The 70514-nt window shown below is 54.3% G+C and overlaps 1 protein-coding gene and 1 long non-coding RNA gene across 2 annotated transcripts; one reads left to right on the forward strand and one right to left on the reverse strand.

Moving 5' to 3' along the window:
• The first annotated feature begins 28194 nt into the window (after window positions 1-28194).
• LOC309844199 lies at window positions 28195-35828 on the forward strand. Its single transcript, XR_014300544.1, has 4 exons — window positions 28195-28245; window positions 28335-28412; window positions 31297-31382; window positions 34539-35828. It is a non-coding gene; the product is annotated as an uncharacterized lncRNA (long non-coding RNA).
• Window positions 34732-41822, reverse strand: INHBB (inhibin subunit beta B). Its single transcript, XM_082690576.1, has 2 exons — window positions 40023-41822; window positions 34732-37530 (listed from the first exon to the last, which is right to left on the reverse strand). Exons 1-2 carry the CDS (start codon window positions 40468-40470, stop codon window positions 36755-36757), a joined length of 1224 nt encoding a protein of 407 aa, XP_082546702.1. The 5' UTR covers window positions 40471-41822; the 3' UTR covers window positions 34732-36754.
• Window positions 41823-70514: the final 28692 nt, after the last annotated feature.

The following is a 70514-nucleotide window of genomic DNA, read 5'->3' on the forward strand; positions in this document are numbered from 1 at the left end:
TGAGCTGATGGGAAACACATAAAGAAAGGCAGAGGCTAGCTCTCCAGCCCCACCCCTCCCAGTCGATTATTTGGACGGATGGATGGATGAGTGGATGGAAGGAAGGAAAGAAGGAAGGAACGTTATTCGGATATATGGTTTGGGTACAATGCTAAGTGATCACCCAGGTCACAGAAATATTTTTGAAACAAACCAGAAGCACAGTATGTCTTCCTATGAATAGAGAAAGTCAGTGAAACTTCTCCAACCCCTTCCTCTAATTTGACCATCACTATTTTGGTTACAAAACTCAAGTGTCTAAAAAAAATATTTAAAAAAATAAATTAATTAAAAAAGAAAAACAAAAACAAAACTCAAGTGTCCCTTCCAATCACAATCTGGGAATGAGATAATACTACTGCTACCCCTACCAATTTAATTTTACTTACTTACAGGTCCCCAACTTAAAATAACAAGGTTAAATTACCCCTGTGCCTACACACTATTGGTCTGATTTACAATGGGTGGAATGTGAAGACGCTACTTTTGCATCTAAAAGACTGGGTGTGGATAGCTACCTCCCCCCACCCACAGCACAATGGCCTATTAGCCCTCTTGGAACACCTAGGACAGGGCCCAGCATACAGCAGTTGTTCAATAAATGCTAGTTCTTATTTTTCTTTTTAGTCAAAATCATCACCCATTTCAGGGGGTCCTAACCAAGTGGTTTTCCCAAGACCAGCGTCTTGACAGGCTTTACGGGAGCCATGCTGACCAACCATGACAGCATCAGCTTCACCAAGGCCTCCAGCAAGCCTCCAGATTCTCAGGAAGAGAGGTCAGTCCTCCCCTGAAGCTAGGCTGACCTGCTGCAGGCCAGGAGACAGGCCTCCCCCTCCGGGGCCCATGGCTGGGTATCCCTGCAACTAGAAGGACTAAAGCCAGTGCTGGTTCTCTTCTTACCCAGCTATGTGACCTTAGGCCAGTGACTTAACCTCTCAGAGGCCCATTCCTCTCACCTGTGAAAATGGGGACAATACTAGCCCATGGGCCCAAGGATGCTTGTGAGGATCACACAAAAAAATAAGTGTCAAGCATTTAGCTCTGCACCCATATGGCAAGAATTTAATAAATGGTAAAACAGTGATAATCATTTTTATTTTCTAAAATAATAACAGTCTTCCTTGGGTAGATCACTCAAAATTATACAGATGAAGTGGTCCTCACAGTCACTGTGAGACAGGGCAGAAGTTCTCATTCAGATTATATCCATAAGGAAATGCACTGATCAGAAAGGGTAAGAGACCGGCCTGAGGTCACACAGCAAAAAGGCTGACGTTGGGAATATGCCTCCAACTCCTGCCCAGGCACCTTCCCAGGGCCCCTCCCGAAACCTAATAAGACATCCTTTCTGACTGCCCAGGGCCCAGCCCTGCTCATCTTTGTCCTATCTTCCCCTCCCCCTTCTCCAGGCTAACATGATTTCATTCAGCCCCAAACGTGTGAGAAGCTTGGGCTGATGCATAATTCATGATGCCAATTTGCATTCTCTCCACCAGGCCTTCAGCCTCCTCCCCCACCGCCCCCAGCCCAGCCCAGCCGCTCCTCCCAGATCTAGCATCTGCGTTCCCAGTGACATTTTTCTAGCAGCAGTGGTCTGGAAGCCCCATTCCAGAGCTGGAAATGCTTCGTGAATCACAAGGCAGTTCTTTCTCCTGTGGACCTTGGCAAAGCAATTCAGGGGCCTGTCCTTGGGGATCATGAGTCAGGCCTCCTTCTGGAACCTCTATTGGGCAGGTGAGGCAGGAGGGAAGAAGGAACAGAGCATTTCAAAGTAAGCCCCTGTGTATGCATGGGGGGAGGAGTTCTCATCTTGCCCCACAGCAGGCACACATACTGCATTTTGGTCCAACCCCGAGGATGCTCAAGTCAGTTTCACTGACCCCCAGCCTCTGTCAGACCTTGTCCTCAGATGAGAAGATGAGTCTGGTTGAGTCCAAACTCCATGCTCCCTCTGAGGCCCTGATGTGGGGCCCCCAGGCCTCGGCAGAAGATCTGGCTGAGGCCTGGGGAGGATGAGGCCTTGACTCTGCGGCTAGGATGGGGATGGGGGAGAATAGTGGAGGGCAGGTCAGACACCCCAAAGCTGCCTGGTGGGAGATGCAGGGAGGTCCAGTGCAGAGACCTGCAAGGCCAAACTCCCCCATCCAGACTCCTGCCCACCCAGGGACGAGGCCCCAGGCCTTCCTAGATGGGCCTCCCGGAACAGACAGACATCAGGACATAGTGGCACCCTCTGGAACATCAAGAGGGCCTGTAAAGGCCCACGTGGGCTTGCCCACCTCAAACAAGTGTCCTGGTGTGGCAGGCACTGGGGAGGGCCGATTGCCCAGTGTGGGGAGGGCCCTGTGGGGGCAAGAGGGCCTGCTTGGCCCAACATCTCCATCCCTGTTGTGGGACACAGTAGGCACTCAGCCTTACAAAATGCTTCTGGGGCAGCTGTCTGCTATGCGCCAGAGGTCCTGAGGAACAGCAGTCCTCAATGGCTAACCCTACTTTGCACGTGGAAAAAACCAGTCCATCCAAAGTCCCCCAACTAAGGAAGGACAGCCTGGCCCTCTGTCCCTCCCCAGGGTCTCAGGGAAAGGAAGAAGGTTGGATTCACTGTTCCTAGCAGGGGAGAGCCCCTCCCACCAGCCCCGTGCCAAGGCCAGGCTCCATCTGTCCAGACCCGGCTGCTCAGCGAGCGTGGGAGGGAAGAGATAGTTCACTTAACCTCATCGGGGGCCTTATCAGCTAGTAGACTCGATGAGGTCAGTGTGCGGCTCCTCGCCCTTCACCTCAGCCCTGCCCTCCCGGACCCCTCTGTTGTGTCTCCCACGGGTGATAGACTCAACTGGCTCTTTAGGCCAGAGCTGGGGAGCCCCAGATGAACTCACTCGCAGGCACCTCCAGCTTTGGGGAGTCACAGGAGGTGAGAAGGCGCTTTGAGGCTGGCCCAAGAGGCCAGTGCCCTTTCTAGAGACCGCCCTTCAGAGGGTTTGTTTCCCCCAACTTGACCCTGGTCCAAAGGACTTCCTTCCCTTGGTGCCAACAGGTAAAACGAGGCACAGGGATAGACGATGTCTCTTTGCAAGCGCCAAAAAAAACCGGGAGCCCCAGCACACATTGTACGCTCCTGACCACCAGCCGTTCCCTTCATGACTTCATGGAGTCTTCATAATGACCACCCCCTGTGGTGGGTGCTGTTGTCCCCTTTCCACAGATGGAAAAACCGAGGCCAGGGAAGCTTGTTATCCTTAATCAAAAAGCTGGGTGAGTGGATGGTAGAGCTGGACCTCCTGGCCCCGGCTGGCTCACCAGCCGTGTGACTTTGACCGAGTCGTCACAGCCAGCTGAGCCTCCGGGTGGCCGGGCAGTTTGGGCTGTGAACCTGGAGCCCAGTGCCTGGGGCAAACCCCCAGCTGTGTGACCTGGCTGCATTCCAGTTTGTCCATCTGTGACACGGGGTCGTGACCATGACCGCCTCACAGGCTGTTATGGGACAATGCGCGTCAGGTGCTCAGGGTGGGACAGCACTCAGAAAAGTTCAAAACACACCAGCTCCAGCTGTCACATTACTGTTACTGGCAAGAGAGACCGAGCCGAGTCTGAACATCTAAAACCTCATAGCTGAGTGGTTCTCAAACTTTCGAGCTTCAGCGTCAAGTAGAGGGCTGTGTCCATACCAGTCCCTGGATTCGGCCAGTCTGGGGTGGGAGCCTAAGGATTTGTGTTCGTAAAAGTTCCAGGTGAGGTTGAGGCTGCTGGTCTGAGGGCCACACTCTGAGGACAGTGTGGAGCTGGGCATTTTAACAATTCACAACAAGCCTCGTAGACAGGATGGAAAATCTAGCTGCTGGGCTCCGAGGGACAGTTTCGGGTAGGTCCCTGGAGGCCCAGAAGCAGGCGGGCCCAATTAAATCCATAATTGTGCTCTAATTGTTGAGCATTTAGTAGCCTTATCTCTCTAGACTGTAATTGTCCCCTGTCCCCAGTTGTCAGCTAGAGTAGTGCCAGGTGGCACTTTTGGGTGGTGTCTGCTCTTGGGCCAGAACCGTGGGTGGCAGGGGATAGCCAGTTGTCTTCCGTCTCCCCTCCGCAGGCCCAGCCAGGCACACAGGTAGCCACCCAAAGGGAGCTGTTATTCTTTTTTTTTTTTTTTTTTAAAGATTGTATTTATTTACTTGAGAGAGAGACAGTGAGAGAGAGCATGAACGAGGAGAAGGTCAGAGAGAGAAGCAGACTCCCCATGGAGCTGGGAGTCCGATGCGGGACTCGATCCCGGGACTCCAGGATCATGACCTGAGCCGAAGGCAGTCGTCCAACCAACTGAGCCACCCAGGCGTCCCGGGAGCTGTTATTCTAATGATGGACTGCCCCTGGCAGCTGCTTCCCCCAGTACCCACTGAATGATCCCATCAACTGGAAATAGATCCGGGCTATCTCCACGGTACAGAGGAAACACGAAGGCTCAGAGAGGCCAAGAGATTCCCCTAAGGTCACACAGCCAAAAAGGGACCCACCTAGTCACAAGCCCATAGCGCTTTTCCAGGTACTCAGTCTTCCTTAGGATACCAGCTCCCATTTCTCAGGGCCTTCCTAGCCCAGGCTTCTGGATCCCCCTGCATTAACCCCCTTTTCTCCTTCACAACACTGACCATCGCTGGAATTAATTCACTCTGCTTCTGGGGCACCTAGGGGGCTCAGTCAGTTCAGCAGCCTACTCTTGATCTCAGCTCAGATCTCGAGCTCAAGGTTGTGAGTTTGAGCCCCACACTGCACTCTACGTTGGGTATGTAACCTCGTTAAAAAAATAAAATAAAATCACTTTACTTCTGTTTAAGAGCTCATGCCTCTCTCCTGCTAGAGTGCCAGCCCAGCTCCATGAAGGCAGGATCCGTGTCTCTTACTCCTCACCAAGCCCCCAGATCTTGGCACACTGCCTGGCATGAAGCATTTATTTCATGACTGATCGCTGAATGAGGTGGTTCCACAGAGCTCCCTGAGACAAGTAGCAGGCCCTCTGGAGGTAGGGATTCTGAGCTCCTGCTTCCCCTCCTAGCGTGGGGCCCAGGAGCCCGGGGAAGCTGGCTTTCATTCTCAAGGACTTCCCAATCCGGCTAGCCCCAAAGTACTGGGGCACATCCCTAGGGCCCCAGCCCACTTGTAGCTAACTCTCATGCCTGGGCCCCATGGGGTGGAAAGATCTGAGTGGGACCTGCCCTGGCCTCTGGCATGGACCTCTGCTTGTCCAAGCACTTGGCACACAACAATGAAGGCGGGACATCTCACCATCTAGAATTGAATTTCTGCCACCCTCGTTCTCCACGCCTGGGAAATGGAATGATGACCCATGGCTTAATCTGCCCTATGGCAATCTTGAGACTGGAGATGATTCTGTACCCAAGGCTTGTAGAGGGACTGGTTGTCCTGCTTTGTTCAGGACTGAGGTGTTTCTTGGGGTGGGGGTGGGGGGCGGGCAGGACTTCCAGCGCTAACCGAGGCAATCCCAGACAAAAAGGAGTGGTTGACCATAAGAAGGTTGACCATAAGAAGTTTGACAAGCCCTTGACATGTGTGTTTTTAACTCTCAGGCTGAGGAGGAGAGCTTAAAGATTCTCCCCTAAGACAGCCCAACAAGTCAAGCCTGAAATTGGCAAAGATGCCCGTCATCTTCCCTGCCTCCTGGGTCCGCTCTCCTGCAGATGCCCCAGCACCTATTCTCCGTGGCTGCACACAGCTAAAGCGTGGGGAGCTCAGCAGGAAGAGAGAACCCTGCAGGGGTTCAGCAAACTGAGGGGCTAGGCAGGCTGCCCCTCTGCCTGACTCATGGCCTTACCTGCCCATTGATGCCCTTAAAGCCTTTTCCTCCAACAACCCTAATCAAGTTCAAATATGCATTACCATTAAACCCAGCTGCCAGCCATGGCAGAGCCAGTGCACAACAAGATAATAGAAGAAATTGCTCCCTCTGCTCAGAGGGCTTGGGGGAGGCGACAGGCACCCCAACAGATGGGACCCGCACCAAGCTTAGGATCTGCCTGGTGACCCTGAAGGGTCTTCGGGTGGGTACACCCACGGATACTCAGGGTGTGGCTCTCCAAAAGCCAAGCCAAGCCAGCCAGTTTGGCCAAACGGACAGGGCAGGGGGAGCAGAAGAAGAGGCAGCTCAGAGGATTCAGCTTTCCTGGGACTCTGGCATTCCTCGGGCCTGGGTCCAAACCCCGGCGGAGCCACCTGCCAGTCAGTGCTCCTGGGCAAGTAGCTTCACCTCTCTGAACCTGCTTCCTCATCTGCTCATCTTTCTCGAGCAGCCTTCCACATGCGTGGCACCCGGCTGGACGCTGTTGGTGAAGTACATCGCTTGATCCTCGGTGTGACCGTGCAAGGAAACCTTGGAGAGGTGAGGTGACAAACGAGGTGGAGGTCATGGGCTGGAAAGTCAGAGCTAAGGTGCAGAGGACTCGAGCGAGCACACAGGGGTTCTGCACCAACCGGTAAAAGCACGCGTTTCACTGGTGACCCAGGGCAGGAAAATCAATGCACACAGCTTTCTCTCCTCCCACCTTTTTATTTCTGAAACCCCAGGGCTGCGCAAGCATCAGCCTACAGGAAGTACTGGGAAAAGGTTTCTGGAATGAATGAATGCACTGTTTCCCCCCAGTGAGTGTCCGTAGCAGATATGAACACACCGGGAAGCAAGAACTTTCTCATGGACAACTTGTTGTACCGAGGGGCGAAGGGAGGGTCTGGTTCTGCAGGCACTGGTGTCCAAGCGTCCAGCAGCTGCTCTGGGAGACTTCTGGAATGGCGTACAGCACCCACTGGAAGGTGGATTGATCCGCGATGGGTTGATAGCATTCAGGACTTGAGGCTGCCTGCCCCAAACAGCTCCTTGCTCTAGCCCCCAGATGCCCCCACCCTCCCTGTTCACCCAGGACTCTGGCCTTTGCTTTGAATTGTTGGCCTTCCATCTGGCTATACAGCATCTCAGCCCCACCCCGGGCTTGCTACCCACTTCCCTTTTGGATTAATGTTATGTCCTGGTTAGGCAGAGCAGCCATGAGCCCAGCCTCCCATCTCTACAAACCAGCTCCTGGGTGATATTCCTAGGGCAGAAGCCACACCTGGGGTAGGCTCAGTAGCTCCTGGGTTTGGTGAGAAACTTAGGGTGGGGGGGGGGGCCTTTCCGAAACATGCATGTCTTCTGGAACATCTTGAAGCAGATCTGCCTGTGGTAGGACCCGCAGTCAAGCTGCCGGCCTGGGATGTGTGTGTATTTACTCACCAACCAGACTGAAAAAGAGGAGGCTCGGTGGCCAGTGCAGAGCCCTGGGCCTTGTTCTCTGGGTCTGGACCAAAAGACACTCTTGGGCCCAAGGCACTCAGTCGGGGACAGTAGGAGAGTGGGAGCTGAAAGTGACAGAAGTTAAGAGGTCTAGGTCATCTGCCTCCTTGGGGATGTAGAGGCCAGTTGTCTCCCAGATTTACAGCCCCTCCTGCCAGCTCTCCCCTCTAAACCCATGTAGTTCTCCAAACTGTCAGCCTTCTGCCGGCCACCTCTGTCCACCTCAAACTGCTTTCTCCGTGCCCTGCCCCAGCCTGAAAAGCTGCCCACAATGGTTTTCTGTCGCTTTCCACATTAAATCTGGAGCCTACAAGAGAGGGTAATTGTGTGACCTTGGGCAAGTTGCTTAACCTCTCTGAGCCTTGCTTTTCTCAAATGTCAGCAGTGGTGAGTACGCTTGAGACCGCGTGTGTTTAAGGGCGGATATCCTTTCCTGCCCTTCCCTCCCTTTCTCCCTGGCTGGGCATTGAAGGCGGACATCAACCCCCAGCTCTACCTCTAACTTCTTCCCAATGTGGAGCCTTGGCTCATGCTCGGCCAGCTCCCTGACTATTCCCCACTTACGCCAAACCTCACCCACCGCCAGGCCTCCACCCTTATGGAGCCCTTCTCCTATCCCTCCAGTTCCCCACACGCTACCCATCATGCCAGGCCCCTAAGCTAGTCCCAGCTTGACCCTGGGAGCCACCCCTGCCACCGCTGGTCCTCCTGGTCCTCCATCCCCCTCTGACCCTCGCTGTCAGGATGGTCACAGCCCCGTCTGGCCATTGCTTAAAGCAGCACACAGGAGTCTGTGATGTTTTCTTCAGGACCCCTCTTGGCAAGACGGCTGCCAGAAGGCGGGGAAGTATTTTCGGCTTCTCCCACAGAAGCCCTGGGCTATACACTCAGCAGGCACGTTGCAGGCCTGACCTACCTCAGCCCCAACCACCACCCACGTCAAAGTGCCCTCCCAGACCAAGGGCCCCATCATCATCAAGAAAATGATCATGTGTTGCCAGCCCACCATGAGTCAGGTATTTTACAAATACAGACTTGCTTAATCCTCACAGCTCTGCATGTAAGTACTTATTAGCCCATTTTACAGACAAGGAAACTAAGGCGCAGAGAGCTTGGGTAAGAGGCAAGAGTCCTCAGCTAAACTACAGCACGGTCGCAGGCAGACTCGGGTCTACCTGCCTCTGCTGTTTCCACTGCACGGAACAGTGCCCTACAGCGCACCTGCCAGGCTGGTCCTTGGGGGCGTGGACAGGGGTCCCCCAAGGGGAGATAAAGGAACGGGTTCTTGGCTGGACTGAGGCTCTTCCGGTCTTAGGACTCTCACCATGGAGCTTCACAGCTCTGCCTATAGACGGAGTGAGGCCAGGCATGCTAAGCCAGGCAAGAGACCCGGGGGGGGGGGGGGGGGCGGGGCAAGGCCCAGAGGAGAGTGCAGGGTGGAGGCAGCCCATGGGCCATGGTGGGTAAAGTAAGAGAGACACAGAGGTTGCCTGGATGCCACCTGGAGAGCAAAGGGAACCACTAGTGCAGAGATGCTGAGTCTGGAGGCCACCAGGCATGTTCTGGGGTTGAAAGGAAGTGTGTGCATGTGGCAGGCAGCAGGGTCGGAGCGGCAGGGGGATGCCCGAACATGGAGAGCAGGCAGAGGCGAGTCCGATGGTGGCAGCCCGGCTGGGAACCTTTGGAGGCTGTGTGCTGAGTCTTCACCCTTCATTTCACAAGCTCTGTCTGTTCACAGGGATGCAGACTGGTGCAGAGGACCAGGGGGCAAGGGAGCCCCGCTAGGAGATGTAGGGGAAGTGGTGACAGTGGCCTGTAGTGAGGCTCCGCCTGGGGACAGGAAGAAGCAGATAAGCACAGACAAGACCATTCCAGAATTAGAATTCTTGGTCCTTGTTGGTGGCCTGGGTGTGGGGCAGGTGGCAAAGGGAGTCAGGTTTGTGCCAGATTTCCAGCACAAGTGACTGGTATCTATTGAGAAGACTGGGGGAAAGGGACAATTGAGAAATCTGGTTGGCCCTGTTGCATTTGGGGTGTCCGGGAGACACCGAGTGGTGACGTCAAGCTGGCAAATGGGGAGAGGCTGGGGTGCACCCCAGTGGGCCGGCAAGGCTGACCTTGGGTGTCCTAACAGCAAGAACAGGGCCGACGACCAGGCCCTGCCAGAGGGTGAGAGGGTGAGGAGTAAGCTAGGAAGGAGGGGGATGCAGCAAGTTGGGGACAAAGAAAGCGGCCACCAGACCTGGCAGCCTTGCAGTGGTGGAGAGCCTGCCCTGAGCAGATGAAGACAGAAAGTGGCCTGAAAGTCAGGCTGGAGAGGACGCAAACCCTTCTGGGACAGCTCATCCTGGATGGGATGTGGAGGACAAGGAGGAGAAACTGTGGTTAGAGGTTGCTAGGTCCTGTCCCAGGATGGTGGGCCAGGGGACAGAGGTCATAGAGTCCAAAGTCCTCAAGAAGTCAGGGGCGCTGGGGCACAGGCCCAAGAGGAAGTGTTGGCCTGTGGGAGGAGGGCCCTTCCCCATTTGTACCAGGAGATGTGAAGATAGAAGTGAGTGAATTGGGGTTTGAGAAAAAAGAAGTGGGGGGACCCTTGTGCAGTGGCTCCTGTTTTCTTGCACTGAGGTGTGGAGAGGGCATCACATGGGGTGAAGGGTCCCTGGAGGCGGAGGGCCTGTGAGGAGTAAGCCTCTGCATGGCGCTGAGGGAAACCCTCCCAGGAAACCCTCCCAGGAAACTCTCCCAGCACCTGAGCAACCCCTCCCCACTGTGCAGCCTCAGGAACAGTTAGAACAGAAGCCCAACATCCGGGCTCCTGTGAGGGGACAGGGGCCCAGCGGGGATGGGGCCATGCAGGGCAGGAGAGGGGAGTATCTGCAGGACAGCCTTCTGACTCCCTGTCCTAGGGGACCCGCTGCTGAGCGTGTGGGTAAGACTGGAGCTGCCAAACCCCTGTGCGGTGTGCAAGGGGGTGGGGTGGGACACCCTGTGGGACCTGCCCTCCCCGCTCACACCTCTGCTCCAAGCAGGGGGTAGGACCAGACTTCCTTAGGTCATGTCCAGGGAGCACTGGGGAATTGAATCAGTGAGTGAAGACAGCAGGAAGGAAAAGAAACACACTTACCAGGTACCATGCTAGAGAGGACACAAACAAATCCCCTTTTGGGGGACATTCTATGCCCCCATTTTACAGTCAAGGGGACCGAGGCTCAGGGAACCTGCGTCACCATTGTGGTTCGTTCAAAGTTCAGGCTCTGGGGCCAGTGGACTTGGTCCCAGGCTAAATTCTGGCCCCAATCAACAGTGCTTTGGGGCAAGTGACTTCACCAGCCACACCTGCCTTAATTTCCTTTCCTGTAAAGTAAAAATAACCATCCCTCCCTGCTCAGGTTTGCCTTTCGTAGGGCTGTGGAGAAGCTCATAGTCAGTGCCGGCATCCAGCGGGGTTGGGGGGGAGGGGGACTTACACGGGAAGAGGGGCGCAGGGAGTACCAAATGCTTGAGGCAGCTCCACACTCAAGGGAGCCCAGCCTGACATGTTGTCCTCCTTCTGGGCTAAAAGTTTCATCCACCTGTAGAGTAAGTCTTTCCAAGACACCATTTCTTTGAGCTGGTTATTTTTAAGCCAGCAACGCCAGGCAGGAGGGGTGGGGGGGCTAGAGGGAGAAAGGCAGAGGCCAGGGGCCCTGGAAGAGACAGGAGAAAGGGAGGGAGCCCCCAGCTGGGTGATAGAGCGGAGGGACGAGAGACAGGGCAGCCACAGCGGGCAGAGGGGAGATTAGAGCCCAGAGCAGGATGGAATGCCAAGGTCACCCGGGTTGGGCTGGCTGGGGCCACCAAGACCCTGAGATCCAGATCATGACCTGGCCTTGTGGGCTGAGTCACCTATGTGGTAGGGCTGGGAGGAAGGGCCCAAGAAAGCCCCTCACCCCTCACTCCTCAGGAAAGCCACTGCTCTGTGGTCCTACCCAGTTGTCCCAGAGCCTCATTTCCATAGTAGGGCTTAAGCCAGTCAGTGATGGAGCCTGACTCATGTCTGGCCCGAAAGCCCAGGGCTCAGCCAGGGTTCTGTCACCCCCTACCAGCCAAAGGTCTCCTACCTTAAATGTGCACCTTTAAGGGGCACCTGAGTTGTTCAGTCTTTAAGCATCTGCCTTCGGCTCAGGTCACGATCCCAGGGTCCCAGGATTAAGCCCCACATCAGGCTGCCCTCTGGGAAGACTGCTGCACCCTTTCCCGCTTCCCTTGCTTGTGTTCCCTCTCTCGCTGTCTCTGCCAAATAAATAAAATCTTAAAAAGAAAAATGTTCACCTTTAAGACGCACCCCAGGGGCTGAGTGATTCTGGCTTATCAGCCCTGGTAGGAGACTGGAGCTTGGACATCCCTCCCCAGCCAAGGGGGAGTGCAGGGTAGGGTGTGGAGGGAATTGTGGCTGATTGGGGGATGGGCCAGTGGGCAGAGGCATCACTGCAAGAGATCAGGGGCTCACAGAAGAGTCTCCAACGCCCACCCAGTCTGAAGGACTCATTTCTCAGGTATTACACACTGAAGCTAACCAAGGTGGGGCCGGGCTGGAGGTTGGGGTCTTGTCAGAGACACCACATAAGAAGGGCTAGACACAGACAGGGATGTGGGGTGTCTGGGCACCTGGTCCGCTGGGCCTGCCGAGCTGCTTCAGCCCTTCTCTGTGGGCTGCAGGAAGGATCTGGGTTGCACTGTGTCCTGGCAAGCAGGGGTGAGAACCAGCACCGGGGCTGTCCAAAGCCACACGGCAACAGGAAAAGTAGCAGGGCTTTAGGGTCCCTGGGCAGAAAGCCAGGGCCGGCTATTTATCATTCCATACCGCCTTTCCAAACACCCCAGATGCTACCAGGAAGAGCTCAAGGATGCACATTTGGAAGAAGAGAGCATTCGCTTAGGGGACGCCCAGAAGGAGGCAATGAAGCCAGTCTAGGGTGCAGGTCCATGGCAAGTCAGGAAAGCCCTTGGCCCAGGCCCTGTTCAGACAGACTCACAAGCTGGTCCTGTGACCTGCGGGTCTGGCAGGATGGCAAGAGGGCAGGGGAGCAGCTGCCAAGACCTGGGGCAAAGGAGAGTTCCAGCCTGCCCTGGCCAGCCCCCAGCAGCTTTGGAGAGCAAGAAGCCCCCAGCCTACAAGACACAACAGTGATAAGGGGCTATCTGGGGCAGCGGGTGGGGCACGGGAGGGCAGTCAGCCAGCAGCCTCCACAATCTCCCGGCAGCCCCATCTCACCAGCCCCCCAAGAGGCCCGAGGAGTTGTCTCTTTGGAAAGGCCGATTCGGGGAGGAAGCAATCTAGCCATTCCTTCTAGAAGAAGGTGCCCCCCAAAATTGTGGTGGGAACACCAGTATCCCAGATTTGCACACTGCCCAAATTCTGGGCTTGCCACCCTGAGTTCCTGGGCATAGTGGGCATCAGGGAGCAGCTGTGTCTCAGGTAGAGGAAGAGCTCCCCAGCCAAGGAGATGCTTCCTGATGTACAGGGCCGTTAGCCCCAAGTCCATCCTCAGCCTCAGAAATGTTCAAGGTGGGGCGCCTGGGTGGCTCAGTTGATTAAGTATCTGCCTTGGTTCACGTCATGATCCTGGGGTCCTGGGATCGAGTCCCGCATGGGTGATCCATGCTCGGCACAGAGCCTGCTTCTCCCTCTGCCTGCTGTTCCCCCTTCTTGTGTTCTCTCCTTCTCTCTGTCAAATAAATAAATAAAAATCTTAAAAAGAAAAAAAGATTTAAAAAAAAAGAAAAGAAACGTTCAAGGTGGGGTGTGTGAAGGGGGTGCTGTAGTTGTCCCTCAAGATGTCTCATCACTCATAGGGAGGACCTAGATCTGCCCCTGTAGAGCCCTAGGGTCTCCCAGTCCCAAGGGTCCAAGCTCCACTCTGCCAAGCCCGATGATCGCAGACATGTCACTTGGACCTCCTGTGCCTCAGACAAGAATGACCCCTTTACAGGGTGTCTGTAGAGGGGGATTCAAATGTTCCATGGGATAGCTGCCTTCTGATGTCAGTGGCAGTTCTCTTCCCCCACTGTCAGATCTCCCCACACAGCCTTATTTTTGGCCACCTCCCTTACTGGCACTTTCCTGCTAGGGACAAGTTGGTGCTGAGGCCCTGGGATCTTGGTGGACCCCCAGATAAGGCACACCTTCAGAAACATCCAAGTCCCCACAGAGAAGAATCACTTCCCCTTCCAGCCTTCCAGGACCCGTTGAGGGGGGGGGTTACATAGAGGGACCGCCGCCTCCTCTAGTCCCATCTGGGGTCCCTTACCACCTTTGCTAAGGGCCCCTCTCCCACTCCCTTTCACAATGGTCACCTACAACAATCATGGAGGCCAGGAGCTCAGATGTCGGTGCCTACTGTGTGAGCTTAGGCAATCTGCTTTATCTCCTTGTGCTTCTGTTTTCTCATCTGTAAATGGGGGCGACAGAGGGCCTACCACATGATATTGCCCCAAAGTCCATTCAAAGAGCTCAGCGTGGAGACCTACCTGGGTGAGCCCTACAGGTACTGGCTCTTGACAATTTTTAATTATCACTGTCATCTCCTCTGAGCCTTTGCCCCCGCTGTTCTCTCTAGGATGTTCTCTCTCTCTCCCTTCCCCTGGGTAACTCCCGCCCAGCCTGCAGGACCTGGCCTAGGCATTGCTCCCCCAGAAATCCACATCGTACAACATGCTCATTGATTCCAACCCTATGCAACTCCCCACTTCCACCCTCTGGGCAGCCCGAACTTTTTTCCCCACATAAAAGGAAATGTCTGTGTCCACACAGGCAGCCAGGCCAGGGCTTCCTTTCACTCTGGGATCCTCCCTAGCACAGGCTTAGCAGAGGCTAGTGCCCAGGAAAACGTTCTCATGCTCAGAGCCTAACCATGGAAGTCGTCAACGTTTCATTGTAGCAGCTCTGCCTGTCAGACCCTGGAAATTTTTCCTTTATCTTAAAAAAAAAAAAAAGTTCCTTTTTGCATTGTAATTCCTTCCTTTTGTTGTAAGTCAGTTCGGGAAAACCTTATTCTTGTGAAACAACAACAAGAAAACAAAAGATAAATATGATGAAAATTTCCTGTAGAAATCAAGCCCTCCAAGGGCCAGAATGCTCTCCCTCCCCAGACCCAACCACAGGCAAGGGAGAGAGAGCCATAGGGATGTCTTTTGTTTTTTTCGTATACATGAGTCTGTGTCTGTAGGAAACAAATAGAAGTCTGTGTGTGTGCTGTGTACTCACTTAAAGGACACCCTTCCACCCCTTGCTCTTTTTCCACAAGAATCTAGCTCTGATCTCTCCCTGTGTTGACACCTGGTTAGAAATCTTTTTGCCTCGTTACTCTTTCCCCAGCCATTGACCCTTCGGATAACACATCTGATCCCCGCACTCTGGTAGATTCTCCCAGCCTGGGACTGGGGTTGAGCCCAGGGGACTGTCACAAGGCGGGCATTTCCCAAGGTGAGATATGGGGGTCGTTGGACCAGGGAGATGTCATAAGGAAAACACCCAATCTCCTTCTCAAATTGAATGGGGGGAAAACGTAGTATGTTAGCCCTCTCTTGAAAACTCCCAGGGAACATAACAATAGAGGCCCTGAGAAGCAGCTTATTGACTTTCCTTAACCCACGATGACCCAAGCTTGGGAGATCATGGAAGACTCAGGATATTTAAATCACACCAGATGAAATGCCAGGGAGAGTTCTTTCCAGGTTGATACTGTGGTGGTATATTCTGATTTTTTTTTTAATTTATTTATTTGAGAGAGAGAAAGAGACAGCATGAGCAGTGGGAAGTATCAGAGGGAAAGGGAGAAGGAGGCTCCCCGCTGAGCAGAGAGCCCCATGCGGGGCTCAACCCCAGGACCCTGGGATCATGACCTGAGCCCAAGGCAGATGCTTAACCCACTGAGCCACCCAGGCAACTCTGAACATTCTGATTTTTTTTTTAAAGAAGTCACCATTTTGAAATCCACTTCCCCACACTCCACTTAAAAAAAAGGGAAAAAAAAAGGTAAATAAGAGCCTCGTGGCAACCTCTTGTGGGGTCCTCCTCGTTACTGTGTATCTCCTGATTTGTGTCAAATCCCCGGCCTAGCCCGAGTCCTGGAATTTGACAGAGCTTGACTTCCTCCCCATGGAGTTTCTGGAATTATTTCCCTTTTATGAGCCTGGAACTTTGGCCTGTCTCCACTCACCTGGCAACTCTCCTGCTCTCAAGAAGTCCTCAGAGCGTCTCCGTCATGGCTCTGCAGCTTCCTCGGCCAGGCTTGCCCATCCAGAGAAGAGGCGATTTGCTGGAGTGGGGCTGACACCTGCTTTGTGTCACAGGTAGGTTGCCGTCAGGATTTGCCCACAACAGTGTCACTCCTGACCTGCTGATCTTAGGAATTTCGTCCTGCTCCACACACAGGGACCCTCTGAAAGATAAACCCTGGTGGCCCCCCCAGATCCACATGGAGCCTGCCCTCCTGCTAGACTTCGTGGTGGCCTTGACCTTGCAGACCCTACTTGAACTATTTCTTTGTTTGGTCTCAGGACTCTGCTTGCACCAGGCACAATGACATGTCCTCATGACCAGAAGCCCTGCCCGGGGACACCAGGGGAAGTGAAGAGGAAGCTACCGCCCTCAAGAGCATGGCTGGAGTAAAATGTTGAACCAAGAGGGGCACTCTGGGGTTGGAGAAGAAACAGATTCTAGGAGACAGAAGACAGCACAGGAGTCAAGGAGTTGGGAAGGCATCAGTACAAGTCAGCAATGAAAGGCAAGGAAATGGGATGAGACGGAGTGTGGGCTCAGGTAGATGCTCCTTCTGTGCAAAAGCAGACGCACTGAAGGTTCTAGCCAAGACACTTAAGAAAAGAGAGAAAGAGAGGAAGGAAGGAAGGAAGGAAGGAAGGAAGGAAGGAAGGAAGGAAGGAAGGAAGGAAGGAAGGAAGGAAGGAAGGGCATCCAGATTGGAAAGGAAGAAGTAAAGCTACCTTCATTGGTAGATGACATGATCTTGTATACAGAAGATCCTCAGGGAACCATTGTAAAACTATTATAATAAATGAGTTCAGAAGTGCCTGGGTGGCACAGAGGGTTAAGCCTCTGCCTTCGGCTCATGTCATGATCTCAGGATCCTGGGATCGAGTCCCGCATCGGGCTCTCTGCTCAGCAGGGAGCCTGCTTCCCACCGCCCCCAACTGTCTCTCTGTCTACTTGTGATCTCTCTCTATGTCAAATAAATAAATAAAATCTATAATAAATGACTTTGGCATAATTGCCAGAAACAAGATTAAAACACAAAAATCAATTCTATTTCTAAATACTTATAATGAACAATCCAAAAATGAAATTAAGAAAAATAATTCCACTTATAGTAGTATTAAAAATAAAATTTTTGTGAATAAATTTAATAAAACAAGTACAAAAATTATACTCTGAAACCTACCAAAAAAAAAAAAAACTGTTGAAAGAAATAAAAGGAGATCTAAATAAAGAGAAAAACGTTCCATGTTCACGGACCACAGGACTTAATATTGTTAAGATGGTAATGCTCCCCAGGTTGACCTACAGATTCAAAACAAGCCTCATCAAAATTCCAGAAAGCTCCTTTGCAGAAATCACAGGCTGATCCTAAAATTTATATGGATATTTGAGAGACCCAGAATAACCAAAAGAGGCATCCCATTTCCTGATTTCAAAACTTACTCCAAAGCTGCAACAAACATGACAGTTTGTTACTGGCACAGCAGTAGACATATAGAACAACGGAATGGAGTTGACAGTCCAAAAATACATTCTCACATTTCTGGCCAACTGAGTTTCAAAAAGGATGCTAAGACAGTTAAATGGAGGAAAGGATAGTCTTTTAACAAATGGTGCTCGGATAACTTGCTATCTGCATGCAAAAGAATGAAGCTGGACCCTTACCTCACACTGTATAGAAAAATTTCATCCAAAGACCTAAATGTAAGCGATAACACTATAAAACTTTTATAAGAAAAACGGGATGACGTCTTCATAACCTTGGATTAGACAATGGATTCTTACATAGGACACCAAAAGCACAAGCAATAAGAGAAAACATTGATACTCTGGGCTTTATCAATATTTTAAAAATTTCATGTTTTAAAAAACACCATCAAGAAAGTGGGGTGAATACACAGAAGGGGAGAAAATATTTGCAAATCACATGTCCTGTAAGGAATCCATGCCCACAATATATAACGAACTTGATAATAAAAGACAAATCATCCAATTTTAAAAAGGGCAACAGATTTGAATAGATATTTCTCCAAAGAAGATATGTAAAGAGACAAAAAGATGCTGGTCTTCACAAGCCATCAGAGGAAAGCAAATCGAAGCCACAGCGAGACGGCTCTTCGGTCCCATTAAGATAACGGTAATCACAAGCATTAGCAAGGACGTGGAGGAGTTGGCACGCTCATACACCTCTGGTAGGCGTGTAAAATGGTATGGCCACTTTGGGAGTCAGTCTGGCAGTTCCTCACAAGATTGGGGGTTACGTTGTGTCCCAGCAATCCCATGCCTTGGTATATCCTCAAGAGAACTGAAAACATGTGTCCTCAAAAAAACAGACACAGACATTTACAGCAGCCTTCCTCACGATGGCCAAAAAGCGGAAACCTCCCGAATGTCTGTCCGTCGATGAACAGATAAACAGAACGTGGTATATCCATGCAATGGCATCCAATTCAGCCATCAAGTGTGGAAGAGCTGATGCTATGACAGGGACGGATCTGGAGAACACACTGCCTGGAAGAGGCCATGATTTCATTTACGCGAACTGTCCGTAATAGGTCAACCTAAAGAGGCTGAGAAAAGGTTAGGGACTGCCTAGGGCTGGGGGTGGGGGTAGAGGAAAAAGGGGAATGACTGTTAATGTTTGTGGGGTGAGGTTTGGGAGGTGACGAGAATGTTCTACAATGGGTTGCACTAACAATTGTGCAACTCCGTGACTGTGCAGAAAACCATTGAATTGTGTACTTTAAATAGGTGAATTGGATGAGATGTGCATTTTATCTCAATCCTACTCTTAGAATTGGAAAAAAAAAAAAAAAAAAAAAGCAGCTCTGGACTCATAAAGCCCTGGCATTAGGTTTGGGGGGCGTGGGCACGAACCCTCCTCAGTTATACTCTCTCCTTTCTGGTTCCTTTCCATTGACCTGACCCTTGCCTGAGAATTCCTCCCTGAGCCCTCCCCACCTTCTTCTTCTTCCTGTCCAGTCACCCCAGATAACCTCACCTTCTCCTTGCTTCCTCTCTCAACTCAGTGCCCTTGACGGGAGGAGTACTCTTGAGACCGCCCCCCCGCTCCGTCTGGGAGCTGTCACCCACGCTGCTGGGGGCTTGACTCGTGTTCTCTCCTGATCATAATGACAGTGACAGTGATGATGGTGCTGATAACAGCTATTGGGCTACTATTACTGCCAAACCCTGTATCCCCCAGGCACCCCATGCCCACAAGGCTGCTTCCCGGGCTCATGGAGCGGGCTCCCAATGGCAGAAATGACTCAGGCCCACCCACTGAGGCCCAGCTCTTTTCCGGGAACAGCATTTTAAATGAAGTGACTCAGGGCTCAGATGAGTAAGGCAGACATTCAGTCCAACAGACAGACAGACAGAACATGGCAGTCGGTGTGCGAGACGTGCAGGCCCTAGGCGCCTCGGGGCCTCTGTAGGACCTGTCTGAGCTCATGCGCTCAGGAATCAGGTTCAGAAGATGGGCCCTGCTCCTGCCTCTGGGGGCCCAGAAATGCCGCCAGGGCTGCTCCCCAATCCCAGCCGCGGAGGAGCCCCCAGCTGACCCGCCTGCTGACAGGATCACGTATTTTCTGTGCCAAGTGCAGCCCTTCCCCAGGGCTCTGTGATCTAGTTTTTCTTTTCCTTCCTTAGAAATAGCTCATCGCAAGTTTACCCACAAGCCCTTCTGAGGGCAGGGGGCCCCCATCCCCCGGAGGAGAGGCTCACCGATGAGGAATTTCTGAGGGCACAGCCGGCCTTGTAGTGATATTCAAGTAACTTTTTTCTTGAGTGACAAGGAAGGAAGATGAGAGAAATGGAGGGAGGGAGGGAGAAAGGGAGCGATTCTAGGAGCCCCTGGTTCATTCAAGTATCCTTGAATTGACAGACTGGCTTTACTCTCGTTGGTCTTCCAGTCGCTGTGTGACCTTGGGGAAGTTATAGAGTGTCTCTGGGCCTCCTTCCACCAGCCGTCAGCCAGGAGGTAATAAGATTAGGCCACTGCCTACCTGCTGAGACAGCGGGCATGTGATTCCAGCATGGGGACTTGGCCAGGACTTGGCCAGAACTTCTCAGTGCTCAGCCTGGCTTGGGTGGATCTTGTCGTCTCCACAGCTCATCTCCCTTCCCCCCACACCCCTCACCACATTGGCACCTACCCAGGTCCTTGCTGCGCAGTTGGGCTGCATGGAACGTGCTATGCAGAGTTCAGAAGGCAGGTCAGCAGCTCTGGATAGAGACAGAATTAAGCCCCGTAGAAGAATGGCTTGGAGAACCCACGCCCCCTTATGGAATTAGGGCATTCAGGGAAACATGGCTAGATGACCCTCCTTGCCCTTCCCACCCCTACCCTCCTGCCAAAGCACACACACAGTTTCTGCCCATTCTTGACTTGACTGACTTGTAGCTCCCCATCACTGCATTCCCACTGGTGGGAAGACTTTGGCCCCTTGACCATCGCTGGTCACAGGAAATTCAACAGCTCACCATTCTGGGAGTCTGGAAACTGTCCTGACACCTGCAGGGCGGTGGGGGAAGGGGGGTGCTCCTCCGGGAAAGAATCTCAAAAGCTCTCCCCAACCTGCCACTGGTTGACATCTCCCCCTTCAAACACCCCCGCCCTACGGCTGCCCTGTCCCACGCAGCAGCCCCCACAAGCCAGCACCCACCCGTGTGCATGCATGCCCACACACAGACACACACGCACATGCCAGCCTGGTTCTCAGCCCCACAGGTGCTCCAGAATTCTGGCCAAGGGAAACTTCTAGCCTCCTTCACAGGAAACCAGGCCATGGACAGCAGAAATGGAAATGCCACTTCGTGAGTATGCTTGGTGACCTGACAGAAACTACCAGCCATCTCCCAGCCCCTGGGACAGGGGACCCCCCCCCACCCCAGGCCTAAAGATAAAACACCTCTGTTTGTTCTGGAGCATGGCTGTAGGGCGACCTCGCAGAGGAAGAAGACAGGACCCGAAGGGTAGGTCCCACAGGGCGACCACAGCCTCCTACACCTGCCCTCCCTCCAGGGCCTCCTCCCACCTTCTCCACACCAGCGCCCCACATTTCATGGTCCCAGCCACTCCCTGCTCACTGCCCAGCCCTGCCTGGCCTGCCTTCAGAGTCCTGCCTGAGTGCAGCCTCTTCTGTGTGCTTTCTCGCCACTACCTGATACCAGCTCCCTCGACTCTGGCCTGCCGTACAAGAGCCTCCTCTCCCGGCTTCCTTCACCTCCTCACCCTGCAAAGATCCTTTCACCACAGCATCTTTTGAAGACCCCCAGGTGCACCATCACAAACAGCCCAGCATGACCAGGCCCTTGCCCCTGATTTCTAGTGGTATTGTCTTCTTCCTGCTCCCTTCACTCAGACTCCTCTAAGCTTCTTTCAGTGCCTCCAACATGAAAACCTTTTCCTGCCTCAGGGCCTTTGCACATGCTGTTTCCACTGTCTGGACTGCTCCTCCCACCCCACCCTGACACACCTCTTCCATGATTAGCTCCTTCCTCAACACTCAGCTGAACTTTTGGGGCAGCTCCCCCCGACCACCTCATCTGAAACAGGCCTCCCTGGCTACAGTCTGTGAGGGCTCTGGCTATTACTTATGTGCTCATGTTGGTCATCTTCACTGGACAATGGGCTCTGGGAAGACAGGGACCACATCCACCTTGCTGGCCATTATGGGCCTGGCCTGTCCCCTGCCACTGCCCCAGCACTTGTGGACACTTGTAAGAAGATGGGAAATGAATGGAGGGATACGGAGAGGAGTGCAAGGACAGCAGAGAGATGAAGCCACACCACAGAGGAAAGGTGGAATGGAGACATCTCCCCCTATGCTCCTGGTCTTGGTCACCCAACTGACCCCAACACTAGGGGCTATCAAGGCTGGCTGCTCGCCAGGTGCCATCCACCACATGTGGACTATCTAAGTCAATTCCTGTGACATATCATGAGTGCCCTCTTTTGAGGGGAGGAAATGAGGCACTTCTGGGAGCCCCAGGGGCCGGAGAGGAATGACCCAGGCCAGCCACCACTGGCTTTAGGACAGACGACAGACCCAGAGTGAAGCTGTCCATGTGCAAGCTTTGGGGGTCCCCAAGGGTCCCTGAGACCCACAGAATTCTAGGCAGCTCTGGGAGCACCATTGCAGGGGTGCAGGGTGGAGACCATAACTGCAAACTGGCCTGGGACCCTCAGGAGACACCTACTCCGCAAAGGGCCTATGCTTTGCAAAGTTCCCCGGACAGAGGTGAAGTCCTGACTGGCTAAGCTCCTTCCCCCAGCCCAGCCCTGGCTGCTAGTGGCCTCGTGGGGAGAACTCACAGAGGCCTGGGTCCTCAAGAGCCCCCTTCCACCCAGGAACTCCTTGGCAATGTAACACCTTTGGCCCCAGCCCAGTCCCACCAACTGGAGTCTGGTGCCACAAGACCCCCAAGGACCCTGGACCCCACTAGGAGTTCAGAAGCTCTGCTCCCACGCACTCTCATGGCCTGCACGCAGAGGAGCGTCGCTCACGATTCCAGTACTATTCTTGGCAGTCTAAAAGCCCCACCATCGACAACCAGTATTCTCTAAGATGTTCACCATAGAGTTGTTTACAAAGGAGAAAATTTGGAAATAGCCTAAGTAGACAACAATAGAAGACAGGCCCCAAAGTAAGAGACAGCCATCCAAATGCTCCTGCCGGAGCGTCTGATCACCTGGGGGAAGTGGTCTGACGCTCCTACTGTTGGGAAAAGCCAGCTCAGACCTGTGTGTGGGCCTCTACGACACAGTCCCACGTGTATTCACATTAAGCTCAGGCATGTTCTGACCGCCGAGATGAAGGTGATTTTTTTTTTTTAAAGATTTTATTTACTTATTTATTTGAGAGAGAGAGCATGATACAGGGGAGGGTCAAAGGGAGAAGCAGACTCCCTGCTGAGCAGGGAGTCCGATGTGGGTCTTGATTCAGGAGCCCCAGGATCATGACCCAAGCCGAAGGCAGATGCTTAACCAACTGAGCTACCCAGATGTCCAGTTTTTCTTATTTCCTTTTACTTTGATATATTTTCCTAATTCTCTTAGTGAACATACCTTACAATAATGATAATGAAACCAGTAAATGATATTATTTAAAAGAAAGAAAGAAAGAAAGAAAGAAAGAAAGAAAGAAAGAAAGAAAGAAAGAAAGAAAGAAAAGGTAAGAAGGGAAGAAAATGTGATTATTCCTTGGAAGAGGCACTCTTGCAGCAATGTATTCTGCCAAAGGGCCTGACAAAGCAGGTTTTGGGATACCACCTGGGGCAAGGCACTAAGGAGGGAGTGTGGGATGAGAGGAGGTCATGAAGGTAGTGTGAGAGGCAGGGGTGTCATGGGCACCTTCCCTGGGAAGGCTGGCCTTCTGGAGGCCTGGTTGGGGTGAAGAAAGCCAGGGGAGTGAGAAGCACTCAAGGCCAAGGCCACCCACAGTGGGGACTTGGCTCCTTCGACCTCAACTTTCTAAAACACCTTTCCCTCTACCTTCTTTTCCGGCCAGCAAGACCTGGTTCGCAGATCACCTTCTCCAGGAAGACATCCCTGACACCCCCAGGCCTTTGGGCAGGGTTAGGTGCCCTCCTGTGGGTGACCACAGGAGCCTCTTGGGTTCCAAACAAAGAACTGTGAAGGTGTGCTAGAAAAAGTCTCATGCATGCATTTATGACAGTGTCTGGGACCCAGAAAGTCCTCAGCGAACAGCCACTATGCACCCCTAGCTCTCCTTCTGATTCCTGGCTCACCCGGCTTCCCCTGTGTGAGTCTCCATGTGTCTTCTTTCAGCTCCTTGCTCTGGCCTAGGCTCTGCCCACTCCTTTGGGTTCTGCCTACCAGTTGCTCCGGGCCTCCATGTAAGGCCCAAGACAGAGCAGTTTTATGAAAGCATTTCAAGACGGATGCCAAGCATTTCTGGCAGGCTCTGCAGTGGGTTCAATCCCTCCTCAGCCCGTAGGTCTCAGAGCCCCACTTGGACTCTGAGGGTCCAAGGCTCCAAGCCTTTCCAGATCCTCTCCAGCCCCTTGATCTGGGACCTTGAGGCGACGCAGGACAAGCAGGAACTCACGGTGCCTATGTTTCATTGAGTAATTGTAGAATAAAGGGAGATGGGAAAATCCCCACTCAGTGCCTGGCCAAGGGAGCATGCTCAGATCCTGCAGGTTCCCATCTCCCTCCAGGCCTGTGAGGAGAAGGCGATGACTTTTCTAGATAGGGCCCAGGCGAGTGCGAGTCCTGCAGACCCTCACCCAACCAGCTGGTCCGGGCCAGGCCGTTCTTCGAGGTGATCCAGCCTCAGGCCAACCCAGCATCCACAGTGGGAACATCCACCTTCTCTAAGGAGGATCCTTGGGCAACACACTCCCTTAAGGGCCACACTTGGCACCATTTCCAGGATTTCTTGGGCTGGTTGTGACATCTGCTTCTGGATTCAGTTCCAACTGAGGTCTGACATCTGAAGGGGCAGGGCGCACACACCCACTCACTCATAGAGAGAACTTCCTAGGCATGGAAGGCCAAGACAAGGTGTGCCTCTGAGAATCTGGCCCCCTGGAGAAAGGGCGAGGTCAGCAGGCAAGAGGACACTGACATCTGTTGCCAAGGAGGCCATCAACCGGCCTGCCCCATGGCTTCTGTCATTTGTGGGTTTTTTTTTTTTAAAGTTTTACTTGTGACATAATAGGTGTAACATGAAATTTACCACCTTAATCTTTTAAAAAGATTTTATTTATTTGAGAGAGAGAGAGAGAGCACGAACAGGGGCAGAGGGAGAGGCAGACTCCCCGCTGAGCAAGGACTCCGATGTGGGACTCGATCCCAGGACCCCGGGATCATGACCTGAGCTGAAGGCAGCTGCTTAGCCAACGGAGCCACCCAGGCACTTTCAGACTTGTCTTGTCCTCCCCAACTGAAACTCTACCCATTGAACAACAACTCCCCAGACCCCTTCCCCTGGCCCCTAGCAACAACCCTTCTACTTTCTGTTTCTATGAATTTGACTATGTAATTGGCATATACTCATCTGTCACTGGACACCTGGGCTGCTTCCACCTTTCGGCCCCAGTGAATAACGCTGCTGTGAGCACGGGTGTGCGAAAACCTCCCCTCCATTCCATGCCTTCGGTGACCTGCCCAGGAGTGGGATGGCGGGATCATATGGTAGTTCTATTTTGCCACCCACTTCCTGTGGTTTTTCTAGTCCCACCCTGTGCCAGGCATTCGGAGGACTCTGAGGAATCACGGAGTACACCCTCAGCCTTTCAGGACCCTTCCTTCTAAACATCCAGGAGACACTCACTGATGGTGAACTTTAACATTCAGCGGACTGTGACTATCTTGGCCAAGGTCATGTGTCCTCTGCCCGCATCAGCCCTGGAAGGTCCTAGAGGTATGGTGGCCTATCAGGAGGTCTTGTAGAAGGAGAGTGGAGGGGGAACACCACAGTGGCCTCCTGGGACATCTGTCCTGCCAAAGGGGCATCTAGATCAGTGGTCAACTAAACTTTTCCTCTAAAGGGTCAGGTTCAATGTTTTAGGCTTTGCAGGCTGTATAGGTCTCTGTCATAACTAATATATAATGAATGAGGAAGCTGATGTCATAAAACTTTATTCACAGGCACTAAATTTGGATCTCATATAACTTTCATGTCACGCAAGGTTATCCTTCTTTTGATTTGTTTTCAACCATTTAAAAATGTAAAAGCCATTTGTAGTTTGGGGATTTGGCCATAGGTTATCAAGCCCTGTTCTGGAATTGACATGGCACTGGCAGGGCACCTGGCCCCTGCTCTGCCCAGGGGGTGGGACATTCCTCCAGCTCTCTTCAGGAGTCAGGCAGTCCCAGGCAATCTGGTTCCATGGGAGAGCATGGCTCGATAGGAAGCCGTGTTGGCACTGACGCTCAAGGGCTCACCAGTCCGTGCCTGGCTCTGTGTTCCACGTTGATGACAGCGGGAAACCATGGGCATCTACTAAAGGAGAAGATTCATGACTAAAGATCGGGAATCAGATACCATGAACTGCTGGGGAAATGCGGCTGGAATGCCTGCTTCACGATTTCCTAAAACAATCCCAGAACTCTGTGTCAACCTTGACCTGGAAGGAGGCTCACGATCATCCTGGTGGCCCTGACAGGTCTAGCCCAGGCTCTCCGGAGAGAGGAGGTTCACCCCATTCCCCAGAATCAGCCAACTTCATGAGGCCCAGCAGGGTGCAGACCATACAGACCGGAGCCCAGTATCCCTGGGAACCAAGACTTCCCTGTGGCTCTTCCCTATCAGACCATGTGACCCTGGGCCAGTCACTGACGCACTTGGGTTTCTTCACCTGTGGACTAGAAATAATAATACTCCCTAGATTCGTGGTGGATTAGTTGGGTGAAAATATGTCAAGGGTTTAGAAGAGTTCTTGGCACATTAGGAGCACTCAGTAGGAACTATTACTATTATTGTCTCATTTAATCCACACAATTAGCCGGTAAGGTAAACACTATTATTAGCCCCATTGTATGAGGGAACTGAGACACAGAGAGGTTAAGCAACTAGCCCCAGGGCACACAGCTAGAACAGGGTGGGGCTCGAGTGTGGAAAGCCACACCACTGTCTACTTAGCTCTTAGCCACTGGCCTGCGTGGCTTCCCCCTCTTGGGAAACTGTGGGAGCTGAGAGCCCCGGGGGCCCAGGGAGGACCCTGCAGGAAGGTGCCCTGGGGTGATGGGGCCAAGTCCTGCCTCTTCCAGAGAGCCTTTCTCTGCGCTCCCATAGCCCCACCTCTTACCTTCAGGCACCACGTGCGCATGGCTGTGTATCACAGGCCGGTGAGGATCGGGAGGATGGCATCTTGCAGGGTCAGACTCTGCCCAAGAGGGACCCTGTCACTCTGTGCGCAGAGAGAGCACCAGGTGAGAATCTGCGCAGCGCAGCTGAGCTCCATTAGCTGCGGGGCCTCTGGCGAATCTGCAGCCTCCCTGTAGCCTGGTTATCCCCGTACAGAGTGAGAGATCACATGGGTTTCTCTACAGTTCTGTGATCTAACCAGCCTCTGACACATCTTCTGCTTCCAGCAGAAGTGGCTGCCCCCACCCGCACCTCCCCAAACACTAAATCTCGGGGCCTGCCTTCCCATGACTCACAGGAGACGGAACAGAATGGGAGCTCTTTTTTAACTTTTACCCGGAAGTGCCCCCGTGGTGGGGAGACCACCTGCCTTTCCAACACCAGGCCAGCATGGATATCTCTTGGCTGGCCAAGCCACTCATTCCTCCCTGCCCACTCCCAGACCGGCCACAGATGAGAGCCCATTCCAGCCTAGTGCTCAGAAGAAGCAAAATATTGTGTGAAGATAACATTCTAGCCTATCACGGTGGCTAAAACCACGGCGTCCCCAGCCACCAAGGGGGGACACAGAATAATCCCGAAAGTGGGTATCAAGGGGAGGCCCAGTCTCTGCCTGGGAGGAAGGTCACATGAAGTTCACATGGAGCTGGCTCAGGATGACTGTCCCTCTGAAGGCAGGTACCCCCTACCCCAGAGCCCCGGGGCCTTGTCTTTTCCAAGGGAATGGCTCTTGGCAGTAGCAGGGGCTACAGGTGACTGTCCTCAAGGAGAGAGGAGTGCTGCCTCTGGACTACTGATGTGTAATAGACACTTCAGAAATGAAGCGAGAAAAAACAAGGAATTACTAGAGAAATAAATGAGAGAATGAATGAACGAACCATCTAATTCAATCCAATTTCAGGCGAGAAAAATCTAGGCTGGAGAGGGCCACAAAAGTGCCTGAGATCACATGCCCTGGGGGCAGGGCCAGCAGCTACTTCCTGAGAGCACCTGCTACGGGCCAGGCGCCAATCCCACGCTGGGGGGATACAGCCATGCACAGGCGGACAGGCCCCCCGCCCTGGCGAGGCTGACAGCCTAGTCCGCCTCCCGAGTCCAGCCCCTGACCCCTCGTCCTTCCTCACATCGAAATGGCAAAGAAGATGCACGGCTCTGGAACCTCGATCACACCCCCGGGGAGGGGGCGGAGGGCTGCCCTGCAGAGCCGACTCGGCCTGTGCACCCTTCCACTCCTCCTCGGAAGGGCCGGAGCCTTCATTAGTAACGCTGAAGTAACTGACCCTCGTTAGGGTGCCAGTCACCCGTGGGGGAGGGCGCCCGCATTAACCAATTCATCTCTCAGTGATTGATTAATTAAAGCTGAGCTTTTATAAGACACCCTCAGGTGGCAAACCACACTTTCCTAGGAGTGGAAGCCCAGGGCAGGGAGGGATGTCTTCTTCGGGGTTGTCATGAGGTCTAGGCGATGGGGGAGGGGTGGTGCCCCAGGCAGCCAACGGGGACCCTTGATTGGAGCCCAGGCACTTGGTTGCCACTGAGGCAGATAGCATTGTGTTTGCCCAGGGCAACAGCAGAAGCTCCTATACGAAGCAGAGCTTTGCCACAAAGGCTGAACACTCAGGGCAAATTACAGGTCTTTTGAAATGCTATTGCATGAGTCACCTGTGGGGCTCGGGGTGCTCTTGAAAGGGAGAAAAATAACAAAGGCGTGGCCAGGAGCGCTAGCTAGCCTGGGCTCTGCCTGTCCCCTCTGCCTCGTTGCTCCATCAGGGAAATGGGTGAGTGGGGTCAGACCTCTCCCCACCCCCACCCAAACATGACTGTATTCCTTTTAACAATTGTGTGCTGAGCCCTAATTCTGTGCCAGCCTCAGGACGGTGCAGGGGTGAATAAGACGGACCTGACCTTCCCTAGAGTCCAGGCAGGTGTGGGGGTGACCGTGCAGGTAAGATCATGGAGGGTGGGAATTCTGAGGCTTGGGGAGCCAGGGCTCTACTCCAGGCCCCAAAGGGAGAAGCACAATCACCCAAGAGGGGGAGAAAAGGTGTTGGGGGCAGAAAAGAGTATTTGGAGACCCCGAGGTGAAGGTGGTGAGCTGTCAATGGGAACTGAAGCCTGAGTGTGGCAGGCAAGAAGCGGCCTGAGGGCTCCAGGTGGGGAGGTATGTGGCAGGCCTGGGGCCCTGGTGAGCCCATGAGCCACCGGACTTCTTCCTGGGGCCCAGGAGCCCCGGGAGGATTTTATGTAGGGGAGTGCAAGGGTCGACCAAGTATTACTTAAAATATTACCCAAGAAAGGTGGGAGCATGCCATGGGTGTATTTTGGAAAAAGACCTATGATTTGCCAACTGCAGGGTTGGCCTGAGACTGCCACCACCCAAACAGGCCCTCTGCCGGGGCCAAGGTGGCCCCAGCCCCTTCCTGGTTCCCACGACCAGCCCTCCCCCAAAGGTACGACGTATCTGCAATGGGTCTTTCCTCCCACCCTTGCCTACTCCCCCCTTCCCCGCCGAGGGATTTCTGCACCTCAGTCCACCCGCACAGTTAGTGCTGAGAGGGTCACCGAAGCTGCTCGCAGGTAGGGACCGAGGAGGCCTAGACAGAGCTGCGGGGTGTCCTCCGGGCCACCCCCACAGCGGGAAAGTTAGGAAGCAGTCTCAGAGACAGGGTGGCACACCTACCTGCTCACGGGGCTCCGAGGCCCTGGAAGAGGATGGTGGCCCCAGGAGCCTCATCTGTGGATGGGGTGAATGGCTGTGACTTACTGCCCTCCCAGGGCTCCTGGGAGAAATGAGACGACGCCCCAAAGCCCCAGCACAGAACCAGACCACACTCAGATTGTCCCCTGAGGCCTGGGGCCATCCTCCTCCTGGGTTGATGGGGTTCCCGAATGGCCTAAAAACCAGGGTTCTCTGTGAGGCTCCGAGCTCCCCAGGGGGTGAAGATTCTTACACAGGCATGCCTGCCCACGCCCACGCAGACGCCCACGGGGGGCCAAGGAGGGTCTCCCCTTCCCACCGGCAGACCCCAGGGCCTTGTGCTCCACCCAAAGGCCCCACAGTAATGAGGAAGGAGAGTGAGTCGGGCAAACCCAGCCCTCCCACACCCCTCGTTCCAGACCAGGGCTGGAATTAGCACCCAGGAACCCACCCTCACGCTCACCACCATCCCCTGAGGCTGGGGAGGGAGACACAGGGCTGAGAGGGACTGGGCATGGGCAGGGGAGGCACAGGGAGCGAAGGTAGCTGGGAGGCCTGGTAGGAAGAAAGAGGTGAAGAGGGGGCACACCAGGAGCCTGCCTGGAGGGGTAGGTGAAGTTCTAGAGGAAATGTTTGAGGACACAAAGCCCTCTGAGCTAATGTGGACTTGGAGGGTCCCTGTAATTGTATGTGGGTAGTAACACCTCCTTGTATAATCCTCTCTCTCTGCCCCCCTCTCTCCCCTGGCTCAGTGAGGGGGTCTAAGAATCCATCTTTGAAATCCCACTTGCAAATGCACCCCGTGTGCATTTTCTCAGTGCCTCTGTGGGCCTTTGCCCCTGTCAGATTCTCTGGGGGTATGTAGTGACCTCGAACTGGTCTCCATGCAGTGGCCATTCTCACCAGGTGGGATCTGCAGGTGGGCAGGACCCCTGGGAGAGGGGGAAGGCTGGGGGACAGCTGAGGGCTTCTAAAAGGCCTCCCCAGGTCCCTTTGGCCCTAGAGCAGCTCTCCCTCCTACCTCCTCCTCCATCTCCCCCAGCCCCTGGGGCTTAAGGACCCCGAAGTTCTCTTGAGAACACTGAAGGGAGAGGAGGCAGCATCTGCAAGGCCACAGACGCCATCCAGCCCTGGAATCTCTATGAGGCCTCCAGCAAGATAGTCTACTTCCTGGGCCTCGACTCCTCATCAGTAAAATGGGTACACCTCACCTGCCCAACAGGGAGGTTGTAAAGATTAACCAGACAGTGTCGTGAAGCCATACAGCCAGTGACTGTTAATTCTTCGTAGATGTTAGCTAACATCATCCGCGTCACAGCCCCCAGGAGTATTCATTGAATGAATAACTTAGGACGAAAGAGTATAGGGGAGAGGGCCTCTCCGAGGAAGGGCAGGGCTCCGGCAGGACATCCCGTACCATTCCTAACACAGGGAAGACTTGGGAAACAGCAAGCGCTTGGGAGCCTGGCCCTGTTCTAAGCACCTCAATGCTCATGACAACCCCCTGAGCCTCTGGGCCCCATGGTAGGGACTGTCACTGCCCCCATTTTACAGACGAGGACACTGAGAGGCTAGGTCGGGCTATCATCACAAAACCAGGTGGGAGGACCCTGAGCAAAGGCTTCCGGTGCCTCTACTAAGGAAGATTGTCTAGACCGCCTCCACCACCACCATGGGACCCAGAGGCAAAGCCACTGGCTTCCTGCCCGCCCTTCCCCATCCCCACTCATCTTTGCTTAATCCATAGTCTGTTTTCTAAGAATCAGGCCCAGAGGCATCACACCCACCTGGCCATGGAGGGAGAAGGGATGACACATGGATGGTGGTCCCCATAGCCAAAGAGAACAGCTCCAAGCACAGGTGGCATTGATATGCTAGGTTGGAGCCTTGGGCAGGAGTGGTGGGATGGTGGCATGGAGACAGAGAGAACCCTGAGCTCCAGCCTCCCCTCCCTGCCAGGTAGGCCCCAGAACAACTGTGTCTTCCCTTACCTGTCCCCCTGGGCAGCCCAGCAGCTGTAAGTGACTTTAGAAACAGCTCCTGGGGGGCCAATCCCAGCTCTGCCACTTATGAGCTGTGCCACCTTCGGTGAATGGCTTTCTCGGCCTTCATCTTCTCATCTGTCAAATAGGAATAATCATACTTGCTCCCACTCTGACCGGGATGGTGAAGAGGACCGAGCTGACGATCCCCCAACGCAGAAGAACGAGCCCCCAAGTAAATATTTCTTGAGCAATGGAATGACTGGCCAGAGGGTACCATTTTACTTTTAAAGAATGGCTTCAGGGGTGCAGGGATACCATGGTGACAACCCCAGCCCCCATCTCTTGCAGTGAGTGGCCAGCGCAGGGCTACAGGGGTGGTGACACCACACAGGTCAGCCCCTGATCCAGCATGCCTGGCACCTGCCTAGCATGGGGGCAATCTAGATGCCAGTGGTGGTGGTGGGAGGCGGGGGACTTGCCAGCCACGGGCCAGATTTATAGATATAACTACCTCGATGAAATACACACAACCAACCATGTGACCACACCCTCCCATCACAGACTCCCAGCCCACGTGGCCTCACCCCCAACCACACACACACACACAGCCTCAGACACAGCCAACCACATGCCCCAAGATAGCACATACAGTTGCACCCCCCATGGCTCCCATGTAGAGTCACACCTGCAGTCACACCACCTCACCCCCAGCTCTCCCCGCCCCCGCCCCCACCCCCGCACCACTGAGCTCACCCACAGCAACCATGCAGCCCACGGGCTCCAGGAACCTGCCACACCCGCCCGACCCAGGCCCAGGCCTCACCTACAACAGGCGCAGCTCCTCATGCCAGGCCCATGGGTCAATCGTCGTTGGCTCCAAACATCCCACGAGAAGTTAGTATGGGTTAGGAGTCCTCCGGGAGCCTCTGCCTGCATGAAGGGCATTGGCTTTCTGCTCCTTTGCCCACACGGCATCCTTTCTTTGGCCTGTAGTGTGGTCTTCATGACTTGGTGGCAGCCTACGCACCCCCACCGCCCTTGTCCCTGCCCCTGAAGGAAGTCTAGGAAGCTGTAGGGATGTTCTGCCAAGCTCCTCACGGGGTTCCCCGTAAGAATTCCCACCGGGCCTTGCAGAGGGCATGCTAGGCGTGTGCTGGGCAAGCCTGAGTGCCCAGTGAGCTGGGGGCCTAGCCACGGTCCCAGAGCAGCCCAAGGCCCTCTCCTGGGCCCTGGTATGGACCCTCAGCCTTTGCACAGGTGGCAGTGGTGATGTCATACCCGGTAGCAGGACCATGGATACAAGCTGTGACGCACAACAGCCTCCTAAAGGCTGCCTCCACGTCGGGCTTCGCAGTAGGGGACCCACTCTGTGCTCCACGCTGAGCCCAACTCTCAGAGGACTGGGAGGGAAAACAGGCATAGGACATCCCTGGAGCCTCTGTTTAGTGGACCCTCCATCTGCCCATCTGGGAAATAGGGGAAAACCGAAGGGTGGTGGGTGTGGCCACCACACCCCATGCCCCATTTCCCCAACCTCAGACTTGGCTCCACGGAGTCACTGAGGACTTCAGTCAAGGATGAATCAACATGGTAGGTTCTCACAAATCACAAGGGGTGGGTGGTGGGGCCATCTGAGGCAGGTCTCGTAGGCTGGCTGGCCCTGCCTGACCCATTGGTCACATGAGAGGCTAACAACTTGGTGGTCTGAAGAAGAGAAATAGGGATACAGGGGAAGGAAGAGGAACCTTAAAACAGACCAGGATGGCCCAGGGTCAGAGACACTGGACCTGGAGGACAGCGTGGGAGGCTTACTCTCTGGCCTGCAATGTGGGGCTCCAGGGCCATACCCCAGAGAGAAGTGTGCCCTCAGGCCAGGCCCACTGGGAAGACAGAGGCAGAGAATGGGAAAGGGCAGTGGTAGAAAAGGACCGAGAACTGAATAAGAAGGAAGGAACAGGGGAGCCTATGGCCACAGAAGCATGGGAAGGAAGCAGCATATCCCAACTCTGAAAGAATACTTAGCCCCGGGCCCAGGGAGCGGACCTGTCTGTCCTCATTGCACCTGTCAGGAAAAGTTACTACTAAATGCCGTTGTCCCACAGGGGCCAGAGCCCACAGGGGCCCCTGCCAGCAAAGGGCAGCAGAGCACCACTCAGTCCACTGGCCTCGTGACCTCAGAGTCCCAGACCCTTCCTGGGGCTACTGTGGGATCCATGGGCCATGCTGTGAAGCTCAGTCCCAGGAGTGGGCCCCAGAGGTGCTCAATATCCCAAAGAGTAGAGGCACCCTGGTGACTCACACTGCCCACCCCAGAGGCTGCCAGCAAAGATTCTGGGGCCAGGGGTAGGCAGCAACTGGACTAAGGGCCTAGAGCAACCAGCAGCTGGACGTAGCCCACTGGAGAGAAGCAGCTGGATCCCAACTTACATCCCAAATGCCCAAGCCAAGCCTATCTTTATGAAATTTTCTTCTTTGTCCCTATTGATTGTATAGTGTCTGAAGATCATGTAGGTCAATACTTACAGTCCTCAGGAAAAAAGGCTGGTAGAGCAATAGTTCCCTCAGATAGGCAAAGGATGGAGACAGAAGCCAGATACCACCTCCTGCCACCAGTGGGCTGTGCCTCTTGTGATATGTCCCTCCCGCTGCCTGCTGCCTCCTTCGGTTTTCCCATTGTAACCTTAACGGGGTTAGACCAATCTGTAAGACCCTGCCTGCTCAAATGTCCTGAGATTTTCTGGGAAGACCACATGTGATCCAAAAACCAAGGAGCAACCCCAGGGCCTCAGATGAAGGCACGGCCTTAGGGCTGCAGTCTTCCCAGAATAGGTGGGCCAGCTGGAGCACTTGGCTTCTAGTGCCCAGCGTTCCTGTCCCAACTCTGTGACCTCAGGCAAGCTCTGAACCTCTCTGAGCCTCAGATTCCAAGCTCTGGAAAATGATGAAACCATGTCCCCAAAAAGCACGATACCCAGCAGCCCTTCATGGGTCTGCTGAGTCCTACCTGCCGTAAGGGCTGGACCTTTGTCACTACAAAAACCACCGCCACTACCTACTCCCAGTTAAATTCCCAGCAGGCAAGGACAATCAGCATACTCATGGCCTCATTTCTGTTTCACCCTCCTGTCCTAAGATCCCAGCCTCTTCTGGGTTACAGTCACCCATATTAGTGAATGGAGGTGGGTGTGGAGGTCAGGTGGGCTTCTCTCTTCCAGGTTTTACATTTCCTTCCAGGGATGCGGGGAGTGGGCTTAACCAGCACTTTCAAGTGGTAATAGATGTGGGTCTGGTAGAACATAATTAGTCTTGGGACCAGGAGAGTAAACAAATGTGTAATTCATGAATTTGCTAATTGTCCTTCATTTTGATCTTCTGCCATTTTTCCTAGACTCCCTGACTGACATCCGTGCTCATGGCAAGGACTCAGAGAGGGCCAGGAGCGAGCTGTGGAGGCCAGGGGCATCAAAGCTGGACACCCAGCCCACGCCCTCTCCCGGCCACGTCCTCCTGCCCACGCCCTGCCCCCTGCCACCCCCCCGCCCCCGTCCCCACAGCTCCCCCAACACCACACAAGGCAGGAAGCCCGTGGCACTCGATCTTTTATTTTCTTAAACTGTACACAGATGTAAAATACTTTAACAGCAAGTCTATGGGAAAATTGTTTGGTTTTAAATTATTATGAAACAGAACCTAAGGGGAGCTTTATTAAATAAACATAAAGGTGGGGATTTAAGGACGCACACCTGCATTCTACCATAGTCATTTTTTTTTCTGTACCTTCTGGGTGTGTAAAGATAGAAAAGACACATCAAACTGAATAAACAAAATCCATTTATACCCTGAAACGTTGGCAGGCCACTCAAGGGATTGTTCAGAACGTCTACCTTATAGAAGATGGCCTCACCATCTAATAAAAATTAAAACTGATCTGTTGGCCTCTTTGGTTCCAAAATTATGTATAATACATTTAACTGTATTTTTTTTTTTTGCTGCTATAAAAATAACTTCTTTTTTCAAATGGCAGTTTCTGACTAATCATGCAACTAAATCAGTGCAAACATTAAAAGCAATCATTCGCTTAAAAAAGAAGCAAAGGATTTCATTTCAAGTATAAAAAATATAAAAAGAGTCGTACGAGTCCAGTTTCGTCTAGTGTGGGTCAACCCTTTAAATTGCATAGTTCACGCGGCACCTGGGCCTCTGGGGGCCGAGCGAGTTCAGTGCTCTGCCAAGGGCCACTCCTGGACACACGCAGATGGGCAAGTGCAAGATCACGGGCGTCAAGCAAGTCAGCAAGTGCTAGGAGGGGCGGGCGGGCAGGCGAGCAGGCGGGAGGCGGGGGGGCACGTCCATGGTCCACCCTGGTGGCTGGGACCCATGCGGGCAACTTCTGTAAAGCAGCTGAAAGCCTTCCCCGGCTCTCCCAGACCAGCTACACTGCTCCCCTCCCACAACCCTGCTGGGGCAGGGAGAGGGCACCCCCCTCCATGCCTACCAGCATTTCCAGAATGCCTCCACTCCACCCTTTCCTCCTCCTCTGGGCTCATTCCCTTGCCTTGGGGTCATTTTCCCCCCAATCCCAACTAGTCCTGGAGGAACATCCCCAGTGAAGGGCACAGATTGCAACTTTTTTTTTCTTCCCTTGAAAAATGATTCAAATCTTAACTTAAAGGTCCTACCTGGTAGAAAAGTCCCTTTTCAATGATGCAACTGGAATGTGTGACCTGTCTGTCAACTGCTAGTGATCAGTTAAAGCATCAAATTAAGATCCTTCTCCTCTCCCTCCCTCCCTCCCCCCAACACACACACACACACACACACACACACATAAGTCACGCCAGGGACCCAAGCGACAGTCAAACGGTCATTGCCACGGCTCCATGGTCTCTGGCAGGTTATGTCCATTCCAGGCCTCTTTCCCTCTACAAGGCTGGGAAAAGCCAGGCTTCCCCTGGTCCTGCAGCATGAAGGATCCCAGGCAGGGAAGGAAGCCAGCATGTCTGAGCCAGGAGATGCTGAGGCCTGGCGGGCCTTGCACACAAGCAAAGGGGGACACACAGCCCTCCTGCCTGTCCATACACTTCCCACCCCTGCATCTGCTTTTCCTCTCTGTGGCTCCCGTGCTCCCTCTCCCTCTCTCTCTTTCTCTCTCTGTGTCTCTGTCTTTGTGCTTTTATGTGTGCTCCGAAGGCGCGATTCAGAATGGCCGGGCCAGCTGGTGGGAATGGTGGCTGCTCACCCCATTCTCTCCGACTGACAGGCATTCGTAGCTAAGCTGCCCTTTGTCACCGCATCCATTTGCTGGTATCCCGGAGGCTGCCGTGTGGGTGGCAGGACGCGTCTGGCTGTGCGCATCTACGTGTGCATTTGAAAGTATCTCGTGTCAGTTGAGCGTCCGGGCTCTGGCTTGGACTGATTTGCTTGATGAAGTAGTAGGAAAAGATTTCAGGCCTCACCCTGGCACCTGCTGGGCAGCCCGACAGAAGGACCGCACTCGGCTGGCTGGGCAGCCGGTTCCCACAGGGGCCGGAAGGAGCCCTTCCAGGGGCCCCATCCTCGTGCCCCCCCGCACCCCCTCCCCCCACAGCCGCAGCCCTGCCGCGGTCAGGCGCAGCCGCACTCCTCCACGATCATGTTGGGCACGTCCCGCTTGACGATGTTGTACTCGTCGTCGAAGTAGAGCATGGACATGGTGCTCAGCTTAGTGGGGATGCAGCAGGAGTTCACCGTGCCAGGGTTGAGGCCCCGCATGCGGTACTGGTTCACCACCGCCGTGTGGAAGGACGAGGCGGAGCCAGGGACCCCTGCCAGGTAGGCCGGGCAGCTGCCCTCACAGTAGTTCCCGTAGTAGCCGGTGGGCGCGATGATCCAGTCGTTCCAGCCGATGAGGCGGAAGTCGATGAAGAACTGTTGCCTGCAACAGAGGTTGGTCCGGCCATCGCACTCCAGGCCCCGCTTGCGGATGCGGTGCCTGCTGTCTCCCAGCCGGGCCTGCACCACCACGAAGGGCCGGTGCGACTCCTCGCCCGGGTCCACAAACACAGGCACCACGGCCAGCTCCGGGCAGCCGTCGCACTGCACGTCCAGGTTGAGCCGCCGCTCGCCGCGCTCGAACAAGGCCTGGATGGCCTCGGTGAGTGGGAAGGTGTGCCAGCCGCTGCGCTTGAGGTCCACCTTCTTCTCTACCACGTCCCACTGGTCGCCGTGGCCCTGCTCCTGGAAGTATACCTTGACCCGCACCTTCCTCCGGCTGCCCTTCTCCAGGACATAAGGCAGGAGCTTCAGGTAGAGCCACAGGCTGGCCTGCACCACAAAGAGGTTCTGGTTGCCTTCATTGGAGATGAAGAAGTACAGACGGACCCGGGAGGAGGCGAGGCCATCTGCGGAGAAGTGGGAGAGCAGGCCAAGTTAATTCAAGGAGAACACGAGGCAATGGGGAAAGACACTCAGCGGTGTGATGCTGGAATGCGAACTTGCCACACAGCTGGGAAACGTTATTGACCAGAAAGACTGTTCCTGGGGCCAGGGCCTCTGAGTGCAACCTGGGAGAGGCAGAGAAAAGCGCTTTCCATTGAGAAACACCCAACCCGCTTGGAGCTGGAGGGTCCGGTGGGCCTCTAAAATTCTGCCTCACCTCTCCCCAGCCAGGGCTCCCTGGAGACAGGCTGTCAGGCCTCAAAGCTCAACAGAGGAACTTGTCAGAGGGCCAAGATCTTAACAAGTTGTTATGGGTATCTGTGAAATCTGAAAAACAAAACCAGGATCCTGAGGATTTGGGGGTGGGTTGTGTCAGGAGAGAGGTTGGTTTTTTGTTTTTTTTTTTTGTTTTGTTTTTTTTTTGGTTAACTCAGGGCATTGCAAAATAGAGCTGAGCCACCTACCGCCTCTTCCCAATGTTTACCTAAGCATGATCTGATCCAACACCCAGTGGAACCTCCACGGCAAACAAGCGAGCTCTGCTCAGATTTCTGACACAAGAAGGTGTACTTTGCAGGCTGCAAAGTGCAGCCCTCGCTTCTGACAATTTCCAAGTTTCAGCCTTGAAACTTGAGGTCCACTCTGTTTGGGAGATGCTGGCTCCCCATTAAGGGCATGTTAATATTGTCAAGGAAAAGGAGGAACTGCCTTGTTAGTTTCCTTCATAATTCTGCTCAACAAGAAGAGAGGCCATGCCAACCTAGACACAACTACTCTCTCATGGCACATTTCAGTGACTTCTGGCAATCTGTACTTTTTTCTTCTTTCTTCTCTTTTTTTTCCCCCCCAGGAAGAACAAATAAAGCAACTGTGTGACCATGGCTGGTTTTATCAAAACTCCTACCACTGCCTTGCAGCCCCCTCCTCAGGCCTCGCCTGGCTCTCTAATAACACTGACATCTGACTTTGAAATGGGGGAAAGTGCAGCCTTAAAAGCTGGTCTTGGACGAGCTGCCTGTGACCTGAATCTGTTATTTATAAGTCAAAGAGCTGGCTCCGTGAAACGGACCAGAAATACACCAGCCCCCGCTGTCATTTTGTGCCACCGGGACCAAAAGGCCTTCTCGACCTTCCAGAATCACATTTCTACTCTGGGCCCCAAAGCACCTTTTAATCCAAGCTCTCTAATTGCATGTAGAGCTTTCCCTGACTCGGTGGGACAACTAAAACAGCAATGCATTTCTTTCTAAGCACAAACCAGCCCGATTGTCTCTGCTTTTCTCCACACCCGGCCATGCAAAACTTTTCATCCCTTTTCATCCCCAGGCGGCACCAGGACCGTCTGCCTGCTGCCTGGGAGGATGGGGGGCATTTTCAGCCTGGTGACACAAGCGTCCCCCCCTCTACAAGCTCCCTGCCCACCCCCGCCCTGCCCGCACCAGGGCTTCCCCCTCTGCGACCTTCTCCGCAGTCCCCTCCGCACAAATGGGGCTGAGCTCCAGGCACAAAAGCCAGCCTGGCTCATTCAAGTCCTGAAAAGGACAGCGGAGTGGAAAGCACTTGCAGCATTTCAGCGCGGGCACATTTTCCTTCTTCTTTTAAAGTTCTGAAAGATTTTCTGTCTCTCGATTATTATATTTAGACAGCGGTAGAAATTTGCAATCCGGGGCCGGGAGAAAATTCCAGAAAGGACTCCTACCCTTTGTTAACTACGAACTCTGCGGCTCTCAGGCGAGGGGGCTGCTACCGCTGCCAGGAGAGCCGAGAGGCACCGGGCTGCCCCCCGAGCCGAGCCGCGTCTTTCTCTGCGTAAATGATGGGACCTGTTGAGAAGCCTGCCTTCCGCCCGATTCCGGTGCCCACACAATCGGAAGAGAGGTTGCCTAGCTCTCCCCAGTGAGGCTTCAGCAATCCTGGCAAGCCCACGCTGCCCGGCGATGGAAGCGGCCCCGGGGCTTCTCACACAGGCGCGCGCGCGCGCGCGCGCGCGCACACACACACACACACACTTCTCCGGCCCACGGATATCAACAAGCACACACATCTCCAACCACACTGCTAAGCCTACACTCCGATCGTGGGAAACAAAAACATTAAGCAATCACCAAGCAAGTGCCCGCGGAGCCAGGGCCGCACGCATCTGCCGGGAGGGGGATGCACGCCCAGAGGCGCTGGGGCCCGGTTTCAGAGAACAGGGGTGGAGGGCAAGGCGTTCAGCGACGGGGACGGGGGAGCAGGAAGAGGTATGCTGCCCGGGGTGGTGCGGGGCGGGTAAGAAGACGGCAACCAGGACGGGGCGCACAGGGCCAGAGGGGAGCGGCAGGGCCGAGAGTCCGCGTTGCACCCAGGGTGCGCTGGCTGGGGCGGCCAGACGGGCAAGGAGAAGGGGGTGGGAGAGGGTGAAGAGGGGGTGGGGAGCGAGGGCCGCATCTGGCCGCCCGTGGGACCAACCCACCTGTCTCCGCGAAGCTGATGATCTCCGAGACGCGCTCCTGGCCGTCTGCGCCCGGGCTGGCGTGGCCGTCGAGGTGCGGGATCTCCACACGGCCGTCTTCGCGCACCTTGCCCGCGTGCAGCTTGCGCAGGGCCGTGACCATGGCGGCCTTGGGCACGGCATGCGTGATGTTGGGCCGGCCCCGCATCTGCAGGCGGCTCAAGATGTGCCGTTTCACCGCCTCCAGGAAGTCCCCGTCTACCCGGCCCAGCTCCTCCGGCCGCCGGAAGCCGCCGCACGACGTGCAGGTGTCCTGCGAGCCGCCGGGGGCTCCGGGCGGCGGGGGCGGTGGCGGCGCGGCAGGCGACGGAGGGGGCGTGGGCGAGCCCCAGGCCTCGGGCCCCAGCCAGCCGGCCGCCAGCAGCAAAAGGCAGGCGGCCCCCAGCGCCCGACCGGGCAGCCCGTCCATGGTGCGCCGCTGGCGACGAGGGCGCCCGCCGCGAGGCGAGCCGAGCCGAGCGCAGGGCCGGGCTCCGGGCTCCCGGCGCGCCGCCCCGCCCCGCCCCCGCCCGCGCCCGCCCGGGCCTCCGCCCGCCCGCCGGGAGGGCCGCCGCCGGCTAGCAGGGGGAGGGGGCCGGCCGGGCCGCGGGGGTTCCCGCGCGGCGGGGAAGGGGCGCCGAGGGCCGCGGGGGCCGGAGAGGCGCGCCGGCGAGGAGGGGGCCGGAGGGTCACTGCCGCGCGGGCGTCTCAGGGCGCCTCGGCATCTGCAGCCTTCCCCCCATCCTCTCCGCGTCGGGGCCCCGCAGCCCCCAGCTCCGGTGAAGCGAAAGCGGCGGCAGTGGCGCCTCGGCCGCCGCGCGGGGAAGGTGGCGAAAGGGCCGGTCGACGCAACTTGGCCGAGACGGAAGCGAAGACGCCGGAGTCCCCGGAGCGGAGCCGGGCGCGGCTTGGCGCGGCGCTGCGGCGGGCGCTGCGGCGGGGCCCCGCGCTCGCACCTGAGCGCCGAGGAAGGGCCGCGACCGCCGGCGACGGGCCGGTAGTCCTCGCCTCGGGCCGGCGGGCGGGCGGCGGAGCGGGGCGAGCGCAGTGGCGGGAGCGCCGGGGAGCGCTGGCCGCGCGGGCCCGCTCAGAGGCGGCGCGGAGTCCCCGGCCGCGGGCCCTGCAGTCCTCCCGGCGCGTCACACGGCAAAGTTGTCTCTAGGCTCCCGGGGCGCCGCATCCACCGGCGGGCGGGCCGGCCGCTGCGCGCTCCGCCGGGGCCTCCGCTCCGCCCGCCTTCTCGCTGCCTCCCTCCCTCCGCCTGCCTGCGCGGGCCGGCTGGGCGCGGGGCGCCGTGCGAGGAAGGCGAGGTGGAGGCTGGGCCCTTCTCGCCCCTGTCTCTCCTGCCTGCTGCAGCGGCGGCGAGGTCGGTTGGAGCGTCTAAAAGTCTCGCAGCGTTCCCGGGTGCGGGTGCCCTAGCTCGCTCTCCCACTGGCACACGCCGCAGGGCCGAGAGAGCGGGAGGGTGGCGGCCGCGTCCCTGCGCCCGACCGCGACACAGTGCGGAGCCTGCCGAGGAGTTCTTCTCTTTGCCCTCTCTTCTTTTACTCTCCTCGTTTTTTCTCCCAAGGGGGAAAAAAAGGCCGTACAATCTCCGTATGTGCGCGCGCGTTGAGATAGACGTTGGCATAAAAAAAAAGAGGGGGGGGTGAGCTAGTCTCCTCGTCCTGGCCATGCGGGAGGAGGCTGTCCGTGCCTCCCCGCTCCGGCTGCCCCCCCCGGGGGGGGCGGAATCTGTTCAAGTCGCTGCCGCCCGCTCCCCACGCCCACCCCCGCTTCCCCTCGCTTTTTTTCCTTTCTGCCTTCGCGGGAAGGAGGGGCGAGCCGGCCCGCTCCCCTCCCCCCCCCACCCCCGCAATGCCCGGCCACTTTTGCTGTCTCGAAACTTTCCCACCACGTGGGCGCCCCGGACCCTCGCCCAGCTGGGTGGCGGGCGTCACCGACGGGCTCCCGGCCCAGGACCACGGTGCTTGCCCTCTCCCCGCGGTCGTGCAGGCCCTGCCCTCGCCCCTGCCCCCGCCTTCCGCGACCGAGAGAAGCAACTCGCCGCCGCGGCCGCCCCCGTCCCTCCCGGGGTGCACCTTCTCGAGCTTTGCGAGGCGGGGGCGGCGGTGCGGCCGCTGGCTGGATCCGCGGGTGGATGTCGCTCCCGGGCTGCAGTGCCCTAGTCAAGCGCCCCGGGCCGCCCGAGCACTTAACGAGGCATGGGCCCCCGCGGGCTGGAGGGGTAGAGGAGGCGGTGGCCGTTGGAGGCCTGGCCAGCCGCAGCCTCTGCCTGCTCCAAGTCCCAGGAAAATCCTCAACTGTGTGGGGAACCGGCCTCGCGGCAGGAAGGCCTCTGAGCCCCAAGACTTGCGGGGTTGACGAGGTCTCCGGCATCACTGCCTCCCTCCCCCAAGTGATCCATTCCGGTCTCAGACAAACCGGGGTTCCAGTGGACTCTCAGCCACCGCCAGCCTTGTAGGAGGGACCTTGGGAAGTCTTCACCCTCTTGTCTTTATCTCGTCACCTGTCATGGGGGAGGACAGTAACACCTGTGTCACACCTTGGGAACTCCAGACAAGGTATCTTGGTCGCGCTCCTCACAGAATCCTGTACACTGTGATTCTAAGGCATAGTTTCTTGTGTGACCCATACCAAGCGGCGGTGTCAGTGAACACGGAACACCCAAACTATCCAGAACCCCAAGTGCTGCCGTTCCTTCTGTCCTTCCTTACGCCCCCACCTGGGCACAGAGTAGCACGACAGTGTCCACAGGGTGCAGCACCCCGAGGCCAAGAAACACCACCCTGTCCCATCCCCTTACTGCCCATACCCCCACCCACTCCACAGGCAAGACTGTGAGGAGGGAGCAGGATGGGAGGTCATTCTGGCTTTCCCAGGACCTGGGGGAACTTAAGCTGGAACGTGGCATCCAGCTTAGCGTTCCCCACACTCCCTGAGCTGAGAAGCTTCAGGCGGCCGCTTCAGGCTGGCTCCTGCCTCTGCGGAGCTCAGCCAGGACTGCAGCCCCGCTGAGGCCGGCAAGTCTGGAGGCCGAGCGCCCCCTCCCTCCCAACCCGAGGAACCGACCTGAAGGTGGTTGGCGGTGTGGGACAACATTGGACCTGATACAGGAAGTCAGAAGCAGGGGCCCAGGAGGGTCCCCAGGATGGCAGCCCTTCTGCCTCCTTGGAGCTGTTTCCAGAGCCCAGCTCTCTGCTATTCCCATCCACACAGCATGCTCTGGCCTCTGGTTCCATCTCCTTCACAATCCCCCAGCCCATGGAGGCTGTGGTCTCTGGGCAGGAAGGAGGTGCTTTGGCACCGCAGGACTCTGAACCAGGCTGCATCCACCTCTGCGGCTTTGCTTGCCTCTCCACCAGGCACACAAGCTCTGGTTCTCTGGGTCTTTCCATCACCACAGCCACCAACCACTTGGCGCACTCCTTCTGTCTTGGAGACCCAGCCCCATCTCTCCTCCTTGGTGAAGCTCACCATGGCCCTCTTGTGCCCTGAAGAGTTATTTGCCATATTAGGCTCCTCGCCCCAGTGCCTGGCTGTTATCCCTTTGCCTCTCTGTCTCTTTTGTGGGACCTGGACTCCTGGATGACAAGAACCAGGTCTCATGGGTTGCATCTGATGCCAAATCAAGGGCAGTTTATTGAACTAATGCTTGGTTGATTGAATGAGTGAATGAATGAATGAACGAAGGAATAAGTCCTTAAGCCAGTGAAGAATTGAGCACCCCGCACTCCCCAGTAGCCTCACAACAGCCGTCCTTGCCTGTCTGGCTCCCACCGTTCTCACTGTGAGCCTCACCGGGGCTGGATAGGACTGAGTTGGGGGGGGGGGCTCCACATCTTTGGGAAGATCCCAACGTCCTACTCATTGAGTGGGCTCTGGGAGGGGCAGAAGTCACCTCATCCTTGCTAGTAAGAGGAGGGAAGAGGAGGTTGAGAGGAGGGTCCACACTTTGCTGGCCTGGTGGAGAGCTGTCAGCCCCGCTGTCAGTCATCTGCTGGGAGGGAACTGGGTCAAGCAGTAGTCAGAAACCATCTGCTCGAGAAGCTGGGATTATCCCGCCCTCTGCTGATCCCCCAGCCCACAGGAGCCAAGGGTGTAAATTGAGTTCTTCCAGATCACCTTGTGCTTGTGGGGGGAGGAGCCCCCCATCTCCTACTGAGGGGCAAGGACCTGTTTCTGTTGCTTTAAGGCCTCTTTTAGCACTGGGCTCTGTCCTCCTTGAACGGTGACCTCAGCCTTCAGTCCCAGCCAGAGGTGTGACCATGCCTGTCAGTTTTGAATGCAATAACGCACATCAGTGTTGCAGCCAGTGCCCTCCTGCAGGATCAGGTCACCCCCCCCCCCAACACACACACTACCACAGAATGCTGGCTCCCTGCCACCAAGGAGGAGCTCCGGCCCCATGGGGAAGGCAGGAAGAAAACATGGCAGCGTCATGGAGCAGGGCACACAAAACCTGAGAGGGCTTCCTCTAGGAGGCACAGGCATGTGCTCTCATGAGTCTGTTTGGGTTAGTTATTTTGCATAAGTCACAGTTAAGTGTCAATTGAGGGATACTGAAAATGTTCACAAGTGACAGAGGAAACCATAAATGAGCCTCAGAGCACGTTTGCTAAAAGGGAACCCAGGTGCAGCCCTTGCATGGCCCCCGCAGCGTGTGGGATGAAGAGAAAGCCCTCACACCGATGGCACTGGGGACATGGGCTGAAAAGAGGCCTTTGGCACAGTTGGGCTGGGGGACATGCTGGTCACTTTTCCAGCGCTGGCCGGGGAGCCCCTGTGGACAGACGTCACTGTCCCACATCACACCTCTCCAGAGTGGCTCAGTGTCTGAATGGAAGGAGCCGCAGGGCTGGACCAGACAAGATGTTCTGTCCACCTGGCAGTTCAAGACACGGGCGTGGAACAAACCTGGAGGCGGGGGTCGAAGCAGGACACTGCCATGGGGCCCCCCAAAGGGACAGGAGCCAAGCTGACCTTCGGAAAAACTCAGACACCAGCGTGGTGCCCCTCAGAATACGCTCCCTCCCTCCTCTCCCCACACCACTGAGGCTACCTCATGCTTTCAAAGTCACAGAAGCAAGTCCCTGACAAGAGAGAGTGTGGGGAAAGGTGATTTTGAGGTGACAGCCCTGTACTTCTCACCAGAGCCACTGGATGGCGCCCACCTTTGGGGAACCCCACCAGGTATACACCCCCTTACATTCTGCTGTGGCCTGGGGAGGAATGCTTGTCACCTCTGAAACATGACCTCCAGGACTGAGGCCATCTGTGCCCTTCATCTGTAGCTGCCCGGCACGCAGCACAGCCCAACTCTGGGACTGCTGACAAACTAGTCAGTTCTTCCCGCATAACTGAGGAAGGCGCTGAGGCGCAGGAAACGTCGTCTGATCAGTGGGTCTGGAGTTCACACAACAACTCCCAAGTTCCAGTTGGCCTGCACACGGGGCACAGCACACAGGCTTCCCTCCTCTTTCCCACCCAGGCATAAGCATGCTGACCCAGCCAATCCCTAAACCAGGTTGTCATGCAAAACCTGGGTGTAGGGCTCCCTCACCCAGTCATTTCTTCTCAGTGGACTCATTCAGCAACCAGTCCCCTAACATCTATCATGTGTTAGCAAGAATCCTAGAAATCATTGTGTCCCCGGACCCATTCTCAGTATGACCAAGGTGCTGGGAAGAAGCTTGCTTGACATGTCCCATGTACCCGTGTACGACGAGAACCCAGTGAGCTAGTTATTTTGCAACTAACAAAAGCAAAATGGAGCATTTTGAAGGTCTCCTTGCTTTGGGTCCCCAAGTCCAACCATGTCTACTTCAGGAACACTCAAGTCCAAGCACGAAATTCTCCTTAAATAGCACTCCACAGTTCTTAGCTGCTCTTGAACTTCAGAGCTGACCCTTGCATCCATACCTTGGAAAATGAGAAGTCACCCACCTGTCCAATGAGCCTCCAGCAAAAAACCAATCAGGTACAGCCAACCCAACATAGCATTTCTTAGGTTCTCACAGGTGACAGAAAAAAACAGGGAAATGATTCTTGTAGATCGGTATAGATAAGACATCCTTTCTGCTAAAAAGCAACGAACAGATTAATTCATTATGTATCTAAAAACTGAAAACCTTTATGTCCAATAGTCAGTATGCACCAACCCGCCCCCACCCCCACTCCTACCGCCTGACCCCAGTGCACCTTGGTACTTGGTAGTCACACCAATCCAGACCTGCCAGGCTCTCACGGTGAAGTAGTTTAGAAAGAGAGCCACCATGACGTTACATTTCACAAAAGATCACACCTTCCTTACATAAGACTCTGATTGAATTCTTGGTGCTAGTAAAAGGGTCTCTGTCTTGCCATTGAAGGGAATTCTGCAGGGGGAACCACTGTGGTTGTAGAAGAAGAAAAAAAATAGGATCATACCAGCTCAATCCCCGGCCCAGCCCAGGCCTATTGCTGGCTCATAAAGCTGTATTAATTTCAAGCGCTCCAAACTGAGCCCTTTCTCTCCCTCCCGGCACTGGGCAGCATTCTCACTCGACACACACTCATCTGTGCTGCTCTCCCCAGTTTTCGCTTCTGTGTTCCCCACCCCCCTACCCCCTTTCTCCCCCCTACTACCGCCAGAGTCAGGTCTAATCCAAGAAAGGAGGGATCTCTCATCCACCCCCTGGGCTCAAACACACTCAGCTCTTTCCCTACATTTCCTTTCCCATACATCCCATTATGATTGAAATGCTGGAAAAACAAAAATGAATATAAAGAGAATGATCAGATTTTTGTTCATGGATAAATGTATTTATATCTAATTAGGAGACTTCACTGTGAAGGGGGTACAGTGTTTTAGCTCTGGCCTACTGAAGGACAAATACCTAGGTAGCGCTCATTCTCCAAGTTGGTAAAAGATGCCCAGAGTCGGTCCGCATTAGTGGTGCCAATAGTACCATGAGCAGAGCTCAGGCTAACAGGCAGCGTCCCCGGGGCTCCCCTTGCCAGTGGAGCCTGTCTGCCCAGAGTTTTTTCATGCAAGTTGGTCTTAAGCCAGGGATTTGAGAAGATTTGCCCTTCTCCACCTTTCCAAAAAAGGAAAGAAAGATATAACAATATAGATACAGATGATAGAGGGTTATAGACATATATAGCTAGATGATAGATGATAGATAGACAGATAGATGCGATCAATAAGGAAAAAGCATCTTTAAGATTAAGAAATCCAAACCGTTAAACTTCCATTTGACCTTCATCTCCCCGAGAGTGCCTAACGTTTCTCATACCCCCACAACTTCCTACTGATTCAGAAATAACAGCACAGAGCAAGGAACTTAATTAAAAATAAAAAGAAAAAGCTGCCAGTGCCTTGGCTTTCATCAGGGACACAGATACTAAAATACTCATCAACTGACATTCACTATCACTCATCAGAAGAAGCTAAGAATATGCATTATTATAAAATCGCTTCATGACATTATTTGTACCTGTAAATAATGTCAAAGCGTCATCTACCTGAGCTCAGCTAACCAAATATCCTTTGTAAATTAAACCGGGACACACTCTGACACACTCACTTGTCTTGCACGTACAGGGGATAGCTAACCCTCCCAGCCACGAGGGCATAATCTGGGTACAGGGCCTCTCCGCATCATCTCCAGCCCTTTCTGAGCCCTTCCATCTCTTGTGGAGAAAGTGTTCTTTTATTCATTGTGCAATGCGTTTGTTTGGAGAACCTAGAGAAATGGAGCATGGTGCCAGGCAAAGAGAGGACTATGGCACTGGCCTGCCTTGGGCCACGTGGCAGGGAGGGCCTGGTCCCCCGGGGCCACACAGAAGGAGTGTAAGGACCAAAGGGGTGGGAGAGGTCTGACGCTGTGGGAATTGCAGAGGGAGGAGGGAAGAGGGGAGCTTGGAGAGAATTTCACGGGGGCTGGGTGCTGAGGGTTGGAGCGACCCTGGCCAAGGCAGGGCAGAGCCAGTCAGGGTCAGGGAGGGGGTCTGGCAAGGGCCTTCCAGACAGCAGACTCGTCACAAATTGAGGATGGCAGAACAGAAGGACCGGAGAGGGGTCATGGTGACTTTCTGGGGCCACACCAGCTACACCAGCCCTGTGTTGCCTTTTCTGCTCTTCTCTTACACAGAAGAAGAAAACCTTGGGAGCTTAAACCACCAGTGCTGGGGGGATTCTGTTATTTGCAGCCTAACCTAATGTTAATTCAGCGAAGGGTCTTAAGCACTGAGATGAGGTGACCCCCCCCCACCCCCGGTAGGGAGTAGGAGGGGAAAAAAAAAGAAAGGAAGCAGAAAAGGAGCAGTTGGGGGGTGGGCAGAAGAAAAGCCAGGAGCAGGTGGTATCACCCAGCCAGGGGCCTATAAGAGCAGAGGTGACCAAACAGGCCAATCATGGCAAGGGGTCCCCAAGGAGACCTGGGGAAGGTGCAGCAGTTAGCAAGTGGAACCAGCAGGTGGGTAGTCTCTGAATGAGCAAACTGCTCAGGGGAAGGAAGAGAGCTGGACCCAAAGGATACCACGTTCCCTCGTGATCCAGGCCAGGGGGACCCAGAGCTTTAAGGCTGGAAGTTGGGCAGTCTCTGCAGAAGGGCAGCCTCCCCAGGTGGGAGACAGGGCTGGCTGACAGGCAGAAGCTGAGGCAAGCAGACTGTAGGGGGAGATCTGCAGGGGGACATCCTCTGGGGGAAAGGATTACCTGGGGCATCTTTGACGGAGAGCTGGAAATAGGGAGCCAAACTGGTCCTTGAGTTTGGATGATGGGATGGTGGTAAGCCCGAGAAGGTCAACGCAGGAGCAGAATTCAAAGGACTGGATGGGGTGTGCGTGTGTGTGTGCCGGTGCATGTGTGTGTGTTTTGGGATCTGTGCGTTAGTGTTTGCATTGGTGTGTACGTGTTACGTGATTTGGGGTATGTGCCTGTCAAGACATGTGTGTTGTGTATAGTGTGTTCAGGGGTCTGGTATTAGAATGTGTGTCATGATACGTGTCTATCAGTATTGTGGGGAGAGTGTGTTGGCATGTGCTGATGTGGCAGGTGCTGGTGGTGGGAGCATGTATGCACCAGTCTCAGGATGATTTTGCCAATAAGAGGAAGAGCAAGGGAGTGCCCTGGGTGGCTCAGTCAGTTAAGCGTCTGCCTTCAGGTCAAGTCATGATCTCAGGGTTCTGGGATCAAGCTCTGCATTGGGCCCCCTGCTCAGTGGAGAGTCTGCTTCTCCCTCTCCTTCTGCTGCTCCCCCACTTGTGTACGTGCTCTCTCTCTCTCTGTCAAATGAATTTTTAAAAATCTTTATTTTTAAAAAAGTGGAACAGCAAGGAAAACCACATTAAGGACATTTCCTGCTCTATAAAACTTTAGCTGACCCCAAGAGAGACTTAGAAGGCAGAACTCATGGGAGTTTGTGGTTGCATGAGAAAGAAAGGGAGAAGGAAGATTCCAGAATGGCAGGCATCTCGCCCTGGGGACCTGCTTCCCCCTCTCTAACCCTGGGCATGTCAGACGTTAAGACAGGTTCTTAGCCTTGGCGGCATGGCCACCACCCCACCCATGGACCCATTGGACTAGAAAGCTGCTTGCCCAGGCACACTTGCTTCTCCCACATTACCACAGCCACAAAAAGAAAACATTCCCCAAATTCCCCTGGAATGACTTTCCCTGGAAGCATCCAGAAAGCATGGTCTGCAGAATGAGACTGGCCAGGAGGAAGGAGGCAGCCCACTTCTCCACCAAAGTTTCCAGAGCAGCAGCTGAGAAGAAGCAGGGTGACTCCCAGAACTGCCCATGAACACTGGCTCTGGGCAAGGTGGGGAGGGTGCCAGTTGGTTGGCAGACACAGCTCCAGGCTGGCTACTCCAGAGCCAGGGGTCAGTGTGTGGGCCGCTGCTTCAAGCAGGAGCCTGTCCCCGTCTGCCTCGGGGTACGAGACATGCTGCTTCTGGAGACAGAGCAGAGGCAGCCAAGCCCGCCACACGGAACATGCAGGCTGTTGAGCTGTAGTTCCTTGTGTGTTCCTGTAGGAAGAATCGTTCTTCAACCAAGGAAGAGTTAACTCTTTCCTATGACCGCGCACTTCTATCCTGCAGTCTTGTCTCATGATCCGCCACTGCCGAGGGAAAGTTCGAATCCCGCCTGAAGATGATGGGGGCTTCTCATCGAGCTCCTGACCTCTCTAGCTTTCTATGAAGAACCCCCTTTCTCGGCCCTAGCCCCTCACTTCCCCTCTCCCTCCTCCAGCCCCTGAGAGTGACTTCTAGTGACCAGGACAGGCCATGTGTCTCTCTGGGATAACCACTCATCTTGGCTTTCCCCTGGGCCAAGGCGTCTCCCGGGACGTGGGACTTTCCGTGGTAAAACCGGGACTGTCCCAGACAAACCAGGACAGTTGGTCACATTGCATGCCTCACCCCTTCTTATCTTTACTTATGTCATTAGCCCAGCCTGCAGAGCCTTGCTGCCAGGAAACATTCTATCCACACTGGGCCACTGCCTCTAGGAAGCTTCTCTTAGTCAGCTTCTGTCTCCCTGAAAACCCAAGAATCCATCTCCATCGAAACCAGACAACGATGTTGTCCTCAGTGCCCTCCTGGGAGGCTGAAGGGTCCAACACAGTACTCTGCTATTGTAGGAGCTGAAAAATCAATCCTAGACTTGAGCTTCTGAAGGTCAACTATGCCGTCTTCATGTCTCTGTGATTGTCTCTAAGCCCAGCCGTCACAGGCAAGCCATAGATGTTTGCTGAACTATTTTGCCAAAATATGTAGGGAGGGATACTGTGATGTATGCCAACGTGCCAAGATAAATTTCCTTCAAAAATTCTGAAAAATCATTGTATTCCCCTGATTCATTTAACAAACACTTATTAAGCACCTATTATATGCCCAGCACAGGGGATAGAACAGCGAACAAGAGTCAAAATCTCTGTCCTCATAGAACCTACCATGTAGGGGAGAAATAGATAACCAATATGTTTTTTTAAAGATTTTATTCATTTATTTGACAGACAGAGATCACAAGTAGGCAGAGAGGCAGGCAGACAGAGAGGAGGAAGCAGGCTCCCTGCGGAGCAGAGAGCTGGACACGGGGCTCAATCCCCGGACGCCAGAATCATGACCTGAGCGGAAGGCAGAGGCTTTAACCCACTGAGCCACCCAGGCGCCCCAACCAATGTCAAAGAGAGGAAAGTGTCATGAATTTTAATAAAGGAGGTTAATGGGAAGCACACTGGTGAGGGGGCAACCTAAGTCAAGAAAGGCCTCTCTGAGGAGTGAGCAAAAGATAAGGAGGAGGCTGTTGCAGAGATCTGGGGGAGGGGCTCCAAAATGAGACTAAACTTAGAATGTTCAAGGACCAGAAAGAAAGCCAGTGTGATGGGAGCATGGCAAAGCAAGAGGAGAAGCCTTGAAGGAAGTAGGAGAGGCCGGGTCACATTGCACTTTGCAAGTTCTACTCCTTAGGATTAGATTTCACCTCAATGGCTAATGCAAGGTATATCTCATATAGGAAAAGCTCAGATTTGGAAATCCCAAGCCAGTTATGATGGCTCCATGGTCATTTGGAGCTCATGTTCCTTCTCCTTTATCATGAAGTTTCCATAAGTTTTCCATGAAGGTTACCTCACAACTACAAGATGGCTGCTGGAGCACCACCCATCACACTTCTGTTTCAAGCACAACCATCACTCACTCTGTTTCAGTGGGAAGGAGGAAGGTGGAAGAGCAGAGCCATGCATCCTCTTGTCTGGGCCAGTTCTGTTAAAAGGATAATCCCCAGGAGCCTGGGTGGCTCAGTAGGTTAAAACCTCTGCCTTCAGTTCAGGTCATGATCTCAGGGTCCTGGGATCAAGCCCCACATAGGGCTCTCTGCTCAGCAGGGAGCCTGCCCCCCCCCCCACTTCTCTCTGCCTGCCTCTCTGCCTACTTGTGATCTCTCTCTGTCAAATAAATTTTTTTTTTAAAAAGCCTTTTTTTTTTTTTTAAAGAATATTCCCCAAAGCCCCACTTGACAACTCTGCTTTTATCTCCTAGGACACCCCTAGATATAAAGGTGGCTGAAAAACCCAGACCCTTAGCTGGGTACCACACTGCTCCAAATTAAACAAGGTTTCAATCAGAAAATAAGAAATGCAGAATAAATACTGAATGAACACACAGCATGTGTCAAGGAGCCTGGGGTTTGTTCTAAGTGTGAGGGAAGGTTTTAGAGGGGTTTTGTCAGTGTTGATGGGATTTGCCCAATGAGAAGTACTCTGGCTGCAGGTGGAGCAGAAACTGCCAGCAGGGAGGGGGATCAGGAAGATGAGTTAGGCATGGTTGCAATCATCTGGCTGAGAGATGACGGAGCTGAGGCTAGTGTTTCTGCAGGAGGTGGTGAGAAGCGGCTGGACCAGGCCTCCGTTTGGGGGCTAGTGCTGCCAGGACTTGCCAGTGGATGGGTATGGGGTGTGAAAGGAGGAGAGAACTTGGACGGTTCCCAGGTTCGGGGGCTGAGCAACCAATAAGATAATGGTACCCTTAATGGGGGTGGAGAGATGAGGAGAGGAGGAGGGGCAATAAAATGTTCTGCTTGAATATATTGATTTTGGAGGACACTGATAAGGGTCTGCTGAGTAGGTAGTTGGACTCCCCTTATGTTTGGGGTTCAGGGCAGAGGTGAAACAAATTTGGGAGCCGCAGGCATATACGCGGTACTGAAAGCCAGAGCGAGATGAGTTCATGCAGTGAAAGGTGTCGATGGAGAAGAGAAGAGGTCCAAGGTTGGACCTTGGGGTGCTTTGCCTTTAGAGCTGAGAGAGGCAGTAGAGAGGGCATAAAGGAGCCCCAGAGCTGGCGTGGTGGGGGGAGCAGGGGGAGAAAGCAGACCAGAGTGGTGGCCGGAGGAGGAATAACGAGTGGCTGAGCACAGCAGAGAATTCACCCTGGGGTTTGGCAAGGGGGGGCTTGTAAGTGACCCTGATTACACCAAAAGCCATGTCAGTTCTTCCAGGGCTGCTCACTGTGTGTGGGGGTGGGGCGTGGAGAATTTGCATCCCCCTTGCCTCTTTGTGGCTCACTGTCAGGTTCCCCTGAATTGGGAGGTTGACCAGATGCTGCTATGTCCCATCTTCCCCTGGGTTTCCCTGGGTCATCTACTTCCTTCTGCTGCCTGTCCTGTGCCCCTCTCTCTGGGCCTTAGAGGAAAACAGCAGCCCTGCTAAGGGGATTGGGACCAGGACTTTATTTTTTCTTCAGTTGCTTATAGAAATTCTCAAACACAGACAAGAGTAGAGAGAAAAGTATCAAGATGACCACAGGAGGAAGATGATCCTGTGGCCCCAGAGTCCGTTTTGCCAATGGACTGTAGGTTCCCAGTATTTTATGTCAAATAAAACCAGGTCACGAATTCCAAAGTTACTGGCTTAGGACCCTCATTTAATGCAAGGAAAAGGAATGCAAAAGAAAAATCATAGGAAAACACTACACACAAGGTTGAATACCATTTCCTGACACTTGTTTTCGGCATCTATGCTTATATATTTGTAGGCATGCATGTGGGTACTTGGTGGTGACAGCAAACCGATTTGCTACATTGAGTTTAAAGTTAAAAGAGGGTGAAAACCACCAGCCTCTAGGACATCTCCTTCCCCCCACCCCCTCGCCCCAGCAGTGAACATGTTCAGGACCACAGACTGGACGCGTAGGCATCACTCCCAGGAGGGGGCTGCTGGTTTTCTCTAGCGGGAATCGTGTGCCACGGGCAGCATGTTGGAGAAATAGTAGATCCAGGCTGTGGTTATCCGATCTGCCGTTGTCTGGAGCTACAGTTAATGCAACCAAATACAACGGAATGGCTGAGATCCATCTAGTGGCCAGACCCGTGGTCCTCAACCTGGACACAGGCTAGAAGCAGCTGGCCAGCCTCACTCCCAAAGTCCCTGCGTAATCGGGAAGGGATGCTGCCTGGGGTACCGGGAGGCTTCAGTGCTAATTATAATGCAGGGCTTGAGGGAGAACCATGGGCAGAGCAGGAGGTAGGCACTCCCGGCTCACCAAAGGCTGCCCCCCCCGCCCCGCCCCCGCCTTCTGCTGCCGGACTGGTGAGCTCTGTGGCTTCAGTGTCCAAAGTGGCTGGTGCCCCCTGGGTGTGGCACAAGGTGGTGTGTAGGCCCAGCAAACCCTCCAGGAGCTCCCATTTGGGTTGGTTGTTCAGTCCTCTCCGCCTCATGTCCCAGAAACCCTAAAGCAGTGTTTTGTTCTTTTTTAAGAGAGAAAGAGAGCAGGGACAGGGAGGGGCGGAGGGAGAGAAAGAACCACAAGCAGACTCTGCCCCTAGTTCGAGCCCTATGTGAAGGTCAGTCCCACCACTCTGGGACCTTGACCTGAGCCAAAACCGAGAGTCAGACGCTTAACCCACTGCACCACCCAGGCTCTCCCACAAAGGCATTCTTTGGAGTGAAGAAACCCCTCCAGCATGTGGGCTCTGGGCAGAGATCAGCAGGGAGCTAGCTTCCAACAACCACACTTCCCTGACCTTGCTCGAACACGACATACATTTGCATTGGACACGTCTTTCACGTCTACAGGCGATGTGTGTTCTTCAGAAGTCTGCTCCCTCCCCACGCACTCCTGCCCCTTCCCTCTCCTTTGGGTGTCTGTCCTGTTTCCCTCTCCCTATTACAGGAGAAAGGGGGCTATCTGAAGACCACCAGGACCAAGAATCGGTTTGATTTTAACTTGCTTGTAGAAATGTCCATACACAGGGCACCTGAGTGGCTCAGTCAGGTAAGTGTCTGTTTTTGGCTCAGGTCATGATCGAAGAGTCCTGGGATCAAGGCGTGTGTAGGGCTTCCTGCTTAGTGGGGAGTCTGCTTCTCCCTCTTCCTCTGCTCCTACCTGCCCCCCACTCACTCCTCCCTCTCTCTCTCTTTCTCTCTCTCAAATAAAATCTTTAAGAAAAATGTCGAAATACACACAAGAATGCAGAGAAGAGCACAATGAGCCCCCATGCGCCCCTCACCCAGCTTCAGTGGTCCTGGTCTGCTTGGTTTCCTACAGGGAGGACACGACCACCCCAACATCACAGCTCTCTCCCCCCACACGCAATCCCCCAAGGACTGAATTCCAAAGGAAACAATTCAGAGCTTCTAGTTATCCCCCCGGGACACTAAAGGCTCTTATATGGACACCTGCCGCCTGGTCTGAGACACTCACTGGGGTGGCATATGGATCACCCCCCACTCTGTGTGCCTGGCAGATTGGGGAATTTCACCTACACCCACTTATTTCAGGAGAAGAGCGGTGGCCCCCTCCCTGTCTCTCTTCAGAAAGGCTGCTGGTGGACTTCCCAAGTCCCACGGCCCTGGGGCTTGTGTACCCACTCAGCACCCTGCCAGTCCATCCTGCCTTGACCAGACACCTTAGGGGGAAAAAAAAAAAAAAAGGCAAAATTCCTCCCAAAATGCACCACCACCTGTTCCCTGAGATGCAAAAACCTCTACGTGTGTGCTTGTGGGGACGGGGTGGGGAAATGGTTCATTTCCAACTTGAGTGGCTTTACCCGGGGTTTTGCTCAATCCCGGGCTAACGGCTAAACTATCTGAACTCCAAACCAAAATAAATACACCTCTGAGGTTCAACAATGTTATTACATCAAGGCTGATGTAATGACTCCAAACCATGAGAAAATAATATTCCAACATAATGGGTCCCTCTGTTCAGCCAGAGGAGAGCCTGGCCTGCTGGCTCCTTGCCGACTGGAATTTGGCATTTTCTGTCATTGTTAAGCTGGGTGTGTGTATGTGTGTGTGTAACCTAATTAATGATGTTTTAGTAATTGTGGTGCGAAAGAGTATAGATAGATATTAAAATATAATTGAGGGGTGCAGAGCAAGTCCTTGGACCAACCCAGAGAAGAGTTCCAGAATGATCTGTCTGCCCCACCTCCGGAGCCCCTCCCAGACTCAGCTTCTCACAGGGTGACATTGTAGGATTCTGGTGGCCCTCCAGGAGGTCACGGTTCAAGGGGTGGAGAAAGGTCATGATTGCTCAAGGCTACTTTACCCAGGGAGACAGCTTCCAAATAAAAAAGGAAGGGGCGCCCTGCCCCAGGAAGGTATCTGCGGACACTCGGAGGGCGTCTTTAGAAGCTGACAAGGTTGGCTCCTGCAGCCAAGCCAGGCTGAGCGGGACACGTGCTAAACAAGCTTGGTCCCCTTGGGGTCCTCTCTGCACCCACTTAGGCCCACGGTCCCCAAGCTCACGCTCTCCTGCCCTCAGTCCTGGAGGGCTTGGTCCCTGCTACATCCTCACTGGGTTCTGGCTGGGCAGACAGTGCCTGGAAGGCGTGCCTTTCCCTCCCCACGACCCCTGGGTCGGAGGTTGATGTAGAAGGACTTGGACATAAAGAGTCATAGGTCCCGGTGCCAACACTCAGTCTGCTTCCTTGGAGAGGTCACCGTGTCGCAAGCTCCCCAGCCACAGTGAGCAGCTGTCTAACTTGAGCCTTCCCTGTGTAGGCACCACCCATCCACACCTGTGGGAAAAGCCAATGCCAAGGGTGTCCGGTCAAGTTTCCAAGTCAGAGAAATCAGCCAACCAGAGGAGCCTGGAACCTTCCAACTCCAGATTCTACCTAGAATGCAAACGTTTTTGGTTTGGGGGTATTTTTGGGGTTGGTTTTTCAGGTTTTTTTGTTTTGTTTTGCCTTTACATATCAGTCATCAACGTCAACTGCCAACCCCTTGCAGAACTCAGAGCCAGCCTCCACCCTGGGCCCGGGGGCTCCTTAGCCAAATCAGGCTGAGGCACTCATGGGGACAAACACTCATTGTGTCGTATCTCAGGGAATCCCTACCACAAATCTGTCATTATTCCCATTTTGCAGATAAGGAAAAAGAGGCTCAGGCAGGTTCACGAACTGGCCAGGCATTTCATGTGTGGGATCTGGGAGTGCTTTAGGCCTCATCTACCAGAGGGGAATGGGGGCCTGCTCCCCAGACGAACGTTTGCTTGCTTGGGCTGCCATAGCAAAGGACCCATGACAGGTGCCCCCCACGGCACACATTCCTTGTCTCACAGTTCTGGAGGCTGGAGGTCTAAGATCAAGATGTGAGCAGCGTTGGTTCCTTCTGAGGCCTCTCCCCTTGGCTTGTAGACGACTCCTTCTTCCTGTGTCTATCTTCATTGGCCTTCCCTCTATGGGTGTCTGTGTCCTACTCCCCTCTGCTTGCAAGGACAGCAGTCATTTGGGATTACAGTTCACCCCACAACCGCATTTTACTTTAACTACCTCCTTAAAGGCCCTATCTCCAAATGCAATCCCATTCTGACACACAGGGAAGGGGGTAGGGCTCTAAGTTATGAATATGGGGAGGACACAACTCAGCTCATAGCAGAGGGGAGGACGTGCGTGAAGTGCTTGCAGCAGCAGAGGGCCCCCAGCGGAGCTCCCTCAGGGCAGTGATGAGCACCAGGAGTGGTCAGCCCTAGGACCCATCATCGGTGTTTACTGAGTGCCTGCTGGGTGTGAGATGGGCCTGGACACCACTGTGTGAGCCGCACGAAGTAGAAAGGACAGCAACGTGAGGGGCGGATGTTCCCAGCAGGCCACTGGGTCATCCTAGAGAGCAGACAGCATGCTCGGGAGGCTGGGCAAATACGTTCCAGACACATCCACCAATTGCACACCCTCCTAGCATTCTGCAGCCTCAGGAGGGGGGCACCTCGCTCAGCTCAACAAAGGAACTGGGGGGCCGCCGGTTCTGCTTCCTCCCTGCACAAGGCAGAGCGGGTGGTGTAGGTTCCACAAGAACTGGCTGAAATGAGTGACTGAATAAACCAGAGTTAGAGCTGATGGATGGCGTCCTGCTGGTCTGCCTTTGTTTCTCTCCCGTGGAAACTTCGCTCAAGTTCTGGACCAGCCCCCACTGCTCACCAGCGGGACTGAGCACTCCAGAGCTGGAGCTTACCCCAGGGGGCATCAGCCAGCTCCCAGGCGGGGGGCAAAACCACTAACGCCCCAGCGACCCAACACTCTGGGTCATTGCCTATCTGTGCCCTTGCAGCCAGAATGCAGAGCTGGGTTTGCAAACACACCAGCAGGGGTTCATGAGGTGAGCATCTCTGAAATCCCTCTGAGGACGAGATGGGCAGGACTTGAAGCGGGGGCACATCTGACGCTCCTCGTTTCCTGTCGGAAGGGCTTGTTAAATGCCGCAGGGTGTGACCTGGGGGAGACTTCTCTGTCGGCTCTCCACAAGCCTGACCATGGGGATAAATTTACATGTGGTCTTGCCTCAAGGCAGGAGGGAGAACCAGGTGACCTCTTTGGGTCCCTTCCTGCCCTGGGATTTTAGGCGGACATTAACATCTGAGGAGTGACAGGAGCTGAGAGATCCCAGTGGCCTAAAGCCAACAGTAACAGGGTGGCCCGGTCTGAGCAATCCACCCAGAGCTAACCAACTGGTAGAGTTGCAAAGAGCAACAAGTCTGACAGCTGCCAGGATTACCCACTTGACAGAGCAAGGAGCTGTGGCTGGGGCTGCTCTGTTTCTGAGGAAGCAGCAGCACGGCGCAGGTGTGGGCCCACACCGGTGTCACAGGCACACACGTACACAGAAGGCATTTGTTCAAATGCGAGGGGAAGGCTTGCCTGGGATGTCTCTCCTCTCCAACCCGAACGGCCTGAGAAGAATCACAGCCCCCAAACCCGACAGCTCCTTATTTCCCCTGGCACATCCCTTCCGAAGCAAAGGGCTGGGGAGATCCTCTGGATTTCCTCTTGAAAGACAAGAACCACGAAGAGAGGGTCAAGGTCACATCAAAGTTGCCCTAAATCCAGTGCCATGTTCCCCAGGTCTTTCTAAGGAACTTGTGTTCTAGCCACCTTTATGTGTTCTAGCCACCTTTATGTGTTCTAGCCACCTTTAAAATCAGATGGGTGCTTTTTTTTTTTTTTTTTTTTTAAGCCTGGTGTATGGTTGCATTTTCTCACCAACTAACCTTTTCAATCAGTCCATCAACTAATCAGTGCACATGCATTTTTTAAAAGTCCACGCTTAAGAACCCAGACCACGTGGAAAGGATAATACTTTCTTTTAAAGAGCTTAGCATCGGGAACACAAGATGAATACAAGAGAAACAACTAGAGGCTTGAGAAGATAGCACATAATAAGGGGCTGGAAGCAAGCTGGATACTCAGGGGAGGGCAGTCAGGGAGGGCTTCGTGGAAGAGGTGGGACACATGCAAGGCCTTGAGGAAGCCTTGGATTTTGGCATGTTGGAGACAAAAGACATTCTAGGCCAAGTGACCTACAAACACGGGTGTGGCAGAGTCAAGTGCCAAGAGCCTCCAGTGGGACACAGGTCTGCGAGGTGGGGGGCAGACCCCCAAGCCCACAAAGGGGAGCGGGGCTGGATGCCGTGGTGATCTGCGAGCTAGGGCAGGTCTCTGTCCAGAAGAGAACTTCCCGACAGTCTTTGTATAGGGCTGTGGCTTGTAGCCAGACTGTGTGTGTTGTTCCCCAGCACGGAATAAGGCTTCCCCCAGTGTGCTCAACACCCACCTACCTGTCACAGTGCTGAGAGTGACATCGATGGGGTCCTTCTGACGCTGCCAGCATTTGCGCAGTGTTTCTACGGCACCTCAGCCCTGAGGGCCCCAGATAGATTCCCTCAAAACCTACACCTCTCCCGTTATTTGGTGCCTGGAAATTTCTCAGCACATTCATCACACACACATACACACACACACACACACACACACACACATTAAATGACAGACGCAAGGCTCTATTAATTGACTTGACTTATAAGCCATATATTTAAAAATCAAAGGCTGGAAATCAGCTTCTCAGAAAGATCTCTGTATCCACAATTAATAGTTGCATTGTTGGTCCTTCCATACATTCTTCCCAAAGCACATGGGGGGTTTGGCCAAGAGAGACCCAGGTTGCTCTGGTTTCCTGTCGCTGTCTGATCTTGCTGTCTGCCTTTCATCGTACACTCCTCTGCTCAGAAACCATCTGTGGCTCCCTGCCTATCACAGCCCTGAGCCCTGGCCCCTCCACCAACGTCTCCACCCAGAGTTACTCATGGACCCGCCCCCCCAGCAGGATCCAGGTCCTCCCTGTGGGCCCACATGGTGCTTACAGTATGTGGAGGCAAATGGAAAATAAAGTTTTGTTAAGTACGTTCACCTCATTGTATGGGGCGTCCAAGATACTGCGTTTTTTTGCAAATGGAAAGTTTGTGGCAATGCTGCCTCAGCGCCATTTTCCCAACAGCATCTGCTCATTTTGTGTCCCTGTGTCACATTTCGGTAATTCTCATAATATTTCAAAACTTTTAAATGATTATTGTATTTGTTATGATCATCGGTGATCAGTGATTATAAATTGCTGAAAGCCCAGAGGATGGTTAGAATTTTTGAGCAATAAAGTTTTTTCATTAAGGAATAGGCATTTTTTTTTAAGACATGATACAATTACACACTTAACAGATTATAGTAGAGTGTTACAGTCACTCACATTTAATGTGACTTCTACATATGGGGAAACCCCCCAAAATTCATTTGACTCACTTGACTGTGATGTTTGCTTTATTGTGGTGTTCTGGAACCCAATTCAGAATACAACTGAGATACGACTGTAATCAAAGAGGCAAAAAGATTGCGTGTTGTGATCAATAAGGATCAGGAAGGAAACCAACAAGACAGAAAGAATAAGAACAAATGAGATCTGAGATTGGAAGGATGAGTGGGAGTTGTGGATGTGACATGTGAGGACAGAAGTGACCCAGAGAAAGGGAGTAGCACATGCAAAAGTCCTGGGGTATAAAGAGTTTGGAGCAGTCAAGGAACTGGGAGACACCCCAGGGAACTGGAGCATGGTGATCCAGGTTCACACAGGACTTTGGGAGATTGTATTGGATTTCTGTCCTGCCTCGAACCCTTTCCTTTACCATGACCGCTCATGAGCAATTAATCACATGAAGCCTCCCCCCTGCCTTCCCCTTTCACATTTGGTTGGCCACCAAAGCCAACTGATTCTACTTCAAAACCTCATACCCCACCCCCCCCGTCTTAGTTTAGGTTCTCAGCATTACTCACCTGAACAGGGCTACAAGCCCAGATATTTCTCTTTGTCACCAACGCAGCCTCTTGCTTGGAGGCCCCTAGGTGCCCAGTCAACTTCCTAAAGCACATCTAATGGCACCTCTTCCACCACCAAAAATGCATGTTCAAGTGGGCCGTTGTCAAAGTTGGCCGATGGACACATGCACACTCTTCTACGTGTTTAAAATTATGAAACAGGGGCGCTTGGGTGCGCTCAGTCTGTTAAGCATCTACCTTCAGCTCAGGTCACATTCCAGGGTCCTGGGATCGAGTGCCTGTGTTGGGCTCCCAGCTCAGTGGGGACCCTGCTTCTCTCCCTCTGCCCCTCAGGAGAGCATGCTGTGCTCTCTCTCTCTCTCTCTCTCTCTCTTGCTCACTCCCTCTCTCAAAGAAATAAATAAAATCTTTTATTAAAAAATTTTTTAAGTAAAATAAAATTACAAAATCAAACAACAAAAACTCTCTTCCTACCCAGGCAGTCTTGTCCTTGAAGAAAGGTGTTCTCTGGGCTTTGCACGCATATTGGCTTAAGTATTCAACTTGACACTCTTATAAGAAAACCAGCCCTGTTAACAGATTCTGCAGTCCACCCAGTCTGTACATTTTCAAATCTCCCCCATATCCCACTGCCTTTAAGATACAATCTAAGGCTTGTACAGCCAAATTGACTGCCAGGCCAGCCTTGACCCCCTTGGAGACCCATCAACACCATCCAGCACCCAGGCCCGCCAAAAGTCCTGCTCTTCCCCAAACACATCACACCCTTTCCGACCTCATGCTTTTGTTGGTCCCTCTGCCTGGCATGTCCTTCACTCCTGATACATTTCTACTCATTTGTCCAGACCAGGTTCAATGTCAAGTGCTCAGCAAAGGCTCTCCTTCCCTTCTCCACCTGCTCCGCGGCACTTGTCTGCACCACTGCCATCCCCCGAACTGTCTCGGGGCTCCCCGTGGGCAAGGGCTGGTGGCCGTCATAACAGTAGAGCAAATGCAGCTCACTGCTCTGGTGTGCCAGAGCACGCCAAGTGTTTCCCTTGTGCTGACCCTGTGAGTTCTCACACCTGCCTTACAAGGAAGCCACTAGAGTCCTCATTCTCAAGCAGGAGAAGCAGGCTCAGAGCAGGCAAGCATCCTGCCTGAGGTTACTCCAGTTGGTGCCAAAGCCCAGTAGAGCCCAGAGAGCCACCTGCAGAGCCCTGCCCTTGTCCACCCTGCACACTGGTCCCGGCACGGCTTTTCCCCCATCAGTGCGCTGCCCGGACCAGGTGCATGGACCCCTCACAGGTCCTCTTGGCTAAGCTTGCCTTAGCTAGCCTCAACTCCTTCCCTCCTGCTCCTACTCGCCTCTTGCCCTCTGCCCAAGAAACCAAGTGTGGCAGGGGCTGGGTAACCAGTTACATGCCTGAAGCTCAGAGGCTGCCACGACAGTATGACAATGTCAGCACACCTGGGCCTCAGGAGACCCTCACACAGGGAGGGTCCCGCAGCCCCCCTCACATCCCTCACATAGCCCTGAGGCTTGCAACCCCAGGAATCCAAAGAAGGAAAGAGTTGTCAGGAGTTCCCATGATGACACCAGCCTGACCAACTCATTTCCAGGTAATTTAACACGAGTCCCTTACTTCACTTTGTCCTCACATAAAAATGAAAAGCAAGACCCAAAACTATGACAGAGGTCTGTGTTCAGACTTGTCCCTGATGTAACATTAACCACACCCACTACTCTAATATACCTGTTTGTAAAACGTTTTTCAAAGGAGCTCATGTAAAAGAAGTATTAAGGTATAATTTCTCCTCCGTGCTGCTGCCGAAGGTTCCAGAGGCTGTGGCTGAGGACGACGACCAGGTTGGGAGGCTTCTCCCCCACAAGCGCCAGCCTGTCCCCACAGCTGTGGCTCTTTGCCTTAACAGAAATGGTGATGTCAGGGGAGTGGCACAAACTAGCTACAGGGGACAGCAAACTTACAGGGTTTTTTTTAAGTCAGTAATTAACAAGGTGCCGACGACCTTGAGTACTTGGTCACAGCAAGTGAATTTCTCTCTCCTGCTGCCTGTACGGAGCCTTTTCCACTGAAACAAGTGGCTTTTAAAGCTTCTGTGCTTTCATTTTGTGAAGGTGTTCTCTCCTTGTCCTCGTCCCCAGCCATGAGGATGCTCGGGCGGCTGTCACTTGCGACAGGTCCCAAGTTTGGGTCCAGTCCACGAGGAAGCGTGTTTTCAGAACCCAGGGTCTTCAAGATGTTGAGTTTAGGTATGAGAGATATTTGGTCTGTGTGAAGAAAGGATGAAAGCCCAGCAAAGAGCAAACATTTCGCCTGAGCAATGGCCCCTCCACTTTCTGTCATCCATGGGTGGGGTTTTTTTTAGTTTAGTTTAGTTTTGTTTTTAAAATTTTTCTAGAGTTTTTCACAGAAACAAAGCTGGGAGGAACGAGGGGTGTTCCTGGCAGACAGGGCTGTGTCCCCTCCGCCCAGTAACACAGGGATTAACATCAATTATATCGTCAAGCCTCACCCACCCTCGGAAAGATGGGGAGGAGGAGGGCAGCCCAGGCATTCGGCACAGGGGGCCTGCCTGAGTTGACACAGCCTGCCTATGGGTTACGCCTGGGCCTCGGTTTGCTCACTGACCTGCCGAGGGCCTGTACAGGTCTGTTGTGAGGACCGGATGGCAAAGCACGCCACACACAGCCTGCCGGCAGGAGCGGCAATACTTAGCTGGAGAATCTGGGCTTTGGTGGTCTGGTTGCCCCAGCTGCAGAGGGCCACGTCCTCATCCAGACCGGCCTTCACAGCTGGTCAGTGGAAGGCCCTCGGACGGAGATAGAACTTTCTGCAAAAGCTGACTCCCTTCCTCGGGAGGCACCTGGGTGATTTCTTATACTTGTCATTCTATCTTTTCAGTGGACCTGGCCTCAGAGCATAAGGCCTTCATTAAGCATTGGAAACACGTTAGAGATATATAACCCACTAACCCAACCCCGCACTGGTGGCAGAGTGACGAGGGGGCCAGCCCTGGCCTGCGGGGTCACATGAGGACTCGCCCTTCAGACCGAAGGCTAGTGGGGCCGATTCAGTTTAGTTGCCGAAGATCTAAAAGCTGCGTGGGATATCCCCCTCTCGTGTCCTGCGTCTGGACCCCGCTCTGGGTGGTCACCCTTCCTCTGGCACCAGCAACATGCCGCCACCCACCCCCCACCGCCCGCTGCGGCCCCTGGCGGTGCCCCCCGGCCCCAACAGCATTCCTTGGAGAGGCTCATCCCACTCATCAAGGCTCCTGCTGGCCTCCCCCACTGCAGCAGATAAAATGAGTTTCCAGTGGCCTAATCTTCTCCCAGAGAGTAAAGCAAGTGTTGGAGGAAGAGTTTGCAATTTGTAAAACAGCTTAAAAATGAGATATGAAAAGAATGGCCTGGGTTGCTCACTCAGTTAAGCATCTGCCTTTGGCTCGGGTCATAATCCTAGAGTCCTGTGTCTGGCTCCCTGCTCATCGGGAAGCCTGCTCTGCCTCTCCCATTTCCCCTGCTTGTGTTCCCTCTCTCTTGCTATCTCTCTCTCTGTCAAATAAGTAAATAAAGTCTTTTTTTTAAAAATGGATTTAGTGGCTTGAGATTCTTCGTCGGATCAGCAAGACGCTGGAGCAGAAACTACAGTTGACCTGAGGACTAATAAAGTCACGGTGCTTTTCTGCCTTCCCTGCATGCAGTACAGACAGGCGCCCAGGCCGGCATTCCCCACAGCAGTCCCCAGGGGCGCTCCTAAGGAGGATCACTGGACACCTGCTGTGTGCCCTGGAGGTTTCATGTACCTCCCATATTTAATCTTTAAAGCAACCCTGTTAAACTAGGTGTTATCACCATTTTACAGGCAAAAACTGAGCCTCGCAAAGATTAAGTAAATGCCAAAATCAACAGCAACTAGCTGGCAGGGCCAGGACAGGAATCCAGGTCTGCCCAAGCCCACTGCCCACGCTCTTCCCACTCTGGACGCTACGTCGGGAGCGCCGCATGCACACGCAGCTCCCCACCCTAGCCAGCTGGCTCTGAAGGCCGGAATCCAGGAACGAGAAATGGGGTGGACAGGTAAACATAGGAGGGTGCACTCGGAACCATTGGGGTTGGGCAGCTGGCTGATGTTGACCTGTCATCCCCAGCAACCCCCAGAAAACAGCAGGCCAGGGAGACAGGGGTATAGTGAGCAGAGCTGGAGGTGAGGGACGGGCGGGGGTAGCTATGGGGGGTGCAAGACGGTGGCATCCCGGCTGGCATGTACCGTGTGTATGTGCAATGGGAGGTCCTGGGAGAGGCCCACCATTGGGACAGAGGATTGTGGCATCCTGATGGAGGGTTGTGACCTAGGTATCCCCAAGTGGGAAGCTGGCAGCTGAAGCTAAGGGAGTTAATAATACAGATGACGACAGGCAAGATCGCAGGAAAGGAGATGAGGCACAGGCCAGAACCCCAGGAATACCCTTCCCTTCCATCCCTGCGTGGACACCGGGCAGGGGTGGAGAGGGACGAGCTGTCAGAGAACCAGCAAAGCACAGCGACCAAGGCCAGCCGGATCAGCAGGGAGGGCCTGGCAAAAGGCACCACGGAGAGGTTAAGGCCTGGGAACAGTGGAGACACTGAAAATGTAGCCACCAGTGGGGCCTCAGAGCGGGTCACCAACCAGCGGCCGTGGGAACAGAAGCCAGACTGCACAGCTTGAGCAAGGAGGAGGAGGTCTGAAAGTGGGGGGCCGAGGGGAGAGGACTTCTCACAGAGTCTGACGGTGATGAGAACTAGCGGCACGAGGAGCAAGATGAGTGGGGGTTAAAGGTAGGGACGAGAAGGGACGGAGCCCACGAGAGAGAATAAGGCTGGAACACGTTGGGAGAAGGTAGGACTCCTGGGGCAAAGCTGAAGAGGGACTTAGATAGGTGCAGTCAGAATGGAGGGCGCTCGGACAGACAGACGAGATTAGATTCCAAAGCAAAAAGGCACTTTATCCTCTGGGATGGGAGGGGAGGCAGAGAAGAGAGCCGGCGAAGCAGAAATGCCAAGGGGAAGGGGCTGACCCTCACCAGGATGCCACAGAATCATCGGGAAAACAAGACGGAGGGGCACCGGCCGAGAGCCAGGGAGGGCGGATTTCTCATTCACACGAAGCCCCATGGCCTGGGTGGGCAGTAACAGGCCTCAGCACAGTCATTCAGTAGCCCGGATGGGTCCCCTCTGGCGTGCTCTCCGTCCTGCAGAGACGAGCCAGCACGTGGGGCGCGGTGTGGGAAGCTTCCCCGGCGGGCCTGGAAACGGCCCACACCACTTCCGCCTACACTGCTCCAGTCAGGCCTAATCGCACAGCCACACCCGACAGGAGCCTCCAAAAGCCGTCTAGCTGGGTGCCCAGGACAGGAAGGAAACAGGTTTTGATGGAAACATGACTGTGTCTGCCACCGGGTGAGGGTTCCAATAAAAAAGAGAACATTCCAGTGGTCTGGGGTCTTGAACAGGAGCCGTAAGTGAGGGGACACGACCAGGCCCTCACACTTGGGCCAGACTCTGAAGATAGCCGGAGTATCATCTTCCCAGACCCATTCTACACTCCAACACATGGACACAGACTTTTGTACACATCTCTGCTATAAGACGGCCTGCTGCCTCTCGCCGGTGGTCAACCGCCAGCCTCCTGAATGTGTGGTATCTGCAGCGAGGTGTCTCTCGCTATTCTGAGGAACGAAACCCTCATGCTGGTAGCTTGGAGAGTCCCTTTGGGCTCAGACTTCTTCAGATGGGCCTGACCCCATTCTCGTCCCACTGGACTGTCCCGTTCTAGCCAACACAGACAGGAAAGCTACAGTGGTCAAGAAGGCCTTCCAAAGATCCAGATAACTCTGGGTGATCTCAGTGTTTTCCCTTTGATTCTTTTACTAGGAATTGGCTTTTTCCATAGCACCCCCCCCCCCTTAGTATTCCCTCCAACACAGCCAAAGATATTGCCCTCCGTTTAGAAAGGAAACCACCACCGCCTTCCCAGGCCTGCTCAGGGAAGCCTGCGAGGCTGCGTCCTACCCGGCTCTGGGAAACAAGAGGTTTTTACTTGCCCCACAGGGGCGGCCGCATGAGCACTGTGAATAACCTGTTCCTTTAAGCCACCAGCTTTGTCAGACTTAGCTGCTGAAACCCTTCGGCATGAAAGAGAGCAGAAGTAGGACCGGACTGATAGATCTAAACGGCCCAGGAGAGACGGATCCACGGACACGTGTCAAGTGGATCTTGCAAAATCTGTAGCTATGGGAAGGGAGGAAGAAAACCATCAACGCCCAGAGGCATCTGGAAATGAATGGGAGACTGTGTCTGGGTGTTGCTCAATGGAAAGCTGCCTTCCCAGGGGCCTTGCCAGGCTCTGGGGAAGGAGCAGGCCGTGCTGACGGCTCATCTCATCCCCGCTGGAAGGAACACAGGGAGCTGGTTCAAGGTTGCCATGTCCTTTGAGCAGCAAAGAGCCAGCGGTGCCAGGGCATGAGAAGGGCATCTCTCCCATGCGAGAGGTGAGCCGACAAGCGTCTACCTGCACAAGGTGTGTTTACAGGAGCAGAGCGAGGTGTCTGTTTGCCTCCAACACATGCGGTCAGAGAACAGAAGCTCATTCATTCCCCATTTGCCCCAAAGGCTAACCCTTCCCCCTTGACGGTGGTGCTGACCTCCGTGAGTCTGTCAGAAGCCGGCCGATGCATTGAAACCCTAATGCCTCTTCTTCACTGTGATCAGTAAGCACAGCGGGAGAGAGTTCTGGCCCTGCCGGCCTTGCCATCGCTGGTGGACATTCACTCAGCCCCCAGCGGAAGCTGGACACCGCGCTGGGCCAAGCTCCTGTCTCCCAGGAGGCCACATGCTGAGTGGGGGGGGGGTAGCTGGCTCTGTGGTCACCAGTCCCCAACCTCGCTCTGCCACTCACTGTGTCTGTGACTCTGGGAGACACACTTGTCTGTGGTTTGGGGAGATGACATTGCATACAAAGTACTTCAAGCATTGGGGCTCCCAGGCGTCACATGGTGACTTCAGAGTCAAGTCCCAGGCATGGCTCTTACCTGTCTAAACCCTGTTCCATCCCTCCTGCCAGCTCCAACCCACCCGCATGCCCACTATGCCCTGTCAGCAGCGTGCAGACATGAGGGGACGATTCCCCGGCCTCAAGGGGCACAAAGGGAGCAGCCAGGAGAGGCCCGGGAGCCTCCCCACAGGGCTGGGCTGGGGCGGGAGGGGCTGCAGACTCAAGTTGGCTCCTGAGACGGTTGTCCTGCCACTTGGGGAAATCAGTGCACCCCCCCCCTCCCCCATGTGCCCTGCCTACCTGCGGACGCCCCATCTCTGCACTTCCATGAGGAATAAAACTCAATCGGCCCTTGTTTGGTCAGTCCACACAGCCCTCTCATTGTACATGAAAACAAAGTGTCCCATCTTTGTGCTGATTTCTCAGCCTACTTCTGAGCACATTAAGGACAAGCTCCTCCAGGGCGGAGTGGAGGGCAAGTGCCAAGATCAGGGCTTGGCGCCAAGCCCTCCCCCTCTCAGGTCTGGGAGATAGGCTGAAAGGAAGGGAGATGGCAGAGGAGAGACAATGGACCCGGGACCCAGATGTCATGGCCACACAACCCCTGCCATCCGACCATCCTCAGGACCCCGCAGTCCCCTCACCTCCAGCAAACCTTCTTAGCCCGCAGCACCCCCTTACCACCCACCCCAGAAGGGACCAGTCTCCTGTTCCCCAACCCTGGTGAGGGGACCCATCCACCCAATCCCCCAACTAGAAGCACCAGCCTCCAGACATCTCCTTCTCCTCCCCCACCTCATGTCAGCCACTCTCCAAGCCCTTCCAAGCCCCTCTAAACCCCTCCAGCCCCAGCTGCCCCACTCCCCACGACAGCCTCTGCTTCCCAACCTTGGCAGTTAGGCCACCCCTCCCTCACCTCTTCTACTGCGTCCATTTTCTGCAGAATGTTCCAGAGGAGGCATGGGGTCAAGGGGGCCAGACCTGGCTCTCCCACATGACAGCCGTGTGAACCCAGGCAAATTGTCCCACCTCTCGGGGCCTCAGTTGACCCATCTCCGAAACGGTGATGGTGCAGCCAGTGTTGTGAGGACTGAAGGGTGTGCAGGGGGTCCCCAGTACTGGAAATGTCCCCTCCCTCTTCCCTCATAGCCCTGCATTCCCTCAGGTTCCCTTCTGCTAAGGCACAGCTGAGCAAGCAAGCGAGCCCAGCAGGGACTCAGGTGGAGAAGGAACTTGAGCTAAGTAATGGTCACCTCACGTGGTGATAAGAACACGGCGGGGCGTTTGGGATCTTGTTCCACCTGAGGAAAAGAGAAGGGGCATTGCAGGGAAGTATACATCCCGTGAGGAGTGTAACGACCTATTTAGCCAGAGGCTTCTATCAAGGTTAAAACAATAATGTTGTTTACCCCGTAAACTATCCCTGCTCCCCTTACTTAAAACAAGTCCCGGAAACCAGCCCCAGGTAGCAGAGCCCAGATACAACGGTGGGGGGGGGGTGGTCAGGCCAGGTGGAGACATCCGATCAATGGGGGGTTGCATACTGTCTCCCTAGTTACCAAGGAGTATGGGCCCAGCCCTTTGGGAGCCTTTTGGGCGCCAATTCTAACGAGGGTGATAGGCTGGGTCAAACGTCTACTATAGGGTAAATTGTAATTCAATTGGTCACCTAGCATCACTGTGCAGCTTTCTCTGTGTGTTACAATTTCATTGGCCACCTGTGCGTGGCCAGACCCAACCGCATGGCCTTTGCCCTTTAAGCTAGTCTGTGAAACAGAAAGGTCGCCCTCTCTTGTAAGAGGTGCGTCCCCGAACGTTCGATCTGATTCTTGATGGCATGGAATAAAGCTTTGCTTGACCTTCGCTTTATATCAGTCTCACTCCTTTAATCACGGACCCATTTTTGGGGGGACCTAACAGGGAGAAGCACGCTTCTGGCTCTGTGAAGCACAGTGCGCACACACCCACAGAAGGGAACCTGCTGGTGCGATGGACCACAGGGCACATGGTTCCAAGGCAAGGCACTGAAGGGTCTCTCCGGCTAGATGTGGAGCTATCCCACCTTCCCTGCCACAGACTCCAAGAACGATGCCACGTGGGTGACCCCCAGGGACACAGACCGTGCACCCACCTCCTGCTGCTGGGAGAAGGGGTCAGAGACTCCGCCCAATCCTGGGCTGCAGGCTGTGGGGACTATGCAGTCATGGGTGCCCTTCTGTCTTTGAAGACCACCAACTGGAAGAGTGACCTGACTGGGGCTGTGCTTGAGGGAGTGCAGCAAGGCATCAGTGCAAAGGCGGAGGCAGGGACTAGGGGTGAAGTCGTGTAAGCCAGGACTGGGGG

Source organism: Mustela nivalis, assembly GCF_964662115.1.
Source record: "Mustela nivalis genome assembly, chromosome: 11".
Lineage (NCBI taxonomy): Eukaryota > Metazoa > Chordata > Mammalia > Carnivora > Mustelidae > Mustela > Mustela nivalis.

Coding starts and splice junctions, on each gene's coding strand:
- INHBB (XM_082690576.1), bottom strand. CDS start 40,470: ATGGACGGGCTGCCCGGTCGGGCGCTGGGGGCCGCCTGCCTTTTGCTG. Junction 37,531..40,022: donor CATCAGCTTCGCGGAGACAG/GTGGGTTGGTCC, acceptor ACTTCTCCGCAG/ATGGCCTCGCCTCCTCCCGG.